The 64,096-nt window shown below is 35.4% G+C and overlaps 4 protein-coding genes and 1 long non-coding RNA gene across 11 annotated transcripts in view; 4 read left to right on the top strand and 1 right to left on the bottom strand.

The window, feature by feature from the left end:
• The window catches only part of LOC118645861, a 5,767-nt gene extending 5,679 nt beyond the window's left edge, over positions 1–88 (top strand). For 3 of the 5 annotated variants that reach the window (XR_004963495.1, XR_004963494.1, XM_036287659.1), the window contains one exon: positions 1–88. This exon is cut by the window's left edge and continues 2,238 nt beyond it. The gene's annotated coding sequence lies outside the window, so the exon portion shown is untranslated. The other 2 variants (XR_004963492.1, XR_004963493.1) reach the window with 1 other exon arrangement.
• An 11,376-nt stretch (positions 89–11,464) lies between these two features.
• LOC118645887 lies at positions 11,465–27,542 on the top strand. The gene is made up of 2 exons (XR_004963533.1): positions 11,465–13,597; positions 27,066–27,542. It is a non-coding gene; the product is annotated as an uncharacterized LOC118645887 (long non-coding RNA).
• LOC118645886 lies at positions 24,762–25,779 on the top strand. The gene is made up of 2 exons (XM_036287771.1): positions 24,762–24,942; positions 25,136–25,779. The coding sequence occupies exons 1-2, from the start codon at positions 24,824–24,826 to the stop codon at positions 25,329–25,331; spliced, it is 315 nt and encodes a 104-aa protein (XP_036143664.1). The 5' UTR covers positions 24,762–24,823; the 3' UTR covers positions 25,332–25,779.
• Positions 27,543–27,735: 193 nt separating the features above from the next.
• Positions 27,736–33,933, bottom strand: LOC118645884 (ATP-dependent DNA helicase pif1-like). Of its 3 annotated transcripts, XM_036287765.1 has the most exons (3): positions 33,759–33,933; positions 29,644–29,729; positions 27,736–29,537 (listed from the first exon to the last, which is right to left on the bottom strand). In XM_036287765.1, the coding sequence occupies exon 3, from the start codon at positions 29,503–29,505 to the stop codon at positions 28,282–28,284; it is 1,224 nt and encodes a 407-aa protein (XP_036143658.1). In that variant the 5' UTR covers positions 29,506–29,537; positions 29,644–29,729; positions 33,759–33,933; the 3' UTR covers positions 27,736–28,281. The 3 variants fall into 3 exon arrangements, with proteins under 3 accessions (XP_036143658.1, XP_036143651.1, XP_036143661.1); XM_036287758.1 differs by having other exon boundaries at positions 27,736–29,729; XM_036287768.1 differs by lacking the exon at positions 33,759–33,933 and having other exon boundaries at positions 27,736–28,232; positions 28,326–32,111.
• A 29,237-nt stretch (positions 33,934–63,170) lies between these two features.
• LOC105832717 (UPF0687 protein C20orf27 homolog) overlaps positions 63,171–64,096 on the top strand; it is a 4,804-nt gene continuing 3,878 nt past the window's right edge. The window contains exons 1-2 of the mRNA XM_012673902.3: positions 63,171–63,806; positions 64,022–64,096. The exon at positions 64,022–64,096 is cut by the window's right edge and continues 43 nt beyond it. Of these exons, the coding sequence (XP_012529356.1) occupies positions 63,794–63,806; positions 64,022–64,096 (88 nt within the window). The 5' untranslated portion in view covers positions 63,171–63,793. The remainder of the gene's footprint in view (positions 63,807–64,021) is intronic.

Here is a 64,096-nt window from a genome sequence, read left to right as displayed (position 1 = left end):
TACCTTTAGAGATATTATTATGCCTAATTAAAACGCGAACATATATACGTTTACGTGAAATTAATAAAAAAATTAATATTGAAAATCATAAAAAAAAAAAAAATCAGAAAAAAATGAAAAAAATTACAAACAAAAAATATTAATATTTATATACGGTTATAGTCAATATCGTTTTATATGGTTGTATTGTCAATAACAAAATGAATAATTTATCAATGAAATATAATTTATTTTTAATTGTTAAATTATTTTCATTTTTCGTTATTGACAAATTATAATTTATTAATCTGTTCCGTTTATTTTATTATATATATATATATATATATATATTTAATGAAATTTAATGAATATATTTAATGAGTATATATAAGTTTACGATAAATGTTTTATTCTGTTCGTAATTGTTTGTTCATTTTATAAGTATACGATAAATGTTTTATTGTGTTCGTACTTGTTTGTTCATTTTATAAGTTTACGATAAACGTTTTATTCTGTTCGTACTTGTTTGTTCATTTTATAAGTTTACGATAAACGTTTTATTCTGTTCGTACTTGTTTGTCCATTTTATTTTAAATTTTTAATTAATTTTCTTTGTAATATTATTTTTTTATAAATATGTTTGATATTTTATTTTAATTTAATATAATATATTCATTGAGAATTCATTCATTGTATTTTCTTATTTTATTTTATCCTTTTATTAATTTTATGTAATTTGTACAGGAATGAATAATACGTCATTTAAATTTGCCACTAAAAAATGGCGGCCATTGGAACAAAATTTCATTGGCTGTTCAGAAATATGCGTAATAGCACACCTTACTTCCTTCCATCATGCTCCCACGTTTGCCATATGACAAGAGAAAACGGATCAAATAAAAAAGTTTCTGTGAAATATTTCATTAATATATTTCTATCAAAGTGATCAAGACTGGATCTTTGAGTTTAATATTATTTTTCATCAAAATATGTATATAATAATATACTATTTTGATTTATTAGACTGCATGTATCGTTTGTCTTAAAATGCAATCTTTTTCTGTACCAATTGCAAATATGTAAACGACTTAAGTATCATTATTATTAAATTGATTATTAATGTAATCCATTTTAGTTTAAATAATTAATGCAATTCAGGAGCGACGTATACGACATAATAGTGCAAAAGAACATAAATTTACATTAAAAAATAATATTAGGCATAAAGCTTCAAACATACAGTATTATGTAAAATAAATATAAATTAATTAATTTGATTTTGAATTGATATAGAAAAATGGAACAAAATAAAAATTTATAGGAAATTGTTTAAATTATTTTATTTTATTACATATAAAATAATTTTAATTAGAGAGTAATATATAGAACTTATTAATTATTATTTCATTTATTTAAAAATTAAAAAATTTATTTAATAAAATCGTAAATAACTTTAATAATTTTTATTTGGTGAATTTCAATAATTTCAGTTTTTATTGAAAAATTTAATTGTTTAATAATAATTTTATTATTATTAAAATATTTAATATAAAATAAATATAAATAAATAAGTATTACATATATATATATATATATATATATTTAGAGAAAATTTATAATAAATATAAGTAACATAGTTAACATAAATAATTATTAATATATATATATAAACATTTTGTTAATATTGCTAACAGTGGCTAACCAACTGCGCAACTGCGTTTGCTACGCTATAGCTGTTCGTGGAACTCGCTATCACTATCGCGCTATTGGCTCCACGAACAGTTCAGATAGCATTAGCGTTTGTAGCGTTAACAGTGTCTCCTCGAACGTACCCAGATGACATAAGCTGCATAAGCATAGCATAAAAGCTCTAGGCCAATTAGCACCTTATGTATATCAATATGGCGACTTTATGCTGGGAACTGATTGGTTCCCTGATAGCACAAAGAGTTTCAGTTATGTTGCAGAGACGTTTCAATGTTTCAATTGTGTATCATCACATTTGTAATATTTCTGAGACTACCTCTTTTTTAAACATTGCATTTGCAACATTTCTGCAATCATCCCCAGATAACACAGAGATGAACAAAAATTCCTAAAGAAGTCATTTTAAAGAATACTTGGCGAAGTAGAAAAATAAATACATAAAGAATTCTTGAGGAATTAGACACAATGAGTTCACATTGAAGTATTCCTTAAGAGGTCATTGCAATAAATACCTCGCGATTTATTATTTGGAATATTTAGAGTATTCATAGAGAAGTCATTTTAAAGAATACTTGGCGAAGTAGAAAAATGAATAAAGAATTCTTGAGGAACTAGCCACAATGAGTTCACATTGAAGTATTCCTTAAGAGTTCATTGCAATGAATACCTCACAATTTATTATTTGGAATACTTTGAGTATTCATCAGAAATTACTCGAGTGTTTGGATAATCTCAATTACATTTTTATAATTATATATCGCTTAATAAATGCTAGTTTTTACTTTTATACACGAAATGCGCTATATACAAGGTGTTCCAAATTAACCGGAGGAGCCGGCATGTACGTATTCCTCATGAAAAACTGAGTCGAAAATGTCAGTAGCAAAATCTTGAGGGATCAATAGTTTTCAAATGGTAAGCCTTTAAAACTTTCCAACCACAGGCCGTAAAGCTCGCGCTGTCAGGCGCGGCGCAACTAAGCGGCCGGCCGGTCGCTTTGACGAGTATCACTAAACGGTGTGATACCGAACGAGTATAAATCTGTGAAATCTCTATTAATATTTGTTGCTGTATTCTTAAATCGAGTCCAATTTAATTGACAAAAAGTAATATCAGTTGTAAATTCGATAAAACGTCATTTATATCAATAAAAAATATGTGTTTCTGAAATACGTTTTATGTATAAATAAATTAATAAATAAAATCAATACTAATTAAATTATTTAATCAAATAATATTAAAAACATCAGTCGACAACATTTCCAAAACTTTTTTTCAAAAAGTTTTGTCACAAACAGAAAACATTTACATTTGAAATTCGCATTTGATGTAAATAAATATTTCATATTTAGGAAATGAAATGAACAAAATTCCGAATTATGATATAAGAGGAAAAGAAAGTAATACTGTGAAGGAATCGACGTAAGTAAATAATAAGTATTATTATTACAAATTACATTTTGAATAATATTTTAGAAACTTTTATGCAATCTAGATTTATGCAATTCATGATCATCAAGTGTTCATGGATTATATGCAACCTAGCACTTCGTGATGATCCATGAACACTTGATGATCATGAATACATATTTGTTATAGATCAGTTCAATAGATACGAGAAACATGAAACTTGTAGTTACCTAATATTTTTATAAATAAATATAAATTTACAGTTTGTTTTCCTGATTTTTACATATGCGAAATAACATCTGGAATAACTTATAGAAATATGTTTTTGCTCTGTTCTTTTGATAAAGCTAAATTATACCTCAAACAGAACGCAATATTTATAAAATATTTATAAAATATTTATAATATTTATTTAAATATTTTATAAATATTTATCCAAATATTTTATAAATATTTTTGTGGTCTTAGATTTGACAAATCATAAAGATTTATCATAAATATTATAAAAATATTTATGAATTATTTATAAATATTTACAAAATATTACTTATACAAATCTTTATCTTTTATTTACCATAATAATAATAATAATAATAATATCGGGGGCGGTCCTTTTACAAAGCCCACTTTGGCACTCAGACCGGGTCCATTGTGCCTCCCCGTTATCAGCTGCCCTAGCGGGGCCCCGCTTCCTTCCAGAAGCGGAGTAGATCCCCTACCGGCAGCTGCCTCACCTGGTTTGGTTCCAGAAACCCTGACCCCAGCAGGCGTGTTCTTGGTCCGACCAATGCTGGGCAGTCCCCAAGAATATGGAGGCTAGTTTCCTCCTCTTCACCACACAATCTGCAGTCGGGCATATCGCTACGACCCAATTTATGCAGGTGGTAATTAAGGTCGCTATGGCCCGTGAGCAGTTGTGTCGCGAGCCTGGCGTCCCTCCTACCCAGAGATCTTATGCTCCTGGTCAGATCCCTGCTGGGGTACTCCCCCAGCAGGTCCCTGGCCTGTCTGCATTTGCCCTCTGTTTCGTTCCTCCAATATTCAAGGTGTTGGTCCCGGAGTCAGCTCCTGATCCTCCCCCTGCCCAGACAGAAGGAGATCCCAACAGCCGGCTCAGGTCCGAACAGCCTTGTTTCGGCCGCCTCTTTAGCAAGCAGGTCCGCCATTTCGTTGCCCTTGATCCCTGAGTGCCCGGGGACCCATACTAGGCCAACATCATTATTCCTCGCCAACTCATCCAGTGCGCACTTGCAATCCCAGACTAGTCGCAAGTTAATTCTTAGACCTTCAAGCGCCTTAAGCGCCGCCTGACTGTCCGAGCAAATCCGGATGCGCCTTCCCCTCCTATCAGACTCCAATAGGTTCTGGGCACATCTCATGATGGCTAATACTTCCGCTTGGAAAATCGTAGCGTATTCGCCAAGTGGGATGACGATTCCTGTCCGGTCGCGCTGACAGTAAAGACTAGCTCCAGAGCCCGCACTCGTTCTGGAGCCGTCCGTGAACCAGACGTCTCCGTCCCGAGGGATCGGTCCCTTAGAGCCGTTTCACTCCCAGCGCTCGGTGAAGCCTATCCTGTACCTTCTTTCGAAGGTACGAATCACCGGCCTCCTATCCTGTCCCATTGCAAAAATGGTGATAGGATTCCCTCAGGGAATTTCGTGTGGAAGGCTCCTGTCTTCCACCTTGATTCACACCTTAAGAGGTAGGCCGCCGTCGCCGCGGCCGCCAATACCACCAGATCGAGAGGCTCGACGCCAAGCAGCATCCCCATCGCCGCTACCGGCATGGTCCGCATGGCTCCCAGAGCCCCTCTTAAGACTAGAGCTCTGACGTGCTCCAGTGTTGACTTAGCGGTTTTTCTCAGCACCCTTGGCCACCATACGACAGACGCGTAAAGCATCCTAGGTCTGAGTATTGCTGTATAGATCCAGTGGACCATTTTCGGTTTAAGACCCCAAGTCTGCCCGAATGTCCTTCTGCATATCCAGAGGTAAGAGCACACACTCTTACAGCGGTTTTCGAGATGTTCTTTCCATGTCAGCTTTCTATCTAGGATCACTCCCAGATATTTAGTCGACCCGGTTGGAACTAGTCTCGTTCCCCCAAGGACCGGCCCCTCCACCGGGCCTACCTTGTACTTGCGAGTGAAGATCACGAGCCCGGTCTTCAGTGGATTCACCGACAAACCGGTCTCGCCGCACCACTCTTCGACCACCTCCAAGGCTCTCTGCGTGAGTTCCAGGAGAATCTCCAGAAAGGAGCCTCGTATCAAGATAGCCATATCATCAGCATATCCCAACGTGAAGAAGCTTCTTTCGTTTGCGGGCAGCCTCTCCTCACCCACCCACTGACCTTCACTGTTCCCAATGAGGCCGTTACCTGCCGCCCGAGCATGCCTCTGATCCATTCCACGATCCTTTCCGGCACGTTTCTGCGGGTAGCTTCCTCGCACACCACCTCGTGCGGTGTGTTGTTGAAAGCCCCTCCTATGTCTAGAAAGGTGCCAACTACGTAGCCCTTCCTCTCCAATTGCTCCTCGATAAATGATACAGCGGAGTGAAGCGCCGATTCTGTAGAATGTCCCGTTCGATACGCGTGCTGGTTCACATGCAACGGGCGTTGCAATAGAATCACGTCGCGTATGCAAACATCCACCAGCCTTTCCAACGTCTTAAGAAGAAAAGACGTCAGGCTAATTGGACGAAAGTCTTTGGCAGAACTGTAGCTCGTTCTTCCCGCCTTGGGAATAAACACAACTCTCGCCTGCCTCCAAACACTAGGTGTATAGCCCAATGCCAAGCAAGCCCTCAGCGTCCGCGTGAGCGGCCCGGTGATCTGCTCCAGCCCTTCTTGAAGAAGGGCCGGAAAGACCCGGTCCGGCCCAGTCGACTTGAAGGATTTGAAGCCTCTTACGGCCCATTTGACCTTGTCAGGCCGAACGATTTCTGCCGCAAGAGACCAGTCTTTTCCTCGTACCCTATGTGGATTCGAGATTCCCCGGTGGACGTCCTCCTCCAGGCCTCCGCGGAAGCCCGGAAAGTTCGACTCCAGCAGGTGGTTTAGGCATCGCTCTCCAGATGCCATCGTCCCATCGTCGAGCCGAATGGCCTCCAGAGCCGCGTCCCGATCTCTGGCCAAGATTCTGCCGAGCCTAGCGGCTTCGGGTATCCCCTCCACCGGCTCGCAGAACCTCCTCCAGCTCTCTTTTTTAGCCCTCACTACAAAATCTCTGTAGGCCTTCTGAGCCCTTCGGTGAAGGTCCCAGTCAGCCTGGCGGCCCGTGTTCCTGGCCCTGTTCCAGGCACGACGTGCAGCACTTCTGAGCTCCTGCAGCTTTGGGTTCCACCAGGAGATTTCCTTCGTGTTTCTCACTGTCCTTTCTGGAGAGTTGTTCTCAAAGCTGCCAACGAGAACCCTTTGCAGGTGCTCGACGCACAGCTCGATCTCTTGCGGGGTCCCATGTCTTTTGGGAAACTCCCTGAGACCGACAGCCAGGTCCTCTCGAAATGAGTCCCAGTCCGTCCTTCTTGGATCCCTCACTGTTCTCACCTTCGCTTGCACCTTGGCCAGTCTGAAGGTGATCTGTCTGTGGTCCGACAATGAGGGCTCGTCAGAGACCCTCCAGCCAGTCACCTCCTGCACTACCTGTCTTGAACAGATGGTTAGGTCTAGAACCTCCCTCCTCACCGCAGTGACAAAGGTAGGCTCCCCGCTTCTGTTAAGAATCTCTAGGTCTGTGGACACCAGAAATTCCAACAGCTTCTCTCCTCTCCTGTTGGTGTCCGTGCTTCCCCACACCGTGTGGTGCGCGTTCGCATTGCACCCCAGTATGAGGGGAAGTCGCTCCTTCTGGCAGAACTCCACCAGTCGTACCACCCGGTCCGATGGCAGTGGATCGTCCTCCTCATGTGGGAAGTAGCCCGACGCCACTACCATCCTCGTCTTAATTCCGGTCCCGCTGGCGTCCTCAATCACAACTGCTACCAAGTCCCTGGAACAGAAATCTGGCAATAGCTCGCTCTCCAGCCCTTTAACGGCCACACAGGCCCTGGGCCGGTCCTCGTGTGGTGGCCTAAACAGCCTACCGCACCCCGCCAGACCCCTAATACAACCTCGGACCAGCCAAGGCTTTTGTATTAGTGATATGGCTGTGTGCACCCCAGCTTGGCGCCTGGCAAGAACAGCCGAGGCTCCTTTGCTGTGGTGCAAGTGGATTTGGGTGAAGCCCACCCCGGTCAAGCCCACTATGAAGACAAGACCTTTGGATCGGGCTCCTACCTACCCTTTCCCGCCCCCTCTTGGGATGGACCGGTCACTTTAAAAGTGACCCGGTCCATCCCAAGATGGGGCCTAAAGTCCAGCGCCTTAAGCCTATTGACGCTAGACTGGGGGATGCCCAGAATGAGGTTTCTACCTTCGCAGGTAGTCCCCACATTCTCAGCATAAACGCGCCAGCCCGAGGTGACGATCCCCGGATTCTGCCGCTCCAGCAGCCCCAGGACCGCAGCCGCGCCCACGGAAGGTCCCGGGACCCACACTGCAGCCCTGTACTGCTTTTGCAGCACCTCTAGTCCCGTCACCCTGAGCTTGACGCCCTCCCACGGCACGATGCCCCCGATCCAGCTTTCGAGCCATATCAGGGACTCCGCATCCGCGCACCTCACCACTGCAGTCCCCCCCCCCCCTCAGAGTGGTGCTGTCAAATCTGGGCAGGGTACCCTCTCGGATTCCCTGGATCTCCTTGAAGACCGCACCCCTCAGCTGCGCCAACCGCTCAGCCGTCATTGCAGCATCAGGGTACCCCTCCTCGACAATCACCCTCGTCAGAGAGTCCGCGGCGTCCACGTAGGCATGGGTCCCCTGGACCCTCTGCCTCTTCTTCGCCCCTTCCGCCGATTGTGGGGTCCCATCGGGGTCCTTCCGGCGTTTATTGCCGGAGTTCCCCTGAGGCCCCCCCAACTGGCATCTGGAGGATAACCGAGGACGAGGAAGAAGAGGTCCCTGGAACGGCCGGCGGAGGCCCAATCCCAGTCCCAGCCTGAGCCTGGGCCTGAGCCCCCCTTCTGCTCCCGAGCCCTCCTTCTCTTCGCGGCTCCAGAAAGGAGCTAATTTCTTCTTGCAAAGATCCTCTTCCTTTGCCGGTTCGTCCGTTGCGGCTTCGGTGTCTCCCGTGCCCCCAGGGGCCTGCTCGGCACTCGAAACCACTCCCCCCTCCGCGGTCCCGGTGCTTCCCGTGCCCCTAAGGGTCCGTTCGGCTCCTGATCCCGCTTTTTCCACTCTTTCGGAGTCCTCGGTCGAAGCCTCCATCGGGGTGTCTTCAGTGAGTTTAAGTTTGTTAATAATTTGATCTTCCATTTTGTTCCCACGAGCAGCTAGGGAAATATACGGTCCACCCACGCAGAGCCCCGCATGCGTGGGTAAGGCTAAATACTCTGGGGTTTCGCCTGGTTCCCCAGAGGCATCGTTCAAGACACTGCCTCCCCAGTGCCACGCAGCCCTCGTCACGATAGCTTCCAACTTGGCTTGGGTCAAGTTGGTTCGCGGTATCGGCTTTCCCCACCCCTGGGCAGGGTTTTACGTCCGCCGGGGCAGGTTATAACCGTTACTACCCGGGCGGTCTGCCCCGGCACGCGGGGGTTTAGGCCCGGACCGGGGTTTCCCATCCGGGCGTCCTCCTATCCGCCACCCGGAGACGCGCCCGCTAGGCACTCAACCCACGGGTTTATTTACCATATGTATTATATAAAATATTTAATCTATATTTTAATATGTTGAATAAAGATTTTTTTTTCTTCGTATATATAAAATATGTGTAAAATATTTATATAATATTTTGAAAAAATAAATATTAATAAATATTAATAAATATTTATCATAAATATTATGTGCTGCCTGGAATGATTCTAAAATATTGATAGTATTAATTATATAAAATAGTATATTAATTTTAATAATGTTGTTTATCAACCAATCTTTAAATAATGATTAATAGTTATAGGTAGCAAGGTGTCGTCCACTAGACCTCAATAATTCGTCATTTGAGGTCAAATCGTCAATTATTACAAAGAATTATAGTTAACGTCAGTAATTAGTCACTAATAAAATCTTATTAATACGTCGTAAAATGATCAATTAACTGACGTTATTAATTAGTCGAAAATATGACATCGGAAATACGTTGTAGGTTGGATAAATGACTGACGTAATTAATAGGTAAAAAAATGACATTACTATTACGTCTTAATTTGGTAACATGACGTCCGCGACTTTAATGACGAATTATTGACATCGTATTAACGTCACCTTGCTACCTGGGTGGAGCTGTCCCTCGAGCTCGTGTCGATTAACACTGGCTCCACATCAATTAAAGGTGTCTCGATATTTATTTCGTCTTCTGTCGTATTGACTAAAGATGTATGTACGTTACCATTGTTTACTTTCACAACGCTATCCATAAGAAAGACGCCCTGTGTTATTTCCTGTCGATTTATCCGTCCGTTATCGATATTACTTTGCTTAGTTTTAATTACACACGGATACATGCTTCTAGCTGGCACAGTTATTAAATTACTGTATTCCAACGAGTATACTTTATTATTCCGGATTGTAACTATTTGTTTTTCAAAATCTATTTTCGCGTTTTCGAGGCGTAAGAAGGTTGAGCCTATTATGCCTTGTTCCTTTAGTGGAAAATTATTTGAGACTACATGAAATTCGTGAGTGCCATTTTCTGAATTTAAATACGCGGTTCCAAGCGTTTGTTGTTTTTCTTCCGTGATGCCCTGTATTTCTACCTTTCTGTGTTGATATACTAAAGTGTCGCGGAGTAAAGCGTTTGCTTTTATGATATTTATATCAGCTCCCGTGTCTAACAAGAATCTGTCTGTTGGATTTCTAAGTTCGTCGAAGGGGATGGAAATGACATTTCGAGAACTTGTTCGGATTGTGTATGTTCGGACGCTGGTTCTATCAGGTGAATCGGATTTGCGCGACTGGATGATTGGCCTTGGCGTTGCGCGCTCTTCGCTTGGCCTTGATAGTTTAAATTAGGTTGGCTATTATTTTGACAATAATTATTTGATGAATTATTTGAATTGTAATGATAATTATAATTTTGTCCATTATTTGCTTGATATCTATTAGCTTGAGTATTATCATTAAATTTATTTTTCGAACTATCGAAATTTTGCACAGACTCACGTCCATTATGATGATTATTGTATTGAAAATTTTGATCTGCGTTTTTATTTTGTGTATAAAAAGCCTTTTTTCTACATTCACTTTCGTAATGGCCTATTTTTTTGCAATAATTACAAGTTACATAGCCTGGTTTATTAAAATTATTTACTTTAAATCTTTCTGCGTGATTTTGTGATTTTTTAATAAATCTTATAGTCCCTTCTATTGCGTCTTCCAAAGTGTTAAACTTTTACGCTAGAAGATCTTGTCCGATGCTTCTATGTAACCCGCCTAAAAAGTGATCTATTAATTTGTTGGTTGCGAAAACTCTTAATGCTGCTCTTGCTGCCTGGTCAGGGTAATTAGATATTGCGATAATCATATCTGAATTTAATTTCCTAACTTTAGTGACGTATTTTTCAATAGATTCATCTCTGTTTTGTCTAAGATTATTTATTTCTAATGAGTGAGTCCCAGATGCGCACAGTAATAAACGGACACAGCAAGCTGAGTGAAACGGACACAGTAACAAACGGACACAGTAATAAACGGACACAGTGCGAAACGGACACAGTAACAAACGGACACAGTGCGAAATGGACACAGTAACAAACGGACACAGACCAAATGCGCACAGAGCGAAACGGACACAGTGCGAAACGGACACAGACCAAATGCGCACAGAGCGAAACGGACACAGACCAAATGCGCACACTGCACATGCGCACGGACCAAATGCATACACGTAAAGTCGCAAACCCATGTGATGCAGTGAATGCTTTACACGCACACACACACACACACACACACACACACACACACACACACACACACACACACACACGGGGGGGGGGTGCAAGGGGGGCCTTCGGCCCCCTCCCGCACCCCCCCCCGTCCAAGTCGCTAACCTATGTGGACTTTACTCTGCTTGCAATGTACATGGATTGCATTTGGTCCGTGCGCACGTGCAGTGTGCGCATGTGCAGTGTGCGCATTTGGTCCGTGTGCATTTGGTCCGTGCGCATTTGGTCTGTGTCCGTTTCGCACTGTGTCCGTTTCGCTCTGTGCGCATTTGGTCTGTGTCCGTTTGTTACTGTGTCCGTTTCGCTCTGTGCGCATTTGGTCTGTGTCCGTTTGTTACTTTGTCCGTTCGTTACTGTGTCCGTTTATTACTGTGTCCGTTTGGTCTGTGTCCGTTTGTTAGTGTGTCCGTTTCACTCAGCCTGCTGTGTCCGTTTATTACTGTGCGCATCTAGGACGCTCCCTTTCTAATTCCCAATGTTCAAACGTTAAGTAATTTCTAAATTCTTTTATCAATGCCTCACATAATTCTTCAAAATTTGTTATTGTGTATACGGATCTAACTAACGCGACATCGCTCGTTAATTTTGTTTGAAGGATCGCTCTAAAAAAAATAATCTTTTTTTTGGCTCTACTAATTCTAAAACTCTTTTACAATCGGATGTAAATTGGTAAACCGGAATATTTTTACCATTAAAGATTGGCAAGAGATTTAAGCTATGGCGAACAGAAAAATAACTATTACCTGTCGAAATCGAGGATCTTCAACTTTGTTGGTCCTTATTTAAGTGACTTTCGCTGTGAAGGTTTATCGGTGCCGACGCTTGGTTGTTCATGATTAACGTTAAGGATATGTGATCGGATTCAAAATTGTCTACTAAACTATTTTCGCCCGAACTATCTGAATTATAATGTACGCTAGGACTTCGGTAATTCATAAAGATTTACAATAGTAGTACAATATATAACATTGTCCGTATGGTGTTTTGATGTTGGTCCAGGATGTTGTCCGATGATTTGATGAGCCTTTTTACGTGCTAGCTGTCCACGGAGTCTCGTCGCCGTCGTCTCAAGAAGATGCTGGATACCTCGTGCTTTTCCTCCCACTTTTCGGCTTTCGTGCTGCTCCGACGTTTCAGCTCCTCTACTTTTTTCCTCGGATGCTGGACCGTAGTCCGCCAGGAGGTTTTATCAGTGAGACCAAATTGTCGAATTATGCAGATTATAGCCAATTGTCAAGGATCGTCTTTTACCACAGTATTTGTGAGGTTTTCTCGACTTAATCCTTTGTGTTTTGTGTGTCCTTAGTTTGCGCCTTCCTGGAACTTTTATGCTTGCATGAGCAATAAAACAAAATGCTGATGGAGGCCTTTCTTCAGGACAACTGGTTAACCGCTGCCACCAATTGTTACGTGTGAGATGCACGTAATGTGAGAGATGGATCGCACTGGTATTTTAAAGTGTTTATTCTAACGTTTTACAGACTTTTGTCTAACTTCTAGTGGTTTAGTACAGAGACTGACTCTAATCATCGAGAGGGATCCTTATATTAAAGTCGGAATAAGTTAGCATCGCCCAATCATAGGAAGTGCTTGTAAAGCGGAAATAGCTACTGGTTGATTTCTTAAAAAGAAGAAAATTTGATAATTGATATCTATGTCATAAAGAATAGTTTGGGTGGGATGCAGGATGTTTACAGGACGAGGAAACAGACAAATATTAAGTTTAAAAAGACCGTAGATAGAAAAGGTTATCAATAAGTAAGAATCTGGTATGATATATCGGGATAGTTTTAAGACATAGTTTGTACAGGGTGATTAGATAGAAATAGTTTAAAGAAGAGAATTTTTAACGTGTCTAGGCACGTAACAGACCGCTATTTGACTAGCATCAGCGCCAAACGTGGATGTAAAGTTCGTTCTACATTAATCGTAGTCGCCAGTTGCAATTTGCAACACCTAATGACTGTCAAGCTTTAACTAGAAACTAAGCGCTTTGGATGTCGCAAGTTGCAACTGGCTGTTTGCGATTAATGTAAAACGGGTTTTACATCCACGTTTGGCGCTAGACAAATATCGGTCACACGAAAAAAGCCGCAGTGGCCACTCTCAAGTTCCTCTCTGGTTTTGTCTGTTCTGGGTCTACTCGGAGCAAACCCAAGCAGACCAATGCACTCTAATAGCGTTTTTGATTTGTTGACTCAACCCGACTCCGGGTCAGTGGTCTGTTCCTTTTATCTTCATTTCTTGCACAGTTTATCACTTTTTTGCAGTGAAAAAGAACAAACCATTGACTCGGAGTCGAGTCGAGTCAGCAAATCGAAAACGCTATAATAAGTTGATTCCGATGACGCCAACTTATTAGAGTGCGTTGGTCTGCTTGGGTTTGCTCCGAGTAGACCCAGAACAGACAAAACGAACAATACTTATGTTGTTACAGGAGCCATAAGGCCATAGAGCTTGTATTAATGGAGGGGGCTTGGTGCATCGCGACGCGCGCGGGGAGAATCGACAGAGAGGTGAATATATTCTGTCATTTTTCGTGTGGGAACAGGTTCGTAACTACCCAGATAGCCAAGCGAGATTAAGCATATCGGGCAAATTAATACACTGCATGTTGTGAACTTGCCCACAATTTGCTGTCATTGTAATTTAACGTGGAACGAAGTTAACATCAGGAGAGCAAATAACCTTCATGAGTTTATAAAATTATAAGTGCATGCATTGAAGAATAATAAACTTGTCACATTGACAGCAATTGTGCATGCATGTTGATAACTTGCCGTCAGTTTGTTATCATGTAAAATTCTACATTAGAATTCAACAAACTGACGGCAAGTCGATACAAAAGGTTTGCACTTAACAAATCAAACTTTCGCTAGGGATTCTCAAAGTAGAGTCTTTGCCCTTTAATTTAAAAAAAAGTACATGTAATTTGGATGATTTTTCGCAAAGTTGCATCACTTTGAAGATTGCCTAAAAATCGGTCAAAAATTTTGTTTCGTTTTTTTTGCGCCAGTGTATATTCAATATATAATTTAATTTAATTTAATACATAGTAAAAAATTAATTTGATTTTTAACTCAGCTATTTCCCGTTTTGTCTTAATAAAGATATGCATCATCGGATTAAAATATTGTTCACATTATTCTAATAAGTCTGTAAGAATATATTACATTAGGTGAATATTCAGGATAAAATAAGGCAATGATTAAATTTTACGATCTCTCTCTCTCTCTCTCTCTCTCTCTCTTCTCTCTCTCTCTTTCTCTTTTGCTCGCTCGTTCGAAAAATGTTTATTATTTTTATTATCTTATCATTTAACACTGTTACCTCCGGCAGACTCCACGATTTCCCTTTGTCAGAGAAACAAATAATTTACAAAAGAAATTCCGTTTCAACGATCTCCGATAATTTTTTATGCGTCTAGGATTAGTCTGTTAAAACCGTGATGACAAACATGGATGGACGAAACGACCAAGTTGATAATTCCGACTCTTTTGAATATTGAGTCAACAAATAATAAATTCTGAAGATAGAAATTCAAAAACAAACATGGGATCTAAGTAAAGTTTCCTCACAAAAAATAAAGTATCTAAACATAAGCAAAAAATAAATAACCGTTTCTTGCATCTGCAAATCATACCGTAGCACGTCTAGCACGATAAAAAAAATTATTTATCTCTTAAACCCAAAGGGAAGATAACCTACGCGATAAGTCGGATCCCTTCGATAAAATTGAAAGAATATGGGAGGAAACAGAGAAACTTTCAACGATTACTCAACGTATGATTGGGCAAAAAGGAAAAACTATTCTCCAATAAGAAACCTTAGAATTCACCCACCACACAATCCTGAAAAAGAGTCCTGCCAGTTAGAATATTTGAACCACCTACATCTGGATCCTCCCTCTGTAAGACTCTGTATATATATATAAAACCAAATCTTGAAGAAGTGTGCAGTACAGTTCAAGAGTTTGCAGTTCGATTCGCAGTAACGAGTAAGAGAGTTAGTCAGTTAGTTAGTAATCATGTAGAATCAGTGCACAAGTAAACTTTAATGCCGTTCTATCCGGTCAAGAAAACCCTTCGATTCCGACGAATTTGTTCGAGAACCAGTAATGAGTAAGTCCCACTATCACAATTTCTTTCTTTGTTTTTACGTTACTTATCTACTCCCTTCCGTTTTAATTCTTTAAGACACCCTCCTATTATTTATAAATAATTCCCTCACACTCATACAAATTTGAGACTCCCGTGTGCAAATCTCAAGTTCCCGACACCATCTCACAACCCTGAGGAACCTTGTGTGATCCTCAGATATCCCGTCACCATCTCACAACCTTGAGGAACCCTCGTGCAATCCTCAAGTTATCCCTACGCCATCCCACAATCTCGAGGAACTCCCGTGTGATCCTCGAAACGTCCCCGCTCCTCCTGCTTCTCTTACTTATTCCTAGATCAGTTCTTTAAAACCCGAAGATGTTCCACCCCCACTCTCTCCCACGTTATTCTTTATCCTCTTACAATTTCAAGTATCTCTGTTTTCCCCATGTAACCATTTAATAAACCCTTCGTCTATTTCTTTGCTCCGCGTTCACCGTTAATGCTATCCTCCTTTCCTCCTTCCTCCTTTATTTTCCTCTTATAAAATAGCCATGTAACCCTAAAGTTGCCTGCTAATCGCGATTGCATTGTTGCCGCTTTATTCCGATCGCGATTGGCTGTATCGCGCTTGACTCGCTTCGTGTGCGAGAGTCGTGGTTTGACAGTTTAGTCGAGAGTAGCTGTCATTGCGATTGAATTTTGACAGCTGTCAAATTTGGTGAAAAGAGTCGATCAAGTAAGTTGTAATTTATATAATCCAATTATGATATTTAACTATTTCTTAACAATTTATATAACATATGTGTGTGTGTGTGTGTATGTGTGTAAATTCTAGGATTATATATTTGTAATCGAAAAATAGACAAGAAAAAGATGGAAATAGATTGATAAATAGAGAGCGAGAGAGAGAAGGAGAGAGGGACGGGAAAAGAAAGAAGAAAAGAAATATAAATCCAGGTAATGATATGAAGAAAATACATACTTATCTTTTAATATTATTTATATGAAAAACATAATTATTTATGACATAATATTTATTACACAATACTAAGTTTTTCAGAGATAAATACAGAGAGAAATAAAGAGAGAGAAAGAAAAAGAAAGAAGAAAGAAAAACAAATACAAAATCAGGTAATGATATAAAAAAATGCATAGCTGTTTTTACAAAAAAGTCATTTATATAAAAAATATATTTATAATATAATACTTAATACACATCATGTTTTTTTGTAAAAACAGTTATGTGGTTTTTTTATAATACTAGAACACAACATTGCGCGCGCTTCGCGCGCGCCACTTAGCATTTTTATATTGAACATTGCACTTATTCTTCTTCTGTAATATTACTCTCACACACTTTATCATATTTAATGCCCTTCTCTATCTCACGCTCCCTCATTCTCCCTTTCCCCCTCTCTAAATTATTAATTATATTATTAATTATATTAATTATATTATTTTCATATTGTTCAATATTACTCTTACACACTTTACTTTTTTATTTAATCCTCTTCTATATCTCTCACGCTCTCTTATTCTCCCCCCTCCTCCCCACCTCTCTCTCTCTCTCTCTCTCTCTCTCTCTCTCTCTCTCTCTCTCTCTCTAAACACAAATTATTAATTATATTATATTTGCATGTTTCTTAATATCACTCTTACACACTTTACCTCCATACTTAATCCCCTTTAAATAAATTAAAAATTATAATATATTATATGTAACGTTACTGTTAATTTTCAATAAAATTTCAAAACTTTTACTTTCTGGCTTTCTTGTTTAATCTCTCTCAATTATAATTTCCTTTCATCTAATCTTTTTCCTTTTCTAATCTCTTTCGATAAAACTCACTATCGCTCTCTGACCATTTCAACAACTTCTGACAACAAGCATCCAACAACTTTAAAATTAAATTTTTTAAATCTTATGCCTTAATAATACAACATTAAATTTAAATTTTTAAATAAATTAAAATTTATAATATTATACGTAATGTTACCTGATAATTTTCAATCAAATTTCAACACTTTCACTTTCTGGATTTCTTTTTTAAACTCTCTCGATCTCAATTCTTTCTCTTTAATCTCATTCCTTTTCTTCTATTAAAATACACAAAATGTCAAAATAATTAAAACGCAAATGATATTTAATGAGAATAATAATAATTAATAAAAATTGATCATTATTGAGAATGATAATTAATAAGAAATGAGAATTAAGAGTTTAAGATTCCTTTTTTTCAAAATATTTAAAACGCAAATGTTACCTTTCCGAAATCTCGCACTCTCTCTCTCTTTTTCTCTCTTAATAAGATCTTCAAATTTACTTAATTTCTCTCTCTCTCTCTCTCTCTCTCTTTTTCCTTCTCTCTCTCTCTCTCTCTCTCTTTCTTTCTCTCTCTCTCTCTCTCTCTCTCTCTCTTTCTCTTCTTCTTCTACCTATCACTTAATTCTTGCAATTTTTTTAAACTTTTTATTTTTTATAAATATCTATATAAACACTGGCGCAAAAGAAAACGAGACAAAAGTTTTGACCGATTTTTAGGCAATCTTCAAAGTGATGCAACTTTGCGAAAAATCATCTAAATTACATGTACTTTTTTTAAATTAAAGGGCAAAGACTCTACTTTGAGAATCCCTAGGTGAAAGTTTGATTTGTTAAGTGCTAATATAACATATAGTATTGCATTGAGTAGGCAGTCCTTAACTACATATCTCATTGGATACATTACATTTTTTTGCAGTGTATATATGGTTTTACGTCCGTATCAGCTATATTAATTGATTTTGAAACAGCTATAAGAAAATCAATATATCTACCAGTTTGGAGTCAATGTTAATTACAACCAAATGATATATTGATTTTCTACCCCTGACATTCATTAATATTATGTAAATTTTTATTTCTATTTTCTGTATATACCTCTTTAATATTTCTTTTTTTCTTTTCTTACTCTCTGCTTCCTCTATTTCTTTTTTTCTTTTTTTAATATAATGTTTATTTTCTTTAACCTTAAATAAAAACATTTATATATGTTAAAAATAAAAACGCAATTAAGTCATTAAAAATTCAAAATTTTGACAAAACAAGCTTTACAGCTTTTTAAACAATTATTAAATACCTATCTCGTCTTTCTTCCTTTTTTCTCTCCGCTTTTTTATGAAATGTCTTAATGTTTATTAATTTAAAAGAATTATGCTTTTTGAATCTTTTCTCTCTTTTCTTTTTTTCTCTCCTTTCTTTATCTTTTTCTCTTTCTTTAATCCTCTATCCTTTATCTTCTGCAATTTTGAATAAAAAACGTGCAAGTATAATTTTATAAATAATTACATAATATTATATAAAAACATTTTTATAAAAAATTATTATTTACTTAATTATTTTAAATTTTATTTTTTATTTTTTTTATCTCACGCTCTTTCACTCTCCTTTTCTCCCTCTCTCTCTTTCTCTCTTTCTCTCTCAACACAAATTATTAATCATATTTTTATGTTGTCTATATCTATCCTCTATCTTCTGCAATTTTGAATAAAAAACGTGTAAGTGTAAGTTTATAAATAATTACATAATATTATATAAAAACATATTTTAATAAAAATTATTTACATATTTTTTTTAAACTTTTTTTTATAAATACACACACACACATATATATGTATGTATTTATTTTAAAAAAGTTAAAAGAATTAAGTAAATAATAATTTTTAATAAAATATATTTTTATATAATATTATGTAATTATTTATAAATTTACATAATTTTACACACACACACACGCGCGCGCGCACGCACAAATATACACACACAGAAAAGAATATAGCCAATAATATATGTAATTGCGAGCTGCTAACTACATAAAATACTCAATACAATAATATTTACTGTTAATGCTCTAACACTTTTCTTTTTCTTCTTTCTTACACTCTCTTTTTCTCTCTCTCTCTTTTTCCGCTCCTTCTTTCTATAGAAGTCGCTGTTTCACCTTCTGTTTTCTTTTCTGCTTCTTCTTTCTACAAAAGTCGAAACTCTCTCTTTCTCCTATCAATCTATTTCCTTTCCTTCTTTTTTTCTAAAAGATTATAAAATTTTAAAGATATTATTGTTATTTCCGAGAGAGAGAGATTATATTATTACTTAATATATCTCTTTATTACTTACCTTATTACTTACACACTTTTGATATAACCAATTTTGATTTGAAAACACAACTGTCAAACACAACTGTCAAACACTACGAAGCATGCGGCTCAATGATCAGCGAAAGAACCAATCAGCATCGCGGATTAAAGGCAACAATTCTTCGAGACTTTCGAGATGACTTCGATACATTCGATAAATAAATAACATATCTTTTTTAGAAAAGGATTAAAATAAAATGACGAAAAATAAATATTTTACTAAATACTTAAAAATAATTTATATAAAATGTTTTCTTTTTGCAAAAAATGAAACTATGAAATATTTTGTAAAATGTTCACTTTTTATGATTTTATTTTAATAATGTGCACAAAATAAGAGAAAGAATCAATTGGTATAAGAAAACCACGTAAGTGTTCTAACAAGAAAAAAACCATGATGTTTTGTGCATATAAATATTACATAATATTATGTTTTTTGTAAAAACAGTTATGTGGTTTTTTTATACCAATTGATCCTTTCTCTTTTGTGCATAATATTATTAAAATAAAATAATAAAAAATAAATATTTTACAAAACACTTTATAATTTGTATGAAATATTTCCTTTTATGTAAAAAAAAAACTATGAAAAAACTATGAAATATTTTGTAAAATATTCATTTTATTTTAATAATATTATGCATAAAATAAGAAAAAAAATCAATTAATACAAAAAATCACAAAACTGTTTTTACAAAAAACATGATATTAATAATTATGTTTTTTATATAAATATGATTTTTTAAAAATAACTACGTATATTTTTGACATCATTACCTGGTTTTATATTTGTTTTTCTTCTTTTTCTCCCTTTCTCTCTCTCTCTCTCTCTCTCTCTCTCTCTCTCTCTTTCTTTTTCTCCATTTATATATTAAAAAAAAAAAAACATCGTTTTCTGTATAATAGAGAAAATTTTATAAATAAATTATGAAAATTTTGTAAAATATTTATTTTTTATCATTTTATTTTAATAATATGCACAAAATAAGAAAAAGAATAAAAAACCATGACATTTTGTGCATATAAATATTTGTTAGAATATCATACTTTTTTATAAAAAACAGTTATGTGGTCTTTTTATAAAAATAGATTGTTTTTATTGTTTTATACATAATATTATTACAATAAAATAATAAAAAATGAATATTTTACAAAATATTTTATAGTTTAGTTTTTTGCATAACAAGAAATGTTTTATAAAAATTATAAAATATTTCGTAAAATATTCATTTTTTATCGTTTTATTGTAATGATATTATACATAAAATAATAAGAAGAATCTATTGGCATAAAAAGACCACATAACTGTTTTTACAAAAAAAAAACGTAATATTTTAACAAATATTTATATGCACAAAATATCATAGTTTTTTGTAAAAACAGCTATGTGGTTTTCTTATATCAATTGATTTCTTTTTTATTTTGCGCATAATATAAATTATTAAAATAAAATGATAAAAAATGAATATTTTAGAAAATATTTTGTAATTTGTATGTTCCAAAATATTTCTTATTATACAAAACACTAAGCTATAAAATATTTTGTAAAATATTTACTTTTTGATTACTTTATCTCAATACTTTTTTGCACAAAATAATAAAGGAATTTATTTATTATGTAAGGAAAAGAAAAAGACAGTAAAGAAGATCAGTACAAAATAATAAAAAGGATCTATTGATATAAAAAGATCACATAACTGTTTTTTTTAAACAAAAAACATGATATTGTGTACTAAATATTTATATGCACAAAAAGATGAGGAAAATTATTTAATATAAAGAAAATAAAATTTAAAAGAACAGTAAAATGAAGGTGAACAAAAGTCATAAAATTATAGTTTTTGGATATCTCGAATGGATAAACGAAATGCGAATTTTTCAATTTGTACGAAAGAGAGCGCACTAAAAGAAGCGCTGAGCCGCTTTAGCTATAGCACGACCCACTGTGTCAGTCACTGTGAAGTTGGCACCGCAAGTTTTCATGACAGTTCTACTTGCACCCCAAATAGTTCTAGAGGTCCTGATAAGTTTCAGAAATAGTTCCGTTGATTTAGTTAAAAAAAATGAAATTAAAAAAATGAGGTGCTATTTTTCCTGGCACCTCATTAATAAAAATTGAACGTTTTAACAGCATCTGTAGTGTTCTACTTGCACCCGCAATAGTTCTAAAGTTCCCGATAAATTTTAGCAATAGTTCCGTACATTAAATATATTTAAACAATCTTTTAATTTGGCTGTTGGCACCGCACCACAAGAGTAAAGTACCCCTGTCTAGCGAATTTCGGCCAACTCTATGGCCTTTTCTAACAGTTCTGCAATAATTCCAAAGCTTTTGCAGATTTCGTCAACAGTTCCGGTCTTTAAGCGTTATTAAACAATTTGTTTATTAGACGGCTGGCACCGCACTACAAGAGTAAACTACCATTTTATAGCGAGTTCCAGACAACTACATAGCATTCTCCAATATATTTCTGCAATAGTTCCAATGCTTTTTGTAGGTTTTGTCGACAGTTCGTTTGACAAACAATTGTATTTATACGTAACCTCTTTCTAAACCTCTCACGATAAGTATTTATACATGTCATGAATTACTGGTTAACAATAGAGCGACATTGTAAGTTAATTTACAAATAAAATATTATATTAAAATTAAATATATTTGACGATCAATACTGTAATTATGTTGGTAATTTAACTTAAACAAATCATATTTTAATTTAATATAAAAAAGTTTCTCAAAATTAACTTTTTTTTAACTAGAAACAAATTAATCTTAACGTAAATTTAATAGAATTAGTATATATTTACGTAACTTTTAACATAATAGAATTAATTTTATAATTAATTAAATTTCATTAACTTACAAGAAAACCTCGCGAACCCGAAAATTTTGATTTTAATGAAACTTGGCATAAATGTAGAGGGGGTAAATACATGAATTTAGAAATTTTTAGTTAGTGCTTATAAACAGTTTAAAGGAGTGAAACCACCCTTCAAAGATGAGACATTTTTGCGTTTTCTCGATATATCTCGCAAACTAAACAAAATATAAAAAAATGTTTCATACAAAAGTCTTACAGTATAAATATCCCTATTTAACTGTGCTATTTATTATTTAAAAAAAAATTTTTTTTCAAAAAAAAACTTTGAAAAATAAATTTTTTCTGAAAAAATAAATAGCACAGTTAAATAGGGATATTTATACTTTAAGACTTTTGTATGAAACATTTTTTTATATTTTGTTTAGTTTGCGAGATATATCGAGAAAACGCAAAAACGTCTCAACTTTGAAAGGTGGTTTCACCCCTTCAAACCGTTTATAAGCACCAACTAAAAATTCCTAAATTCATGTATTTACCCCCTCTACATTTATGCCAAGTTTCATTAAAATCTGAATATTCGGGTTCGCGAGGTTCCCTTGTTAGTTAAAAAAATAGATTAATTAACCCAACTCTAACATTTAAAAAATGTCAATTACATTACTAACACATACATATTAGATACCATAAAATTGGCTGAAGTTTAAATACAATAACGTAGTATTCATATCTAATAGTGCGAGCCAGAATCAAATAAAAAATTGTTTAAAAATGCATAAAGACCTGAACTGTGGACGAAACTTGCAAAAAGCTTTGGAACTATTGTAGAAATATATTGTTATGGAGAATCCTATGTACTCGTCTGGAACTCGCTATAAAAAGGTAGTTTACTCTTTTAATACGGTGCCAGCCGTCTAATAAAAAAATTGTTTAAAAATGCTTAAAGACCGGAACTGTCGACAAAACCTACAAAAAGCTTTGAAACATTATTGCAGAATTGTTAGAAAATGCCATAAAGTTGGCTGGAACTCGCCAGACAGTGGTACTTTACTCTTGTGGTGCGGTGCCAACAGCCAAATTAAAAAATTGCTTAAATATATTTAATGTACAGAACTATTGTTAAAATCTATCAGGAACTCTAGAACTATTGCGGGTGCAAGTAGAACTGCTGTTAAAACGTTCAATTTTTATTAATGAGGTGCCACGGGAAGTTAGGACCTCATTTTTTAAAATTTCATTTTTTTAACTAAATCAACGGAACTATTTCTGAAATTTATCAGCAACTCTAGAACTACTTGGGGTGCAAGTAGAACTCTTATGAAAACTTGCGGTGCCAATTTCACAGTAACACGCATAACTCAGTGAAAAATAACCCATTAAATTGATATCAAATTAAGAGAGAATTGATATAAATTGCATTGATTAAATCAAATTGATGTCGATTTGATGGTTATTTCTCTGGAAAATCTATCTTAAAATGATGAATTTTACAACTGTATAAAAATTATTTACAAAAATGCTAACAAAATTTCTCTATTAGTAAAATGTTATCAGAGATTGATATAGGTACAAAATAAATGAAAAATGTATTAGAGACGAGAAATGAGCGTAAATAGTTGTTAAAAATTCTATGTAAATATGTAAATATTATAATATTATAATTATAAATATTACCTTTTCGACAAAAAATGATTAAATTTTATTTCTATCCTTTTTCTCTCTTTCAATCACGCATTTTCTTGTTCTCAATCTTGCGTAATTATCTATATAATATTAATATTTATCTATATAATATTAATACTTTTTTTAGTCTATTTCTAATAACTCATATCAGTGTTTATTCCTATCTCTTAAATTATTAAAAAGAATCGATTAAAAAATTGATTTAACAAATCGATTAAATATTTAAAATTCCAATATTCATTTTGTTTCAATATTCATTTTCAATGGTAGTTAATAACTTTCGTTTGTTATTTCCAATGTGTTTGATAATACATTACGGAGTTTAAAAAAGTTTAAGAAAGTACATATAAAATCTGAAAGCAATACAAAAAGGTAATAATAAAAATATAAAGTAAATAAAAATAAAAAAGCAAAAGAAAAAAGGATAAAAAAGGGAACAAAATTCTATATAATTTTCTAATAAAAGTAATTTCTTTTTACAATTTTAATCTTTTATGCTCACTTAATTTTATCCTGCTTTAGACCATTTTAAACATCTTTATTTCAATAATATTCTTCTATACTATACTCACTATACACTTCTTTTTTGCTTTCTCTTTTAACTTCTTTTTGCTTTCACGCTATTATGCTTTTTCACACTCGCACTTTTTGTTCTTGCTCTCCTTTGCTTACTTTTGCACATGCACATGCGCGCGCGTCCACACACACACACACACACACACACACACACACACACACACACACACACACACACACACGCGCGCGCGCGCGCGCGCGCGCGCGCGCGCGCTCTCTCTCTCTCTCTCTCTCTCTCTTTCTCTCTCTCTCTCTCCCCCCCCCTCTCTCTCTCTCTTTCTCGTGTACTCTTTATCTTATTTTCTTTCGTTTTCGTCATTTCTCTTAAAATTTAATTGTTAATTTAATTATTATAATTATATTTTGCACAGAATTTTAATTAAAAATGTCAAATTTTGAAACGGAACTGGCAAATCTTGAAAGAGAATTAGAAAAAATTGACCCTACCGAATTATTAACAAAAAATGAAGAATTGGATGCAATTCAGATTTTTGATTCGACAGTGTAAGTTTTTAAATATAATTATTTTATTTTGTTAATAAGATTTTATTATATATAAATAAATAACATTTTCAACAATCGTACTTCATTACTCGGATATTAATACACGCTTAGAGATGAAAAACATCAAGCCAATCTCTGTTGATGACTGTATTTAAAATATATATATTGATGCACAATCTTAAACTTTTTTTAGTGAAATAATCGGTTATATTGATGGGATCGAATCTCCCAGAATTGTCGGGAACAACCAACAATATAAAATTTTAAAATTTTTCTTAAATAATAGCAGTGGGAGACGAATACAAATTGTTTCGTGGAATGATGACATTGACAGAATAATTCCATATATTATACCAAACCATGTAAATATTAAAAAAAATAATGTATAACAATTTTTTCACTTTACTTGGAATTACTTGAAAAATCCTACAAAAATACCTATACCTTATTCTATACTTTCTCTATTTCTTTGTCTTTACTTTTATATTTTTACTTAATAACTTTAAATATAATGTAATTTTAAAATAACATTAATAATATTATTAACATTTAATTTAATGATTTTAATGGAGATTGTTCATCTGGATGGTGTACAAGCCAGAATTCCTAAAATAGCATCTTTTAATAATGGTAACGTTTCCTACGAATTGCTAATACGCAAAAATACTGTGATATCTAATTTGGGGAAATATGAACCCACTCCAAATTCTCAGGATAAACCAATACCAGTCAAATTAAATGAAATATTAAATACAACTCAACGCATTAGTACGCTTTAATATACATAATATTTTAATACACATATATATATATGTGTGTGTGTGTGTTTTTCAAATAAAAATATAATTTATGCAATTTGGAATTTATACATAAATATATATGCAAATTTATATTTACATATGCATATTTTACAGTTTTGCAAGCTTACATTAAAACAAATTTTTCGGAATCACATGATAATAAACAAAATAAAATAATTGCATATGCTTCAATAACAGATGGAACATATAAAATAGAAGTCCATATTATAAATTTTGACAAACAGGAATATAATAAATTTGGAATTCAGAAAAGAGACAAGATAGAGATAATTGGAACTGTTCAAACGACAAGTATTTATGTTTAGTATTAGTATTTTGTGATGAATAATATATTTAACTATATAGCTTTAATAATATTTTAAATATTTATTAAATTATTTTATTATTATAATAATATCTGTTATTTTAAATTGTTTTAACAAAATTGTATATTTTATATTTGTATTTTACACTTATATTTTATTTCGTGTTACTATTTATCCATAATAACTCCCTATTAATATAACTATTAATTATTATTTAGCCATATTTTTATAGGTGATCCAGTATATTTACTGGTAAATGATACAAATGATATTCGAAAATTAACGGGTCGCATGAACTTATCAAAATTATTAAAAGGCGTTCAAATTCCTCAAAAAAGAAAAATGTCGGAAACTTTACCTAAAGTAATTTATTTAATTAATATAATGATATTATGTATAACTTAATTTATTATAATATATTTTACAGATAGAAAAGAAACGAAATTCAATATAAAATATAAAATTTGAACAATGTGACAATTTAAAAAGTTTTAAAGTTGATATTATTGTATTATTATAATATGGATAAGTTTTTACGTAATATTATTATTTCTAAGTTTTTAAATTCAATTAAAATAATATTATAAGTTAAAATACACGCAAGAAATTTAATAATTTTTATTGATCAAAAGTTCATCAAGTACAAATAACTTAAGTTCGTATATAAAAAAGAATTAAATAAAAAATAAAAACATTTTATGGATTATACGGATTTTATTATTTTTTAAACAGATTTTCTCACTTTTTCCACCATAATCATTATTAATTTTAATTATACTATGTATTGTAAAACGGAGACATAACATACTTACATAAAAAATAGTGTTTATTTACCACACACATTTATTTACCACACACACACACACACACACACACGCGCGCGCGCGCGCGCGCGTTAAAAAAGAAAGAGAATGTAGAAAATTTAAAAATTGAAATAAAATATTTTATAAATATGAGTATTAATAATATTATACATTTATGCTAACGGATACTGAAGTTTGGAGGAGCAATAAAGTAAGATAACTCTGGGAATATCTTGGTTTCGAAGGATATGTTAAATGCATTGCTTTGTTTTCTAGCTGCTGGATCAATAATTGCATCATCAAAAATAGTAAGTAAGAGCAATAAAGTAAAGATAACTCTGGGAATATCTTGGTTTCGAAGGATATGTTAAATGCATTGCTTTGTTTTCTAGCTGCTGGATCAATAATTGCATCATCAAAAATTCTTATAAATCATTTAAAAAAAAAAGAGAATGTAGAAAATTTAAAAATTAAAATAAAATTATTTTATAAATATGAGTATTAATATTATACATTTATGCTAACGGATACCGAAGTTTGGAGGAGCAATAAGGAAAACTCAGGGAATATCTTGGTTTCGAATGATATATTGAATGCATTGCTTTGTCTTCTGGCTGCTGGATCAATAATTGCATCATCAAAAATTCTTATAAATTATTTGAAAGAAAAGAGAATGTAAAAAATTTAAAAATTAAAATAAAATTATTTTGTAAATATGAGTATTAATGTTATACATTTATGCTAATGAATAAAATACTAAAAAAGAAATCGTTACGTCAAGTCATGATGTCTTTATTAATTCTTTTTTAATTATGTATCCGTTTTTAATTATTTTTGTAATAGAATTTTTCTTAAATAAATTTATTCCTATAGTTTTTGTTAATCTACATGTATAAAATGTATTTGATTTTTTTTACATGAAATATTTAATATAAGAGTAATTTTAAACGCAAACATTCCATATATTCAGGTTTTTTATTATTTATTACTTGATACATATACAATATTGTTAGAATTTATAAATTTGTAAAAGATTGGACAATAAAATAGTCCGTCTGTTATAAATTGTATATTTCTTGATAGATAAAAATTGAGCAATTAATTTATTTAATGATAGTATCATAAATAACATTGAAAGTTAAATATACATTTTCTTATATACATAATTTTTTACGAATCTATTATTTTGTTGATTACCAAGGTAAACTCTTAATTGCCAAGAACGAACTCGTGAAAAAGCAACATAAAGTTGCCCGTGATTAAAAACATCTTTACAAAGACCTAAACCAATTTTATCAAACGTTTGTCCTTGCGATTTGTTAATTGTCATAGCAAAAGCTAATTTTATCGGAAACTGTCTTCTGGAAAAAGTAAAAGGATATATATTTTCACAGTATAATGTTATACGATTCAAAAATACAAATCTCCTGCTTTATCACCTGTTAAAATCTTACATTTTAATAAATGATCTCCAAGTTCTATAATTATTAATCGTGTTCCATTGCAAAAACCTTCATTGATACTAAGATTTCTAATCAACATAATAATACAATTTGATTTTAAACACAATTCATGTGGAGAAAGAGATGATGGAGATAAACTATTTAAATATTCTGGTAACAAAGCTTCACTAATGTCACCATTGTCACTATTTATAGCACTGTCTATACTTGTATAAATTCGTTCATTAGCTGTATCAAATAATTCAACTACTTTTTTATTGATTTCATCTACGTCAACATTTCTTGCAGAAAGTATCGCACATTTAGCTACTTTGTCAAACTCCTTTTTTCGTATTAAATCACCATATATATCTTCAACAATATCAACATTAATAGGCGCTACACAACATTCAAGAATTTCTATATTATCATTTAAATCATTTAATTTGCCATCTCCCATATCTAACAAAAACTTTGCAAATTCAATTTCCTCTCGAAGAATTCGCATATTTTGTGTTAAAGAGAATTTTATAAAATTTTTCCAAACTAAACTAAATTTAATAGAAAGATTTACAATTTTACTTCGAGTAGCATGTAATTTAATAGGCAAAAGTTGTCTAAAGTCACCACCTAATAAAACAATTTTTCCGCCAAAGGGAAAATTATTATTCATAATATCACGCAATGTTCTATCCATAATTTCTAAAGCATATTGTGGTGCCATTGGTGCTTCATCCCAAATAAAAATATCAGTTTCCTTCAAATATTGAGCTTCTTTAGTTTGTATTTTAATAGCAGATGAAGAATCAGCAAATAATGGAACCGGTAAACCAAATGTCTTATGAACTGTTTTTTCAGTAGGTAATAATGTCGCTGCAATACCCGTAAAAGCCATTGTATACACATGTTTATTTCTAATTCTAGCTAAATGATAAATAGTTGTGTATATAAATGTTTTACCTGATCCACCTGGACCATCAATATAAAAATAATTGTTATTATGATTGTTATTATCTAATCTGTTTAATATTAAATCAACTATTTCTTTTTGCTGTTCATTTAATTGATTATATTGTGTATTACCAATTTCCATAGCTTGTTCCAATGTTACATAATCCTCATCTTCGTTATTTACAATTATTTGTTCCATTTGTGGAAAATCTGTAAAACTTTGTCCTTCTGTAGCAAGCATAGCACCAATTTGTTCATAGGCTTTTCTTTGTCCTTGTAACATATCAAAATGTCGAACATAATCCTCAGATATTGCTTCTTTAAAATTTTCCTACAACTCTTCAGGATGTAATGGTTGACAATGTAATAATATACGTACAAATAATCTACGAAGTTGTCGAGGCATCATCCATGCAACAGCTTCATTCATAGCTCGTTTCCATTCATCATCATCTTCAATTAAACCTAAAGCCAAACATGCCGCTGAAAATGATTGACAAAATTCTCCATTTACAGTTTTCAAATCATTAAAACTTGTAGCCCCTTTTACTGTAAGTAATAATAATCGCAAATGATATAATTTTGTTTGTGTTGGACTAACGGAATATATTCTTCCTACACAATTAAAATGATTTTTGCGTTTAACCCAACGTGATATATTTCTACTATTAATTTTTTCTTTTTTAAATGTATAATAGCATGGAATTTCTGTATATAAATATTGTCTCGCTTCTTCATCTCTTAAGTTTAATGAGAAATAATCTATTAACATAGTAACTTGATTTAAAGCAGATGTCATGACGTCGTTAATATTTTCATTTTTGATTATAATATTTTATTCATTAGGAAGATGCACTGGCAAACGCATTATAGTATGACTTTTATCTTGTAATTTTTTACCAAGAATACGCCAAATGGCTTCTACAGATCCAACATAACGAGTTTCAATATAATTATGTATCTCATCATGATCAATAATTACATTTTCTGTTACTGGTTCAATGGTTATAGCAGCAACATCATGTCCTTTATAAATATATTTATACAAATATTTAACCGATTTAATACTTGAAACTACTTCAACGTTAATATGACAATTAAATATAATCGATAAAATAGGACAATATGGAACAACATAACAATTATCAACTTTATATCCACCTGGACGTTCAAAATTTCTACCATTATTTCGTCTACGATAGTAAGAATAAGCATTTTCATCCATTCTAGTCTCTTTGAGAAATGGTTTCGGAAAGTGTTTCGAATAACGTCCATCTACTAAACACCAATCGCCACAAGGTCCATGAATCATATGTTTCATAACTATATCATGTAAAATACGATTTTCATCAGGATCCGGAATTTCAGCAGAAATATATTTATCAACAATTGGTGGAGTTGTTATTTTAAAATTGTATTTTAAAGTAATCAACAAATGAATATGTGGCAAACCGCGTTTTTAAAATTCAATAACAAATACAAATGCTGCTACTTCACCAAAAAATTTTTGCTTTACAATTAAATCAATTAAATAATCTTTTTTAAGGTTAAAAACACGAGCACAAATATCAGGTCTATCAAAAGCTTGTTGACCAGACAATAGATTTTCCTCGATTTCACGCTATTTTGGATTGCAAGTCATAGTAATAAAAAGGTCTGGCTTAATTTACTAACAATTGTCATTGCATCTTGATAATGTTGTAACATATTATGCGGCGATCCAATAAATGTGGAAGGAAGTATAACCATTTTTCCAATACGTCCATTTAAGTTATTCGCCGTAGTTTGTAAATAATCTTTTAATCCTTGGTATATTTTGGAACGTAATTCTTTTTGATGATTTTTACAATAATCAATTCTATCTTTTTCCATTTTTACATAACTATCTACAAGCCATTGCTGAAATAAACGACGTCCTAATAAAAAAACATTAAATTCATCACGAATAGCTATACGATATTTAATATACTGTCCTCTAGTTATTCGTCTATTACTATTTATTTTTGTTAAATAACGGTGCCATCCTTAAATACCATGTGGATAAAACAATGGATATATCCATGGTTCAACATTTGGGTCCATAATACTAACATTTTGTAAAGTTTTATTAGTTCTATTACGTATTGTAACGTATGACTCTGGAATTTCTCCATCAGCAGTAGTACAAAAAACAGCAGCAACTTCATTAGTTCTTTGAGCATTATATCGACGTCTATTCATACCTGGTTTTAAAGTAAATAATAATTGTAATTCAGGTAATAATTCACCTGATTCCGTTTGTAAACGTTGTTGATTTTCTAATTCTTCACCCATCATTTGATAAGATTGAGCAAATACATTAAATTCTCGCATTATTTGTTCAAGGTTTTGTACAATTTCATAATCTAAATATGAATTTTGATTAAGACGATGATCTATAGCTTCATTAGAATTCACAATAAAAAGTTGACCATAAGTAGGACTTTCATTTTGTGCAGCATATAATGCTGTATTAATTTGATAATAAATTTGTCCTTGTATTTTGAAACAATATGGACCAGGTCGTCTATTGTTAAAGTTAATTAAATTAGCATTAAATGATGCAAATAAAAACGAACTATTATAACTACGAATATGTTGAAAAAAATTATTAGATTTTATATGACTACAATCGAATAAATTACGAAGTAATTCAGGAAATTCAGGTAATGGTTGTAAATGTACTGCACCATGGTTGCAACAATCGTGAAATGAGTTTCCTTTATTAGATACTTTTTCAGATGCAAAATGCTTTGCATTGCAATGAACACAAGATACGTCCATAGAACCAATATAATATTCAACAACATTACTAATTGACATAGTATTATTATTATTTAAGTGAGGTTGATTTCTCTGTCGTGAACGATAACGAGATTGACAATCAGCAGAACTCTGCTGGCATATTGAACTTTGTTCAACTATTATTTCTTCATCTAATTCTATTATATGATTATTATGTGTTATACCAGAAGTACAAATAATTTGTTCGTATAATACATTATCTGATGAACGTTCTTCAATAACATTTAATTCTATTATACGATTATCATGTATTTTACCAGCAACACAATAATTTCTGTTATCAACTGATTTTAATATATTATTTCTTACTTTTACAATCTGGCGACGACAATGCTGATTCTCTGCTTTTTTTTCACGACATTGTCGTTGAAATTCTTCTTTTTCTTCTAAAGTACGTTGTATTTTGCGTTTCGGCATTTTATAATAGTTTAATATTTATAAAAATAAATATATTATGATATATATATATATATATATATATGCATAGAAATACACACACGATTTCTTTTAAAGTATATGTAAATATATTTTATTAAAATATATACTTTATTGATTTTAATTAAATTATTAAAATTTAATTAATGTATGTATATTATACGTATATCAATTATATATATATATTATTAATTACATATTTATTATATTTTACGTATATCAATATTTAAATTATGCGTAAAAATAAAAATATATAAATGAAATTCTTTGAAATTATTAAATTATAAATATTAAAATACAAAATATGTATGAAAAAGACAAACGTTTTTTTAATGCAAATTTTAAAATAATATATTTATTAAAATTTTAAAAAATAAATTAATTTTTTGAATAACAACTATTAGTGATCATTATCTTTATCATCATTATTATTGTTATCAATGTCATCATTATTATCATCGTCAATGTTATCATCATCATCATCATCATCATCATCATTATAATCATCATCATTATCATCATTATCATCATCATTATCATTATCAACATATTATCATCATCATTTTATCAAATATCTCTTTATTATATTATACAAAATTTATATATGTATATATACCAGGTCTGTAACTTTAAAATGCGGGTTTTTTTCAAGAGATGGAGCACAAAGCCTATAGATGCTGGTGTCATAACCAATATGTCATTTTGTAGCTATGATAGTTAGCTTTAAAACGCTAAAAATATTTGTTTAAACGTTTAAGTGTTAGTAGCATTTTTTTTTTCGGTGGTAAACATGTCGAGTTTTGAGCCGAACAAAGAGCATTTGCGGCACGTGCTGATTTTCTTATTCAATCAGAAGAAAAAAGCAGCGGAAGCACATCGAATACTTGTGGAAACATACGGTGCACATACTCTATCTGTCGATACTTGCGAACGGTGGTTTAAACGATTCAGAAGTGGTGATTTTGATGTCAGTGACAAAGAACATGAAAATCGACCAAAAAAGTTTGAAGACACCGAATTGCAAGCTGAAACCTGGCGAAACAGTTAATACTGATCGCTACCGACAACAAATGATCAATTTGAATTATGCGTTGGTCGAAAAACGACCAGAATGGGCTCAAAGGCATGGGAAGGTGATTTTGCTGCATGACAACGCACCCAGTCACACAGCAAAACTGGTTAAAAACACTCTGGCAGCACTTGGATGGAAAATATTATCTCAACCGCCGTACTCACCAGACCTTGCTCCTTCCGACTACCACCTGTTTTCATCTATGGCAGTGCTTGAGCCTAGTTGCCCTTTTCGAGCCGATTCCCGAACGCGCCGCCTCCTATGCCCCCACTACCGCGCGCGGCCTTGACGGCCGAGCCGCCGATCTCGCCCGTACGCTTTGGGTGCGTTCGGGGAGCTCACTATTAACGCTACGTAGCACTACCGCTGTTCGCGGAGACGCTGGATAGCGCTATCAAAATTATGATGACGTCACTGTCCGTAGCGTTTGACGTCATAAACGTGCGCTATCCATGCTACTGCTTCAGAGGTAGTGCATGGATAGCGTTTGGCTCAATCCCCACCATTGTCTGTTTAAACATCATGTGCTATCTCTCTTTTAAGGTTAGAGAAAATTTATGCGTAATCTTGAAAGAAGAAAACAAGAAATTGTTTATATGTCCTAATGAAAATATTTAATTAAAAATCTCTCTTCATTGAGAGAGAGAGAGAGAGAGAGAGATCTATTTCATTAAAATTTATTAAATTTATTAAAATATATTAAAATTCCTTAATATATACTCATTTAAATTTGTTAAAATTTCTTAAAATTCATAAAATTTATTTTATTACATTGTTATTTATTATATAAATAAATTTTATAAATTTTAATAAATGTTAAATATTAATTTTTAATAAATTTTAATGAATTTTAATGCATTTTAATAAATCTTAATAAATAATAAAAAGGGATCAAATAAAAAAGTTTTTGTGAAATATTTCATTAATATATTTTTATCAAGGTGATCAAGACTGGATCTTTGAGTTTAATATTATTTTTCATCAAAATATGTATATAATAATATATACTATATTTTGATTCATTAGACTGCATGTACTGTTTGTCTTGAAATGCAATCCTTTTCTGTACCAATTGCAAATATGTAAACGACTTAAGTATCATTATTATCAATTAAATTGATAACGTAATCATATATTATTTTAAAATTTTAGTTTAAATAATGCAATTCAAGAGCGACAGTATACGACATAGTGCAAAAGAACATAAATTTACATAAAAAAATTATATTAGACATAAGCTTCAAACATATAATATTATTATGTAAAATAAATATAAATTAATAATTAATTTGATTTTGAATTAAGATAGAAAAATGGAACAAAATAAAAATTTATAGGAAATTGTTTAAATTATTTTATTTTATTACATATAAAATCATTTTAATTAAAGAGTAATGTATAGGACTTATTAATTATTTAATTTATTTAAAAATTAAAAAATTTATTTAATAAGATCGTAAATAACTTTAATAATTTTTATTTTATGAACTTCAATAATTTCAATTTCCATTGAAAAATTTAATTGTTTAATGATCATTTTATAATTATTAAAATATTGAATATAAAATAAATATAAACAAATAAGTATCATATATATATATAAAGAAAAATAATAATAAATATACTAAGTAACATAGTTAACATAAATAATTATTAATATATATATAAACATTTTGTTAATATTGCTGGCAGTGGCTAATCAACTGCCCAACAGTGTTTGCTACGCTATAGCTGTTCACGGAACTCGCTATCACTACCGCGCTATTGGCTCCACGAACAGTTCAGATAGCGTTAGCGTTTGTAGCGTTAATAGTGTTTCCCCGAACGCACCTATTGTCTCAGGAGCAGCTCTGTATAAGAAATGGTGCCCTGCACTACAAAATTCATTAAAATTACTCTAAGTAAATAATTTTTGTTTTTATAAACAAAAAAGTACTAATTTTTTTATTTCTAATTTATTTTATATGTAGTATAACAATATGTAAAAACATAATATATAAATTAGAATTTTGACAATAGTTTAATTTTTACATCACCCGTGAGGTATTATTATTGATGCTTTTTTTAAGTGGTTTTCTCAGTAGGCCTAATCCACTAAAAGATGAAATATAATATATAGCTTGGCATTCTTCTAATTTTCCTGTCGTTTTTATATATCTTACAATATATAAAATTTTGTTTTCCTGCTAAGCTGTATATTATATTTCATCTTTTAGTGAATTAGGCCTACTGGGGAAACCACTTAAAAAAAAACGCATCAATAATAGTATCTCACGGGTGATGTGGAAAACTATTGTCAAAATTCTAATTTACATATTATGTTTTTACATATTGTTATACTACATAAAATAAATTAGTAATAAAAAAGTTAGTACTTTTTTGTTTATAAAAACAAAAATTATTTACTTAAAGTAATTTTAATGAATTTTGTGGTGCAGGGCACTATTTCTTATACAGAGCTGCTCCTGAGACAAAGCGTACGGGCGAGATCGGCGGCTCGGCCGTCAAGGCCGCGCGCGGTAGTGAGGGCATAGGAGGCGGCGCGTTCGGGAATCGGCTCGAAAAGGGCAACTAGGCTCAAGCACTGATCTACAATAAAAAGTTGTCCATAACTTGGCATTTCGTTTGGTGCAGGATATAAAGCAGTATTAATTTGATAATAAATTTGCCCTTGAATTTTAAAACAATATGGTCCACGTCTTTGTGCACTAAGATTAGCCATATTTGCATTAAACGACGCGAATGAAAATATATTATTATATCCTCGAATATGATTGTAAAAATGTTTAGATTTTGAATGAATTCCAGTATATAATTCATAAAGTTCTTTTGGAGGTTGGGGTAAAGGATATAACTCAATAGATCCATGATTAGAACAATCATTGAACGAATTACCTTTATTAATTGTCTTTTCCGAAATAAAATGTTTTGCACCACAATGTTCGCAATATAAATTCATCTCTCCTATATAATGTTCTATAATATTTTCTAGTTGCATATTGTGAGACGTATCAATATTCGTATATCCTTTTCTTGAAGCTCGAATTTTCTCTTGCCATTTTACTCGTTTGTTTTTTTTCAGTTACATTAGGAAACACTGATGTTACTATTTCGTTGCTAGTCATAGTAATTTGCGATGACATTTTACGTAAAACAGTTAATTCCCTACATCTATTATTTTCTAAATTTATTACACTATTTGATGTGCTAGCAATAGGAAAAATAACGTGGTTGTTTGATACAGTTTCTATAATTGTATCATGTGATATTTCATTATTTTCTTTAACATTCAATAATTTTATATCATTTGTTGTTTCATTACTCTTTTTTAATGTAGAAAAATTATTAGTAATTGACGTCTCAATCACTTGTGATACAATTTCTATTTCACGTATTGTGTGTAATAAATTAGTATTTACTAAATTAGTATTTAACGATAATAAACTATCTTTTTTAGCTATCATTCGTTTTTTCTCTCGTCTCTCATTTTGAGATTTTGCTTTTCTTTCTCGTTTATTACGTTGATATTTCTCTTCTTCTTCAAGTGTTCGAATTATTTTTCTTCGAGGCATTATTTAAACAATTTTAATTTAATTATAATAAATACAGCTATACTAAAATACAGTTTTAAATAAAGTTATAATTTTAATTTGGTTTAATATTAATTCTATAATCAATATAAGTCAAAGCCAATTTTAATTAAACAATTCAAACCAAGTCAATTTCAATTCAGCTTTTAAAATCAATTTCAATTTAATAGACACTTTCAACAATTTAAGTGAATATTTCACCAATTAAAGTAATCAATTTCAATTGAACAGTCACTTTTAAATTAACAATTCAAGTAAACATCTTTTCATAAATTAAAGTAAAAATTATTTAATAATTTAACCATTGAAATAAAAATAAATTTTATTTAAATAATTAGTGCAAATTTATTTTAAAAAATCCAAATCAATTTTTATTTTTAAAAAAGTCAATTTTAATTTAATAATCCAAAATAAAATCAATTTTAATCAAATTTAATAATTTAATAATTTAAAAATTAAAATAAAATAAATTAAATTATAATTTAATTATCTAAATATAAATAAATTTTATTTTAATAATGGTTTTAATAAAAAATGTAATTTAATAATTCTAATTATTATTTTAAAATAAAATGCAATGTTAAATGTAAATTTATTATAATACTAATTTTATTTAAAATAAGAAAAATTTAATTTAGTTTAATAATAAAAATCCGTAATTATAATTTAACATTCAAAATCAAAATAAATTTTAATTTGACAAATTAACATAAATCTTAATTTAGCAATAAAATAATATATATACGTGTATATATATATATATATATATGTATGTATATATATGTACAATATATACATATATGTTTATTTATTTATTTCCCAAAAATCTAAACAAAAAAGAAACTTACCTTATATTGTTTTTTAATTGTAGTTTAATAAATTGCAAAGAGCAAAACAAACTCGAACCAGAAATCAGCTAATATTGTGATTACGTATGAAACTTCTGGTGTGGAAATGGCTCTATAATTATTTAATAAGAACTTAATTTGCTTTTGATATTTATTAAAATTTTAGACAAAAAAATACAAATTAAAAATGAATAATAGTTTAAAAAAAATATTATCTCTCATATTATTAGAGGCGAAAGTGGTATTATGGCCACTGTAGACAATATGGCCACTCGTATTATTTCCATTATTAGTTGATGAATTCTAGTAATTACTTACCCCAATAGGAAAAGATTTATAAAATTGTATAACAAAAGAATTGTAAAAAATTTATAATTCGTCATTATGAGGGCATAGTTCAGAAAATAAATGTAGAAACATTAACCTTTTATAAAACATTAATAAATATTTGCGCAATTAAATTTTAAAATAATATGTTGGAATGATTTAAGAGATTCTGACCGCTATTACTATCAATGAGATACTTAACTCTCCAACAGATGCAACTAATCTATCAGACAAAATGCCTCTTTTTTAATCTTTATTAGATGTCTAGTGAATAAGCGATATTTATTAAATTCATTGTAATACCTTTTCATAATAATTTTAAATTAAATATTGAAGATTAAATGCTGTAAATATTGCACATTATTATTGCTGCATTATATTGTGAAAATATTGAAGATTATAATGTAATAGTTTTAAATGCTGAAATAATTGCAAAATATTTATGTTTCAATATTTGTCTAATCTATAACAAATATTATTTAAGAATTATATTCTGATAAAACTGTTGCGTTATGGCGAATTATCTCAGCACAATCTTTAATGCCATTATTGTGCAATCCCATATAACATCGGATATTCTATGTATATGCATTTTTTTCCATAATGTGAAAAAAATATCTTGTATGTTAAACGTATATACATCTCACATACATGATTCGTATATACATTATGGTATATAAAGTGTATATCCATTAATGTATTTGATATGTATATACAGCGCACAATGTTGAATGTATATACATCTCACATACATGATTCGAATATACATTATAGTATATAAAGTGTATATCCATTAATGTATTTGATATGTATATACAGCGCACAATGTTAAATGTATATACATCTCACATACATGATTCGAATATACATTATAGTATATAAAGCGTATATCCATTAATGTATTTGATATCTATATATAGCGTACAATGTTAAATGTATATACATCTCACATACATGATTCGAATATACATTATGGTATATAAAGTGCATATCCATTAATGTATTTAGTATGTATATACAGCGCACAATGTTAAATGTATGTACATTTCATATGCAAGATATTTTTCCTTTATTACATAAACTTGTACGCTCACGCGTAAGGAGTAATTCTCGCAATCACCGCTAGACGGTGCAACTTAGCTCTTTCTCCGGAGTCAAGTGATTCTCTCTTGCATATATAAGGAGGTCACTTGCAACTCCGCAATCAGATCTCGAATCTCATTTTTATTAGCTACCGTGCCTCGAGTATGGTACCGTACCAACACACAATCCCCACAAATTTGTATCATGTATATTCTATGTACGGGAGCGTCCCGTTTGCCCACGTCAATATTGGCCACGGTCCTGATTGGCCACGTCAATATTGGCCACGTCAATATTGACCACGTCAATATTGGCCACGTCATTATTGACCACGATCCCGATTGACCACGGGGTGGATTGGCCACGTCATTATTGGCCACGCGTCATTATTGACCACGTCAATATTGGCCACGTCAATATTGGCCACGCGTGATATTGCCCACGTCAATAATGGCCACGTCAATATTGGCCACGCGTCATTATTGCCCACGTCATTATTGCCCACGTCATTATTGCCCAAGCGTCATTATTGCCCACGTTATTATTGCCCACGTCATTATTGCCCACGCGTCATTATTGGCCACGTCATTATTGGCCACGCGTCATTATTGACCACGTCAATATTGCCCACGTCAATAATGGCCACGTCAATATTGGCCACGCGTCAATATTGACCACGTCATTATTGCCCACGCGTCATTATTGCCCACGTCATTATTGACCACGCGTCACTATTGCCCACGTCATTACAGTATATGGGTTTGCGACTTGGAGCCGAAGGCCCCCCTTGCACCCCCCCGTGTGTGTGTGTGTGTGTGTGTGTGTGTGTGTGTGTGTGTGTGTGTGTGTGTGTGTGTGTGCAAAGCATTTCTCTGCACCACATGGGTTTGCAACTTTCCACGCTAAGCAAAAAAATTGATTAATATTGACGTGGGCAATAATGACGCGTGGGCAATAATGACGCGTGGTCAATAGTGACGTGGGCAATAATGACGCGTGGGCAATAATGACGTGGTCAATATTGACGCGTGGCCAATATTGACGTGGCCATTATTGACGTGAGCAATATCACGCGTGGCCAATATTAACGTGGCCAATAATGACGTGGCCAATAATGACGCGTGGCCAATAATGACGCGTGGGCAATAATGACGTGGTCAATATTGACGCGTGGCCAATATTGACGTGGCCATTATTGACGTGAGCAATATCACGCGTGGCCAATATTAACGTGGCCAATAATGACGTGGCCAATAATGACGCGTGGCCAATAATGACGCGTGGGCAATAATGACGTAAGCAATAATGACGCGTGGGCAATAATGACGTGGGCAATAATGACGCGTGGGCAATAATGACGTGGGCAATGACGCGTGGCCAATATTGACGTGGCCATTATTGACGTGAGCAATATCACGCGTGGCCAATATTGACGTGGTCAATAATGACGCGTGGCCAATAATGACGTGGCCAATAATGACGTGGCCAATCTACCCCGTGGTCAATCGGGATTGTGGTCAATAATGACGTGGCCAATATTGACGTGGTCAATATTGACGTGGTCAATATTGACGTGGCCAATCGGGACCGTGGCCAATATTGACGTGGCCAAACGGGTGCCACTCCTATGTACATCTTATGTATATATACTATGGACATATGTATAATATTATGCATGTATTATTCTTTTATATACATAACATGAACATTCTATGTTCATGTTATGTATATAAAATGAATGATAAATGGACATACATTATGTATATACATGTAATATACAAATCATATACATGTGTATATACTTCCGATCTGCAATAGATATTTTTCTTGTAACATATCATATGCAATGGATGTACGGTGTAATACAGAACCATAGTATATACAACACACATAAATGTATATACATAATATATACATTGTATATCAAATTGTTTTGTGGGGTATATTTAGATACACACCCGGTTTTATTTGCATATACATTTCACGTTCTTTGTATGTATATTGCATCAAGTATATACATGGAATATATATACAATATACTATCTAATGTGTGTACAAATGTATATATATAATATATACATATTACATATAATAATGTATATACAGAATATACATACATACAATGTACATATTATATACATATATATATACTATGAATCTTCTATGTACATTAACCCGGTTTCATTTGCACATACATTTCACATTCAATGTATATACATTACATTAAGAAAGTATATACCTGGATTATGTAATATACATAAATGTATGTACAATGTATGTACTGAGTATATTTTTATGTATATATATAATATATACATATTACATATAAAAATGTATATACAGAATATACATACACACAATATACATATTATATACATATGTCCCAGGTAGCAAGCCCACGTCATTTTGACGTCCCAAAATGGTCATATCTGGTCATATGTCGTCAAAATGACCTTTTTTTTACATGACCTAAAATTGACGTCATGATGTGACGTCATTTCGTAGTCATATTTCAGTCATGATCTGACGATTATTTTCCCAGACAGCACGCATCCAAAATCGAAACATAAAGACGTCATTAAGACGTATTTTAGACACGGTATAAAGCAGTGTCTACAATGAGATTTAAGGCGTAAGGCATAAGCATATTATATAAGCATATTATAATTTAACTTTAAGAGAACTTTTTTAAGAAAACATTTAGATATCTTGGAAATGATTTCAAAATGGTAACATTTATCAGAGACGTCTACTAAGAGCGGTCTTTGAGATATCTCATTGAAGAATTTAATTTAAGTTTCTTGAAAATGTTATCCTTTATTATTAAGGTTATGGAAAAAGATAAATTTAACAATAAAATTAATAAGTAAATAAATTAATGCTATTTATTTTTAATGTTTTGCAAAATTTAATTGCTTTTATAAAAAATAATATTATTGCGTCAGTTTATAACATATAGGTATATGTAGACAATAACAAGTACCCATATCGATGAGTCAAATTGGCGTAGCAGATAGAGAACAAGGTTCGTAATCCTAAGGTCTCGGGTTCAAACCTAGCAGCGGCAAGTAAGAATAAAATAAAATAATATAATTTAAATTTAATTAATTAATAAAAATTTGTCCTAAATTTAGTATGTGCTGTTGATAAAAATAATTTAAAAAAAATAAAATTTTTATTTTATTTTATTTTTCTCTACTTGCAGTTTAAAGATATCCGATTTAAGAAATCTTTTAGATATCAGTTTCATGATATCTTTCTTTATTTAAAAAACGACGCATTAGTTAACATTCTGACATTATAATATTATCTTTTAAAAGTCTCTTTATGTTATTATATTCAGAAACAGGATAATTTAAGAGATTTTTTGACTACATATTGTTCACGTCATTCCATGACATCAAAATACGGTACATTTCATGACGTCAGGAATTTGTGACATTCGACCGTCATTTTAACGTCATAAGGACGTTATTTCATGACGTCAAGAATAGTCAGTAAATGACCATTTTGGGACGTCAAAATAACGTGAGCTTGCTACCTGGGTATGGCTTGGCTGAAACATGGTATAATCATCTTTCTCTTACAAAATTAATCAGAATTTTTTATTTTTTACATTTTTCTGAGAAACGTTCCAATATTATAAAAATCGGAACATTTATCAGAAATCTTGAAAATAAATTTTTTAATTCTGTTTGAGATATCTACTTGGAGAAGTCCTATTGAATACTTTAAGAAGTTCTGAGGAATTCTAACAAATAATTTTATATGAATACTTTAAGAAGTCCTGAGGAATTCGAATCATAGTGCATGTAACTTCCTACATTATTCTTAAAGTATTCTTCTATGAATTCCTCAGGAATTACTGTTCAGAAAGGAAGACTACTTTATGAATTCTTTAAGAAGACACTGTGTTATCTGGGTCTTGATTGAAACTTTACATTTGAACTGTACCTACAATGTAGTATTTTGTAATATTGCAAATACAAACCCAGTCAGAAATGATTTCTCGAAAAGACGTCGTTTCGATGTCAAAAAGAGAAGTCGAAAATTTTCGAAATTTCTGTTCGATTCGATGGATTTTTGACTCCAATTTCGAGTAATTGTCGACTTTCGTTTCGACATCGAAACGACGTCGTTTCGAGAATCTATTTCTCATTAGGAAATTAATTTAGAAATTGAAATTACTTTGATTTATTAAGCGAGTTCAAGCCGGCTATAATATGAATTATTAATATAAATAATAATTTTGTATTTTTTAAGTTTAACTGTTTTTTATCTTAATTAAGCCAAAAATAAAGGAAGAATACTTTCACTTTTCCAACTCGAATCAATGGACGAGTTCAAGTCAGCCAAACGGCTAGGTTTGCTTACCAAGCGATTAAACATGATTGTTTTCCACCTTCGGTTCCAACCAATCATATTCAACTGCTTGGCAGGCCTAGCCGCTTTGCTGACTTGAACTCGTCCATTGATTCGAGTTGGGAAGGTAACATTATTCTTCCTTTATTTTTTACTTATTTAAAATAAAAGACGGTTGAATTTAAAAAATATAAAATTATTATAAATTTTTTTGCATTAGAGCCCTCGCACACACTTTTGCATAATGTATGTACATAAGCAAATTGATTGGTCTGTAAGCAAAGTGCATAAGAAATTCAACCAATCGAATATCTTATACATTTATGTTATGCAAATGTCTGTGCGGAAGCCCTTACACGTAACCAATCCAAAACATTACGCGGGAAGATCTTTCTCTTTCTCTTTCCCTAATAGGTATTCTCTAATATTTAATTTCTATTTCTAATATTTCCTCTATTGTGCGCAGGGCCTTACATATCTATATATGTTATTGCGCCTTGCGGTTCAACAAAATATTTTTGCCGTACCTTGCGGTGCGACAAAAGATCTTTCGGGATTCGTTGCTGCCCAAGGAGTAGGAACTCGCGGAAAGAGGCAGTTTTTGTAGGCAGGGTCCTCAAATCACTCACTGATTCTAAGTTAAATTGACATAAAAGATTTATTTCTCTGTTGTTGTACACTGGTTGCGGTCGGCGAAGGTGCCACGTCGTGTTACACTAGATTAAATACGGCACGTGACTCGGAGTTAACGCGTCGTCTCGTTGCTCGCTCGAGATTAGCTAGCGGCTAAGTTCCGAACTCTTAATTCACTCGTGCGGGCCGTACGTATCGGCTTGATTGCTAATCACTGATCCCGCTGGCCGCTGTTCGGCAGCGCACAGTGGTCCAAACGAACAATATACTGTTCAAAATAGGCTACAGGTCGTATTTTTTAACCGATTTGCATGATCCTTGGACAGAAATACTCGGAAATAAATTCTAAAGAAAACTGTGAGAGCCAATTTTTTAATTTCTTTGTTTATGCAAAAATATTTAAATAAATAAAGTGATAAATTAACATTTTTCAACTCAATTATTCTTTATCTGGCTACAAACGAGATTTTGTGTTTTGTATTTGGTTTGTGCGTGTGCGTGTGTTTATTTGTGTGTGTGTGTGTGTGTGTATGTGTAATGGAGATCAGGACTCTGAGGTTCGTCAATTTCCCAGTATTTTTTGACTCCAAACCCTCTCCGTTACATGTGTGTGTGTGTGTGTGTGTGTGTGTGTGTGTGTGTGTGTGTGTGTGTGTGTGTGTGTGTGTGTTGTAAACAATTTTTTAACTTATTTCTACAAAAGAAATGTTTTTTGAAATATTTCTATCTTATTGTATTCAACAATATCAAATAAAAACTGGCTGATACGAATCAGCCTTCATTTGATATTGTTGAATACAATAAGATAGAAATATTTCAAAAAACATTTCTTTTGTAGAAATAAGTTAGAAAATTGTTTACAACACATACACACACACACGCACGCACGCACGCACGCACGCACACACACATATGTAACGGAGAGGGTTGGAGTCAAAAATACTGGGGAATTGACGAACTTCAGAGTCCTGATCTCCATTACACACACACACACACACACACACACACACACACACACACACACACGTAACGGAGAGGGTTTGGAGTTAAAAAATACTGGGGAATTGACGAACCTCAGAGTCCTGATCTCCATTACACACACACACACACACACACACACACACGCGCACGCACGCGCACGCACACACACACAAACCAAATACAAAACACAAAATCTCGTTTGTAGCTAGATAAAGAATAATTGAGTTGAAAAATGTTAATTTATCACTTTATTTATTTAAATATTTTTGCATAAACAAAGAAATTAAAAAATCGGCTCTCACAGTTTTTTTTAGAATTTATTTCCGAGTATTTCTGTCCAAGGATCATGCAAATCGGTTAAAAAATACGACCTGTAGCCTATTTTGAACAGTATATTCTTTGTTTGGACCACTGTGCAGCGGCTTAAATAGTGTCGCGGATTTAATTATTAGTGGGGCCATCGGGCCCTCCGCATGACCATATATGGTTATTCCCGCGCGCATCCGGCGCGCGGAAAATATTTGCGAGTTTAGCAACAATTGCCAAAATGCAGGTATGCATTTCCGGTGGCATGATTGTTGCTAAGCTGGCTTCGCTACTTCTTTAAGGTGGCTGGTGCGTTGCCCAGTGCGATGACCGGCCGGCAGCGCACGAGGCATGTGTCACCTGACACCTTGTGATAGCGAGCCTTCCTCGGCGAGCTATCTTATAATTTTAATATTTTATTTCCTTTATTTTATGATATGAATTTATTGGTTGTGAGTGTTTCGCTCACAACAATGTATAATTGATCACGCCATATACTTTACGGGAAAAATCTGTATCATAGGGACAGCATCTTTTATCCGATATTAAAAATCGAAAATCTAAAATGTCGAATGAAAAAAGATTTGACCAATGCATTAGTTAATTGGCCGAATTATTCAAATGTCAATTTTCTCTCCGTCCAGAAATGTCGAAATAAGATCGAAATAATATCAACTGTCAAAACGTCGAAATGAGATCTAAATACCCAGACAACACGCTTGTCAGAATGAAAACTTTAAGAGAACTTTTTTGAAAAAACATTTAGATATCTTGGAAATGATGTCAAAATGGTAACATTTACCAGAGATGTCTACTAAGGCTGCGTTTCGATATTCACTGTCATTACTGAAATTCTACAGTGTATGTGATGTAAACTATAGATTTTCAGTACTGGCAGTGAATATCAAAACACAGCCTATGAGAGGTCTTTAAGATATCTCATTGAAAAGTCTTACTTAGGGTGCTGTCCCATGGCAGCCGGAATCCGGAAAACGGAATCTCGGAAAAGTAATGGAGAAAGGGCTAGCCAATGAGAATCAGCTTATTGTTCCGAGTTTTTAATGCCCTCGTTTCCCATGGAGTATGTTTTACGGAATTCGGAAGGGTATTCTAACCTCAAAATTGTTTTTAATTTAAAAAAATTTCTTTATTATCATATAATATAATATAATGTATATAAATTTTACTTTTTTACTAATTCTTTTATTAACGTAAATATTTTTTGCTCTAAAATAAAAAAATAAATTTTCCGACTTTTGAAAATTCCGAAAATATTGGTACATGGGGAACCTAGTCATAAAAATTTCGGACTAACAAGTCGGCAATTTTTGAACCTGTGACACAATATGATATATTATTGATAACTATATATATTTATATAAAATTATATATATATATATATATATATATATATAATTGTATATATATTTTTTTATATTTTATCTTCTAGCTACATTATGAAATAGAAAAAAATAAGAATAATTTTAACTAAAGAAATTATTAAATGGAAATAAATTCCACAATCACATCAATATATAATTACAGTAGCTGCATATGAATTGCTTCTAAAAATTAAAAAGTTAACATTTTTTTTATTATTATTATATTAACATATCGGTTATTTAATAACCTTTTATATAATATTTACAAAAATTATATCTTATTATAATTTCTTTTAATGAAATAGGTATTTTACAAAAAATTATAATTACAGTAAATAAAATAATCAAATTAATTTATCGCTGATATGTTTTTATTCGTGGTAAAAAAGATTTTAGATAATATTGTCAAATGAAATAAAAAATTAACCTCGTTAACCTTGTAAATGATCAATCTTTGTTGTGTTTTTTGAACGTGCCGAGAAACGCGCGAAATTTCTGATTGGCTAATCCCCTCTCTATTACTTTTCCGAGATTCCGTTTTCCGAATTCCGGCTGCCATGGGACAGCAGCCTAGGGTGCGTTCAGATTCCTCACCCGAGTGTCCTCAGGTGTAGTTTTATTAGAGCACTAGAAAAGTAGGTATTGTTACGTGCAGGACGAGCACGCGGCCAATTATGAAATCGCGGCTACTGCCCTGCACTCTGATGTGATTATGACTCGTGAAACTGGACAAATTTATAAAATTAACAGACCGGATCTTCAGAGATCGCGACGATAGTAACTTCGGTAAAGTCAGTTGGGAGATCGTCGCTCTGTTCAAGATAACGCAGGAATCCCTCAAATATGCTGATACAGGCGCGACACTCGTGTAAGATACTGCGGGTGGCTAATAGTTTACAAACATTACAAACCGAGCAGTATTCTTGGCAGTCACCGAACCCGATATGTATGTAGTGGCGCAGTTTGTATGTGTAAAGCAGATGGGTCTCGGGGGGAGCTTGAAGGTAGCAGTTATCGCACAAGTAATAAGTTTTATCAATTCAATGTTGGTAAAACAAAGGGAGCGTCCCAGATGCGCACAGTAATAAACGGACACAGCAGGCTGAGTGAAACGGACACAGTAACAAACGGACACAGACCAAACGGACACAGTAATAAACGGACACAGTAACAAACGGACACAGACCAAATGCACACAGAGCGAAACGGACACAGTGCGAAACGGACACAGTAACAAACGGACACAGACCAAAAGCGCACAGAGCGAAACGGACACAGACCAAATGCGCACGGACCAAATGCGCACATTGCACATGCGCACACTGCAGGTGCGCACACTGCACGTGCGCACGGACCAAATGCAATCCATGTACATTGAAAGCAGAGTAAAGTCCACATAGATTAGCGACTTGGACGGGATGGATGCGGAAGGGGGGCCGAAGGCCCCCCTTGCACCCCCCGTGTATGTGTGTGTGCGTGCAAAGCATTCACTGCATCACATGGATTTGCGACTTTCCGTGTATGCATTTGGTCTGTGCGCATGTGCAGTGTGCGCATTTGGTCTGTGTCCGTTTCGCTCTGTGCGCATTTGGTCTGTGTCCGTTTCGCACTGTGTCCGTTTCGCTCTGTGCGCATTTGGTCTGTGTCCGTTTGTTACTGTGTCCGTTTCGCACTGTGTCCGTTTGTTACTGTGTCCGTTTATTACTGTGTCCGTTTGGTCTGTGTCCGTTTGTTACTGTGTCCGTTTATTACTGTGCGCATCTGGGACTCACTCAAAACAAAGACGCGGTGCAGCATGCAGTGCTTATCCAATCAAAATAGCCGCGCGTGATAGGCATCGGCTCGACCAATCCGGGAGAAGAATAGTTAATGGAATTAGTAGGGCACATTTTCACGGAACATTGCAAACGCGAATGAGAATTTATTATTATTAGAAAATGTGCGAGTTGTTGTCTTACCTTTAGGTGGCCCTCGTGATTGGCTGTCAGCTTGGTCGGCTCGGGGGCGTCGTGTTGTGGCTTCCTCTCGGGTGTAGATCCTTCTGTGATTGGACGGTCGCCGGAAACGGTCTTCACAGTTATGGTGAACTCGCGTGATATACGTTGAACGTGATTTAAGGAATGTTGAGATTGAATAAACGAGTTCAAGTCACTAAATCTATCAGTTTATTATAAAAGTAAAATTATTGGTTACAAATTACACTTAAAGTTAAATTAGAATACAAAAGGTTAAGTAGCTACAAACAACTAAATTAATTATTTAAGATTTGGATTAGAATTAAAAGTAGAATTAGATTTGGAATGGAATTGGAACTTGAACTAGAAAAGTGAACCGCTCGCGAGAACTGACTACTTCTAACTGCGCGCCTTATTCTAAAACATGGCGTGGGGATGCCGCTTAAGATATCCCCACTCTCATACGCGGGGTCGCGTTGGCCTATTCGAGGGTGGCGTCTGGCATCATTGTGCGTGTCATGCCTGGCGCTTTTAAGTAATTTTACTTGTTACTGGGAGAAAAAAGAAATGTCCATAAATTTGGACAAATAGTTAGGACGTGACACCTCCTCCCATAGGGTAAAAATGTTGGACGTACTGTTCAACATTTTTACATGGCTTTCAAATACCTTAAAATTATTACATGTTTATTATTTTACGCTAAAATTTATTTTTTGAACGCTTTTCTCCTTTACCATATTAGTTTAATAGCAATTAAGGGTTATTCATATTGATGTTGTCTTCTAAACATTAAAGTTTACTGAGTTACAATACTAAATATTAAAATAGGATAGTACAGGGTTATACAGGGTGATTCAAAATAACTATATGTCCTTGCATAGACGTATTCTTAGTAAGATTCTGAGTCAACTTTTTCTTTCGCAAAAAATTATCCAGAGCTTAGATTTCTAGATATAATAAGAAATAGTTTACGTATCCTGAATCGGATACAAGAGGTAAGCAGGGTGGCACAACTCACCGCTGCTCGCAGGCACCACGAGCACCGCGAGGCATCTGCTGCGCTCAATAATCGATAATCATCTCAATTATCTTTAACGATGGTATTTAGTATTTTGAATCATCCGCATATTATGTAATAAAGGAAGAAATGAATAGGTGACAAAGAGAGAGAGAGAGAGAGAGAGAAAGAGAGAGAGAGGAGAGAGAGGGGGAAGAGAACTTGTTTGAACCTGTTTACGCACGTACCATCCTGCAACCAATTGATTGTTCTCACGATCCATCCTTTAGTTTATCGGATTAAAAGTCTTTTTTTCTTTCTTCTTACATTTTATCACTTCCCAGCAAACACAGAACATAGCAGCAACATTGCGGCAATGTTATAACATTGTAGCAACATCACAGCAATATTACAACATTGCCGCAATGTTCTGTGTTTGCTGGGTTCATTCATTTACACACACACACACACATTCACACACACACTCTGTTCACTCACTTGACCGAATTTATTTACACATCAGAAAAATAGTACGAAACATTTAACTATTAAACATTACTAATCACTCGGCGCGTCAAAATTATTCGAAGAAAGAAACGCGTATTTACTCGACGAACACACAACGCGTGTTTACTAGTTACTCGATGTCAGCTGACATCGAGCTCAGCTAAGCAAGCAGACAACTGACTTTATTGGTTATTGTGTGGTAACACTGTCGAATATGTGTCTGGAAACGCGGCAACTTAAAAATAAAAATATTGATTAATATGATTTACTATTATAATTTGTTGAAGAATATGTTGGAAATGCATACATGGAGACCCGGAGAGCAAAAAATTTGACATTCTAACAATCAATTTGAATATTCTACGTAATTATTTAGATGATAGAAAATTAATTTTAAATTTGTATTAAAAATCTGTGTTAAAGATAATTGAGATGATTATCGATTATTGAGCGCAGCAGACGCCTCGCAGTGCTCGTGGTGCCCGCGAGCAGCGGTGAGTTGTGCCACCCCTGCTTACCTCTTGTATCCGATTCAGGATACGTAAACTATTTCTTATTATATCTAGAAATCTAAGCTCTGGATAATTTTTTGCGAAAGAAAAAGTTGACTCAGAATCTTAATTAAAAATTAAACAAAAAAAAAACGCGAACGATACGCGGGAAGCTCCCGCGGTAGGCATGCGGCCGACAAGGACGGGCGGTGGAATCTTCCGCGCACAATGAATTTCGGGCGTTCTATAGATCCCGACCGCGTGGCTCACGAGGGTCACAAAGCAATCGCCGGCCGCTGCCGCACTTTACCCCGTCGCGAAACCGGAAGTCCCGTCCACCCGCTACTCGCGACGCGATACTCGCTCGCGCGAGGGCTTTGCGGCGCACACAGTCGAGGGGGATCTCCGACGGAACCCGAGCGTCTCTACAACCGTCTTCCCCGTGGCTCGGCGCGTTGACGTCCCACCCGCTTGCGTCCGCCAAATCCCCCAATTAATCACGCGAACGTATGACCGCCCCGCGGCCCACGCGAATCACGCACCAACACGAAAACAGACGCAGAACGGACGCGGGGACGCCCCGCTAGCCGGCAACCGCTCACACGAAATTATCCTGGCAGGCCACCTCACCGATAAAGTCCAAGGCGATGTCCTCCCTCGTCTCCAGGCTCGTTCCTTCGTCCTCGCTGAGGCCTCGCACACGCCACACCGATAATCTCGCCTTTCAAGGCACGACACGCGACCTTACGCCTAGACCGCTCGCACGCAAAAGCGGGGTGGATCGCGGTCGATCCCGGATCGACGCCGCGACCCCCCGTTCAGTCATGCGCATTGTTTCCGCGCCGCGTCCCAATTGCTGCAAGACACGCAGTCCTGCGACCGCAGGGACGTGCGCGCCGTAATCCTTCCGGGGGCCTCGCAGGCCCCCGCGAAATTTTCCTTTTTCCGCAGGCCACCGCTCCTCGCGAGAGGACTCGACGCCTCCCCCGTTGCGTTCCGTCTCTTCGGGGCTTCTCCGCAGCCCTCCGAGACGTCCTGTCGCGGCGCTGACGGGCATCGCCGCTTTCGTCTCCGGCCGTGGTTCTCCCGGGCTACGCCGAGTTCCCGTGCATGCCGCGTGCTCGTCTCTCCCGGGCACCGGTGGAGTCCCTCCTCCTTCCCCGCATCGTCGTTACTCTTTCTTCCTCTCTCGCTCTCTCTCGTCGAATTCCATTGTGAGGCGGTCGCCGCGCAAAGAAACCAAGAATATGTAACATTAATAATAAGCTCGCTAGGTCCGTCGCGGTTCCCCCTGGAGATCCCCTCTCGCCTCTCGCCTATTTTCCCCGTACGGCGCGAATTCGCAGCCTGTGACGGGGGAGGGACGCTGCTACCCGTGGCAGCTAAGCTACCACGTCACAATATATATATTTTTTTTCTCTTTTATTTTTCTTAAATTTTACCTTATATGACGCGATGCTGTTCAGTTTTTATCGAGTCAATTATGCAGCGCGCTATAGGGGCGCGCGTCCGTCGTTTCCATTTCCTCAGGCGCTGTTGGTCGTTGATCCGCTGCTGCTGCTGTTGCTGCTGCAGGCTCTGGTGCCCTCGTAAAGTCTAGCTTTATGTGTTGACTGTCGGTCGCTGCCCATGCGTTCAGGATTATGTACTGCTTGTCCTGCTGAGTCGTCTCGGGTTTCGTTGATTGTCCCGTATAGAGGAGTAAGTTTGTAACAGAACTCCAGATGGCTCCAAGTAGATGGAGGTTCTATCCATAAACGGAATGCAAAGCATATCCGTGAATTAGGATATCCATTACTAGCTTCACTAAGCGGGCGATGATGAATATGGCAAGCACCCCAGCGCTTGCTGAGCCAAAAGTTATGAATCCGCGCCATATTCGCTGACCAGCATTTTCAGCGATGCGGTTGAGAGATTGTTCGTCCAGTAGATTCAGCATTGAGATATTTCCTGCTGGAATTGTTTGTCTCATCGCTCCTCGTGCAATGGTATTTAACATTGATGGTTTTTCCACGGGAAACATAATGTGATTTCTTAAACGATCGAGGTCTTCTGCCGTATAGATTCCGCTTACTGCTAAAGGGAGTATCCCGTTTGGACACGTAACGATTAGACACCGCTCGATTGGACACGCACGATTGGACACGCACGATTGGACACCGCACGATTGGACACCGCATTATTGGACACTGCACGATTGGACACCGCACGATTGGACACCGCATTATTGGACACCGCACGATTGGACACCGCATTATTGGACACCGCATTATTGGACACCGCATTATTGGACACCGTACAATTGGACACACACACATTTACGTGTGTGTATGCAGATTTCTAATACAGTTTGCATGGGTTAGCGACTTGGACGGGGTGGGTGCGGGAGGGGGGGCCGAAGGCCCCCCTTGCACCCCCCCGTGTGTGTGTGTGTGTGCGTGCGAGCATTTTCTGCACCACATAGGTTTGAAACTTTCCACGCAAAACGAGATGCTCCTAAAAATACGTATATAGATATTTAAAATTCAATTTTTTTTCTGGCAAATCGAAGCTTTTTTCTGCCAGATATTTCTAAGCTTAGATAATCTGTCATATGATATATAAATGTTATTCACTAGAAGACTGCGGTGTCCAATAATGCGGTGTCCAATCGTGCTGTGTCCAATCGTGCGGTGTCCAATAATGCGGTGTCCAATCGTGCGGTGTCCAATAATGCGGTGTCCAATCGTGCGGTGTCCAATAATGCGGTGTCCAATCGTGCGGTGTCCAATCGTGCGGTGTCCAATCGTGTGGTGTCCAATCGTGCGGTGTCCAATCGAGCCGTGTCCAATCGTGCGTGTCCAATCGTGCGTGTCCAATCGAGCGGTGTCCAATCGTTACGTGTCCAAAAGGAGGTCACCCACTGCTAAAGAGTCCGGGCTGGTGTATTTCCAGGTTGGCCGCGTCAATGGTTGAATGTTGGGCGGAGCCAATGCTTCAACCGGCTTGTTATTGATGCGGAACCAATTTTCCTGCACCTTATACATTGTTGGAAGAAGATCGCTACAATCTTTCGGAGTTCTCTTTCGAGTCAGGATGCGCGAGCGCGGGAGTAGAAAGTATGAGGTGTTTCTGTGCGTGACCGGAAGCTCTTGGAAGCATTGTTCGGTATGTCGAATCTTGCATCGGAATACGTACTTAATTAAATGGATGACCTCTCCTGCGGTAACAGCAGTATAACCAGGTGATCGCATAATTCGGAAGGCCATCTCGTCCGGCGCGATGCTGGAAAGTGAAAGCGCGTTCTGCAGAATCTGTCATTCCAGTGCGCATTTTTGCTCTATAAGGTCCCGGTAAAGACGAGTAAGCTGATACCTCATATGCTTTTCCACATACACAAACTTAGAATTAACGTATGTGAAAATATCAAGGTTGTCCACGGCTATCCTCGCGCGGTTTTTAAAGGTGTGTCCTCACCGCGTCTCCAGTATCTAAAGTTTCGGGTGCGATATAACGTGTACCCGCAAATGTTTACTTCATCAGTCTTCGTGAGCGCAAAGGTGGTATCCTTAGCGGTCACTGTATAAACAGTAGGAGAGGTTTGGCCAGGCTTCGGTGACAACTTGTTAGCTAGGCCCTCGTACAAAACATCGTATTCGTCTAGATGACAGCTGTCAACAGGAACTGCGGTCCAGTAGGTTTCGAATCTGTCGGCACCCATGCATACTCGATCGGTCGCGGAGCATCTGGTTCCAGAGAAAAGGATGATCTCCTTGGTCGACCGCTTTAATGATGCTTCGAATGATCGTAAGACTATCTTAACGTTTGCCTATACGATCACGTTATTCCAGGTCCCATAATCATCAGAGTATTCGGCACCATGGCAATTTCCAGTTGCATCGACTCTTCCTGCCAAGGTTGCAGTGCGCCAGTTAGTGGCGTTTAAAAATAATTTGTCGACAGTAGTTGCCGATAGAGTAAGTGATCTGGCTTCGTGAACCCGACGGCAGGTATCCGCTCTCGTATATATCCTCTCCGTCCGTCCTTCACAATGGATACGTGTGAATGCATCCCACAATAATAGATGGTGCGGTCAATCTCCACACGACACTGCGTGGCGAAGGTCCGGTCATAATCGGACAGTTGCAACAGCTGGACATAGACCTCGGTGTTGTTGGGTTCGATGTCATCCAGGCTGCATGTTCCAATGTCCAGAAGGGAAAGTGTAGTGATATTCAATCCCTCGCCTCTGCAGTCGTAGCCTGTGAGTCCATTTATCCAGACAGGTAGTGCAAGGAGGATGATGATGATGTTTGCAACCATTTTTGTTCCGCACTAGGGGGTAGCGTGCGACCGACTGGTGTCACATTGTTAGAGTCGAGGGGCCCGGGTTGGCGTCGGCGTCGGCGTGGTGGGGCGTAGGGCCCGTGCTGGCTACTGCGGTTCGCGCTTGGTATGCGAGCTTCAACTTATCTGTATGTACCATTCTAGTCTTATCGCGTCTAATCTCTAATTTAACATTATTGTTTTCCAAAATTTCAATTATTTTGTAGGGTCCTACGTATTGGTTACTAAGCTTGCCCTTCGAGGGCTCCTTCAGCAAATATACTAGGTTGCCTATCTTAAAATTATGCGGTCTTATTCTACGGTCGTAATATTTTGATACAGCTTTGGCTTTCGTAAGATTTTTGCGCGCTGTCGCTTGCGTGTCTCTAAGTTTACTAAATAATGTGGTGAGGTAGTGGCAATAAGTTGCGTTGAATTCATCGGTTATCGGAGGGTCGCTCGCAGGAACTTCCGCGATTTTTCCAAATACAAGTTCGTAGGGTGTAAACAATGTACCCTCATGCACGCTGGTATTATAAGTGAAAGATGCAAGATTTAGATATTCATCCCAATCATTTTTATTTACAAATTGTTTTAAGTACTCCCATAATACATGATGAGATCTTTCGACCGATCCGTTCGATTGTGGTCGATAAGCAGTGGTTTTACATTGTCTAATTCGGAATTTCTTAGCAACTCTCATTAGCAATTTCTCATTAGCGAACTAACGAAATTTGTGCCTTGATCCGTAAGGATTACTTTGGAGGCACCGAATGTACATATAAAGTTATTTACGAATGCATCTGCGATGTGCACGGCTGTTGTTTGTTTTAACGGGATAGCAAGGGAGTATTTGGTCAAGAGGTCTTGAATGGTCAGGATGTGCGTGTGTAAGTTTTTTGTCGTGGGGGAGGGTCCCATTACATCCATCGAGACCTTTTCAAAAGCTGACCCCGGCGTGTCAGTTAAAACCATCGACTGACGCGTTTTCAGGCGCACTAATTTCTTCAGTTGACATTCCCGGCATTCCCGTATATATGCTAGTACATCTTCCTTCATTCGGGGCCACTGATACTTGTACCGTATTCGATGTAAGGTTTTAGTGACTCCCTTATGATCTCCTATTGCTGTAGCATGGTTCTCTTCTATAATTTTAATTCGATCTTGTGTCGGGGGTGTGATTATTTCATTAGAGCAAATAATGAGTCGCGTAGGAGAGTCGCTGAATCCACGAATAAGAAATCCGCGCACCATTCTCCACGGTACGTCACCCACGCAACTACTTGACAAGGATACCGATCTTAGCCCGAGCTCGCGTGTGACATCATAGAGGAAAGCTATCGTTTCCTTCAATGTATTAACTTGCGTGAGTGTGGAAATTCGATCCTGCACAACGAGTGCTATTATATATTTTCCTTTTCTTTTAACGACTCTGGCGCGTTCCACGACACCGTCAGTAAGGGTCGGCAGTTTATCATGCTGTTGTAGTAAACGCGATCCTGCGTCGCAGGGTTTCCCTCGTTCGTTTATGAAGACGACAATATTATCGTTTCGGGATAATATGTTATCACGTGTTTCACTAACTCTGGCGCGTCTGACTGGGTCCTCGTCATCTGTCATGCCAGAAGAGGGTTCGTCCGTTTCATCTGTTTCAATCGTAAAGCCGTTATTGTGGTCGTAAAGAATAGGATCGTTTATCGGTTCAGGCATGTGATCAGGGTTTACGGGCACTTGAGTGGTTTCCTTCGAAAAAGAAACGGGAGATTCTGTGAGTTCTGGTAAATCTCTTGACGCCTCAGGCATAGAAACAGCTTGAATTTCTGTCCCTGATGGCGAGCGGAAAATTAACACATTTTTAGAAGTAAAAGGATATATTTTTTGAGAGGGTGGATTCCGTGACAGCGCGTCTGCATTAGCATTTATCTTTCCGGCTTTATATAAGACTTCGTAGTCATATTCCGCTAGTTTTAACCGCCATTGAACAAGACGTGATGTCGGATCTTTAACAGAGTGAAGCCATACAAGAGGCTTATGGTCAGTGACAAGGAGAAATCGGTGTCCATATAAATAAGGACGGAAATAGTTCACGCAATGCACAATTGCCAAGAGTTCTCTTTCTATTGTCGAATAGTTTTGCTTCGCGAAATTTAATAACCTAGATGTATACGCGATCGGTAAATCCTTCCCAATTTCTCCTTGGCTTAATATACCGCCTATGGCGACATCTGACGCGTCTGTAGTAATCACGAATGGTTTCGTGAAGTCGGGATATTGAAGCAGCGGTCGGTTACAGAGCGCGTCTCTTAATTGGATAAAAGCGCATTCTTGATTATTAGTCCACGTAAATGTGATTTCTTTCTTTAGAAGATTTGTTAGAGGCTTAGCTATCTTCGAAAAGTTTGGAATAAACCGACGATAATATCCAGCCAGACCGAGAAATTGTTTTACATTTTTGGCGTTGGCTGGCCGAGGGAAGTTTTTTACGTCCTCTATTTTATGAGAATCAGGTTTCACGCCGTCCTCCCCGATAACGTGTCCTAAATAATTTACTTCTTTTCGAAGGAATTCGCATTTATCGGGTTGGAGACGGAGATTTGCTTGCCGGAGCCGCGCGGCAAGTTTTTCGAATTTGATCTCGTGTTCGCGCAAGGAACTGGCATATATGACTATGTCGTCCAGATACACAAATAATTCAGTCCCTTGGAGACCTACGAGGACAAGATCCACCAGCCTCTGGAATGTTGCCGGTGCGTTCTTTAGACCGAAGGGCATGCGTTTGAACTCATAGTGGCCGTATGGCCGAGAAGGCTGTTTTTTGTGCGTCTTTTCCGTCCATTTGGATCTGATGGAATCCGGACGCGAGGTCAAATACGCTAAAATATTTCGCGCTTCCAAATTGGTCCAATATTTCGGTAATATTGGGTAAAGGATACGCGTCGCCAATTGTTTTTTCGTTTAGCGCGCGGTAATAAATTACCATACGCCAACGCTTATTGCCCTTTGAGTCTGGTTTTTTGGAGATCCACAAGGGTGAATTGTAAGAGGAAGTAGAAGATGTTATTACCTCGTTATCTAAAAGTGTTTTTACTTGTTTATCTATTTCTCCTTTGTGAATTGCCGGAAACCGATACTGTTTGGTATGTATCGGCTGCTCATCGGTGAGCTTTATCGTGTGCTTTAAGGTGTTAGTAAATTCTAATCGATCTCGAGGCAGATGGAAAATGTCGCTGTATTTAGCAATCATTTGATTTATATGCTCATGCTCCTCATGATTTAAGTGTTTTAGACGTAAAAGAGATTTTATTTCTTCGGCTCGATTCTCAACAGACTCAGAGATAGAATAAATTTTTTGACTTTGAAAGATTTGTTTAGGATTCAGTGATTTTGTCACATCTGGTGACCCTAAGGTCGATTTTGATGTGCGAGGAGGCTCGTGTAAGGTTTCGAATTCTTCGAGCCTTATAGTGGGGACAGTAAAAAGAAAATCTTTACTTTCCGTATTGAAAATTCGCAGATACGCCTTACCATTACGATTTGTGACGACGGCGTCTCCTAAGTAGACGTCGTTTATGTTTAAGCGCGGTACATAACCCGTTGAAGGACCGTCGTTCGCGACTTTTACATAACACAGAATTTGAACGTGCGATTACCCGTATTATTTCCCGATCGGCAAACGGAAATACCGCCTCATGACACTCAATGACCGGTCGCCAGTATGCATTGACATTTGGGCGTTCGTGGGTTTGTCTAGGGCCGTCGGAAGACCACCCCGAGGGTCCCCGCTCTGATCGTCGCATAGCGTCATATCTCTGTCGTTCCAATTCGTCTCGCTTGGCGAGTGTTTTTACGACAGAGAACGCCTCGAAAGATCTAGTGTAATGTTCGGGTCGTAATTGCAACCGGAATTTAAGAGGGAGTCCGTCGCAGAAGGAACGAGCTGTTAACTCATCGGTTTTCGCCACAACCGCGTGTTCGAGCGCACCTCGGGATCGTCATTCGGCGTCCAAAATGGCGGATCGCAGTTCTTTCACCCTACTAACGTAATCTAGAACATGCTCGTTATTTTTCAGATAGATATTGCTGAGTTCCCCGCGATACTGAGCTATGGTATTCGCGGAATCGAAAGCTCCATTCAAAAGATCGAGTAATTGCGTGACTGTATCGCAAGGTTCGTCTTCGACAGCAGAATATGCCCGCTGACTTAGCCGACTTATCAATAATTTCGTTAACTGTTTTTCATGACGGGCGGGAACTATATCGCGTGCTCTCCTACCTTTGTGAATTGCGACAATAAGATGTTATAACCATCAAAACGCGGCACGACATTGATGGCTTCGCGCAGCGAGATTTTGGGTACGAATTGAGGGTCGTCGTTAACGTTAATATCATTTGAAGCTGGCGGAGGAGATGGTGAACCGAGAAACCGTTGATCTGGTAGGGGACTTGGAGTTCCGGAGGGCTCTCTCCAAAGAATGTCAACGTCCCGGTGCAGCAGATTCATTTCCCGCATTAAATCGTCTCTCATATTAATGAACAAATTACTGCACTCACGCATGCTTCTGAATGCAGTTTTCATATTATTCTCCGACTCCACGTGTTCTTTATCGCGTTCTTTTGCAAGTTCGGCGCTTTCCTGGTTTGTTCTCTCGCGTTCCGCGGCTAAATTTGACGCCATTTCGCGTAACCGTTTGTCTTCAGCGGTTTGTCCCTGATCCGCGATTTCCAACTCCTTTTCCGAGAGAGGTTTCTTAGATTTGGCGCTGCGGGTGGCCATCGGACCTCTCGCAATCCCACCGCTGTCACCAGTTTTGTTACGTGCAGGACGAGCACGCGGCCAATTATGAAATCGCTGCTACTGCCCTGCACTCTGATGTGATTATGACTCGTGAAACTGGACAAATTTACAAAATTAACAGACCGGATCTTCAGAGATCGCGACGATAGTAGCTTCGGTAAAGTCAGTTGGGAGATCGTCGCTCTGTTCAAGATAACGCAGGAATCCCTCAAATATGCTGATACAGGCGCGACACTCGTATAAGATACTGCGGGTGGCTAATAGTACATTACAAACCGAGCAGTATTCTTGGCAGTCACCGAACCCGATATGTATGTAGTGGCGCAGTTTGTATGTGTAAAGCAGATGGGTCTCGGGGGGAGCTTGAAGGTAGCAGTTATCGCACAAGTAATAAGTTTAATCAATTCGATGTTGATAAAACAAAGACGCGGTGCAGCATGCAGTGCTTACCCAGTGAACACATTTTATAGCGGCAATATAACATGGAAGCTCCAAGTAATTTAGCATTGTTATTCTTGTGATATGTAGGTGCTATATGACATGGAAATAACCTGTTACGTAATATTTGTTATACGCAAGTGATATAGTTGTTATACATCGTTTTGGCGTTACAGTTATCCAACAAAAATTGTATAATCGTAACATAACACGTTCGTATCAATGTTATTACAGAACGATGCGTCGTAGTTGACTCAGAAATCAGACAACATTATAACATCCTGAATGGTAGATCTATTTGATAATAAAAAAAAATTATTATAAAGATAATGTTTTCAAAAATAACGGTTTGTTTACAATTACTGCGCACAAAAAATGCACAAAATCGAAATTCATCATGTGCTGAACAAAAACAGAATAATAAATGTATACTATTCAATTTTTTCTTAGAATTACGATTTATCTAGTTAACCATCTAATTAATCATTTAAACGCTTCAAAGATTAGTGCTAAATAGATCGCAATTTCCATCAAATTAATTATTAAGGTTATGGAAAAAGATAAATTTAACAATGAAATTAATAAGTAAATAAATTAATGCTATTTATTTTTAATGTTTTGCAAAATTTAATTGCTTTTATAAAAAATAATATAGTTGCGTCAGTTTATAACATATAAGTATATGTAGACAATAACAAGTACCCATATCGATGAGTCAAATTGGCGTAGCAGGTAGAGTACAAGGTTCGTCATCCTAAGGTCCCGGGTTCAAACCTAGCAGCGGCAAGTAAGAATAAAATAAAAAATTACATAATTTAAATTTAATTAATTAATAAAAATTTATTCTAAATGTAGTATGTGCTGTTGATAAAAATAATTTTTAAAAAATAAAATTTTTATTTTATTTTATTTTTCTTTGTAACTGTTGTGTAACGGTTAAATAACATGTAATTATAACATGTTATATTGCTGAGTCGGAAATTGTAACTTACATGTAAGTTACGTGTAATTTCAGAGTAACGTAACCTGTTACATTGCTGTTACACTGCTGCTATATTACTGTGTTCACTGGCTATCCAATCAAAATAGCTGCGCGTGATAGGCATCGGCTCGACCAATCCGGGAGAAGAATAGATAATGGAATTAGTAGGGTACATTTTCACGGAACATTGCGAACGCGAATGGGAATTTATTATTATTAGAAAATGTGCGAGTTGTCCTACCTTTAGGTGGCCTTCGTGATTGGCTGTCAGCTTGGTCGGCTTGGGGGCGTCGTGTTGTGGCTTCCTCTCGGGTGTAGACCCTTCTGTGATTGGACGGTCGCCGGAAATGGTCTTCACAGTTATGGTGAACTCGCGTGATATACGTTGAACGTGATTTAAGGAATGTTGAGATTGAATAAACGAGTTCGAGTCACTGAATCTATCAGTTTATTATAAAAGTAAAATTATTGGTTACAAATTACACTTAAGGTTAAATTAGAATACAAAAGGTTAAGTAGCTAAACAACTAAATTAATTATATAAGATTTGGATTAGAATTAAAAGTAGAATTAGATTTGGAATGAAATTGGAACTTGAACTAGAAAAGTGAACCGCTCGCGAGAACTGACTACTTCTAACTGCGCGCCTTATTCTAAGACATGGCGTGGGGATGCCGCTTAAGATATCCCCACTCCCATACGCGGGGTCGCGTTACATTGGCCTATTCGAGGGTGGCGTCTGGCGTCATTGTGCGCGTTATGCCTGGCGCTTTTAAGTGATTTTAAGTGTTAATGAGAGGAAAAAGAAATGTCCATAAATTTGGACAAATAGTTAGGACGTGACAGTATTCTCACGTCCGCCATTTTTCTTGAAACTAGCAAGTAACTAGCATAATGTTTTATATATATAATACATCGCAATAACCTTTACAGTCTCAAGATCATAAATATCGTGTCTTCGTTTCATTGTCGCATAAAGTTTGGTGCTTCCAAAGTTTATTGACGTATATATATATATACAAAACATACCTAATTTTTCCTGCTAGTTAGAAGAAAAATGGCGGACGTGAGAATACTCACTTTTATAGTACCTTAGTTTTATCCTTGTTTAACATTCAGTAAATAACAAGGCTAAAATGATACCTGGGGCTCGATTCTTGAATTCATTCGCAAGAGAAACGTATTCACAAATTCTGTTCTTACAGAAAAGTTAGAAATTTATTGGCTATCGTATGGCTATTAACCAATAAACTTACAACTTTCTGTTAGAGCGAGTATTTGCGTATACGTTTCTCTTGCGAATGACTTCAAGAATCAGGCCCCTGGACACACTCGGATGGGGAATCTGAACGCAGCCTAAGGAGCATGCAAATGTGACCGCTGCGCATGCTCATGCCGTTACATATTGTCGGTAAATTTCGGCTAACTTTCACGAATTAAATAAAATGTATTTGGATCACTCACAAACTTTTTTAATCAAACTTCATAACTCTATACAAATTTCAAACGATTCCGTATAATAACTTTGTTCAATTAATATATTCCGGCTAAATGTCGGGTGAAAAATAATTAATTAATTATAAATAAACGAATGACTCACAAACCTCTTCATACGAAATACAAACGATTACATATAGCAATAATTAATAAAAACGTTTACTTCCGGTCAAGTGTACGCGAATGAACCGTACCAAAATTCGTCTTGAGTATGAGCCCACCTTGCCCAAACAGACCAATGCACTCTAATAGGTTGATTCTGATGACGCCAACCTATTAGAGTGCGTTGGTCTGCTTGGATTTGCTCCGAGTAAACCCAGAACGGACAAAACGAACAATATCCTTATGTCAGTTTTTGTGATAGTCTTTTCTGTGGTTTGCATCAACACGTGAAATTGCATCTTTAGAGGTTAAAGTGAGGAATAAAATTCAGAATTAAAGTGATAACTAAAGCGAAGAAACTAAAGCGAACAGTAAAAACTATAATACAAATAGAAGAATAACAGAACACATACAGCACTTGAGGCTTTGATAAGGACAATAACCATAAAAGCACAAGTGTCGTATATCCATTTGCAGATCTAATACATTAATCACGCTCTCCAGAAAACCTAGATTTATGTCATTTATTAGATGATTGTGGATGATTGATTTCGTCAATTTAGTTTGCGAACAGTATGAAAGTGCGACTATACTACTTGGCAAATTATTTTATAGAATATGGGAGATAAAGGTATTTAATTCTTTTGTTTAGCAATTATTGCTTTCCAAACAATGATATACAAATATATAAAATAAGAGTTGGCACAATATTTTAAAACAAAATGTGTCTTGTATATACATAAGAATTAATAGCAAAAGTACTTTATAATACATATACAAACATGTATATTGCATATTGTTATATATGCAATATGTGTGAAGCATAATAAAATTTAACATTTTTAGAGCATCATGTTCACTTTAGTGGTGGAAGTGGGCTTGGAAAAGATAATAACATTATGATACAGCCACAGCGACATG

This window comes from Monomorium pharaonis, chromosome 1 (genome assembly GCF_013373865.1).
Source record: "Monomorium pharaonis isolate MP-MQ-018 chromosome 1, ASM1337386v2, whole genome shotgun sequence".
Taxonomy (NCBI): Eukaryota; Metazoa; Arthropoda; class Insecta; order Hymenoptera; family Formicidae; genus Monomorium; species Monomorium pharaonis.
Note: the sequence above shows the minus strand (reverse complement) of the source record. Positions and strands in the feature narration are given on the sequence as shown.

Excerpts from the sequence above, each read along its gene's own strand:
- LOC118645886 (XM_036287771.1), top strand. The coding sequence starts at position 24,824 with ATGTCAAATTTTGAAACGGAACTGGCAAATCTTGAAAGAGAATTAGAA. Across the intron at positions 24,943-25,135 it reads CAGATTTTTGATTCGACAGT|TGAAATAATCGGTTATATTG; the intron begins GTAAGTTTTTAA and ends AACTTTTTTTAG.
- LOC118645884 (XM_036287758.1), bottom strand. The coding sequence starts at position 29,547 with ATGTTACAAGGACAAAGAAAAGCCTATGAACAAATTGGTGCTATGCTT.